The sequence below is a fragment of the Bufo gargarizans genome, chromosome 1 (assembly GCF_014858855.1).
Source record: "Bufo gargarizans isolate SCDJY-AF-19 chromosome 1, ASM1485885v1, whole genome shotgun sequence".
In the NCBI taxonomy this organism is placed as follows: Eukaryota; Metazoa; Chordata; class Amphibia; order Anura; family Bufonidae; genus Bufo; species Bufo gargarizans.
This window is the reverse complement of record NC_058080.1, coordinates 143,336,170-143,408,258: the sequence shown is the minus strand read 5'-3', so window position 1 is coordinate 143,408,258 and position 72,089 is coordinate 143,336,170. Positions and strand designations below refer to the sequence as shown.

Genomic DNA, 72,089 nt, shown 5'->3' with positions numbered 1-72,089 from the left:
GGTGTCCCAATAGCGACAAATTTTTTGAAGGCCTCAGACTCCACCAGCTGGTATGGTAAAAGCTGGCGGGCTAAGAGTTCCGTCAAGCCAGCTGTCAGACGACAGGCAAGGGGGTGACTCTGTGACATTGGCTTCTTACGCTCAAACATTTCCTTTACAGACACCTGACTGTGGGCAGATGAGATGGAACTGCTCAAGGTGAGAGGCGGAGTGGCGGGTGGTTGAGAGGGGGCAAGGAGGACAGCAGTGGTTGACGTGGCTGAAGATGCTGGACCAGGAGGAGGATGGTGGCTTTGAGCTTGTGTGCTGCTTCTACTCGTCATCATGTGTTGATCCCATAGGCGTTTGTGATGTGCGATCATGTGGCTTCGCAAAGCAGTTGTACCTAGGTGGGTGTTGGATTTTCCACGACTCAGTTTCTTTTGGCACAGGTTGCAAATGGCATCGCTGTTGTCAGAGGCAGACACACACAAAAAATGCCACACTGCTGAGCTTTGCAATGATGGCATTCTGGTGGTGGCAACAGCATGCGTTGATTGGCATGCTGTCTGGCTGACCCCGGGTGCCGATACATGTGACGACCTCCCCCTGCTTCCAACTCGTCTCCTCCTTCTCTCTGTCTCCCCTTCTGAACTTTCCCCCTCTTCTTCTTCTCTTCGAGCAGGCACCCACGTGGCATCCACGGACACATCGTCATCATCAACCACTTCACTTGTATCTGACACCTCAGCAAAGGAAGCAGCAGCGGGTACAACATCATCATCATCATCACACTGTACGTCCATGTGTGTAATGCTGCCTGACTGAGACATATCTGTTATCTACATCCCCTGGCAATAATGGTTGCGCATCACTAATTTCATCCAACTGATGTGTAAATAACTCCTCTGAGGGATCAAGTGAAGCGGCTGTGGTGGCTGTGGTGGTAGTGGTGGTGGTGGCGTCGGGCGGGAGAGTGGTGACCAAAGCTGAGCTGGAGGAGGATGGTGCGTCAAAGTTCTTAGCAGAAGCTGTTGAAGATTGGGTGTCCTGTGTAAGCCAGTCAACTATTTTCTCCGAATTTTTTGGGTTCAGGGTACGTGGCCTCTGAACACTGCGCATTATTCCAGGGCCAGTGGAAATCACAGCACCACGAACACGACGGCCCCTGCGGCGTGGCCTGCCTCTGCCTGTAATTTTTTATTAGATAAGTGTTACTATGCAGTGCAAGGTACTGTGCCACTCTATATAAGTGGTGGGCAGTGGGCACAGTACAGTCTGTGTGGGCCTGACACACACGGGCTTGCAAATGTGATTAGATCACAGTTAAATTTAAAATAGATTTTTTTTTTTCTGAAAGGTATTTGGGTGAATGACACCTGTTACGGTATGAGTGCAGGCCTAGCCAGCCACTAGCCAGTGAACCCAATACAGTATGTGTGGGGGCCTGACACACACGGGCTTGCAAATGTGATTAGATCACAGTTACATTTTAAATATAATTTTTTTTATCTGAAAGGTATTTGAGTGAATGACACCCTGTAACGGTATGAGTGCAGGCCTAGCCACTAGCCAGTGGACACAATACAGTATGTGTGGGGGCCTGACACACACGGGCTTGCAAATGTGATTAGATCACAGTTAAATTTAAAATAGATTTTTTTTTTTCTGAAAGGTATTTGGGTGAATGACACCCTGTAACGGTATGAGTGCAGGCCTAGCGAGCCACTAGCCAGTGGCCACAATACAGTATGTGTGGGCGCCTGACACACACGGGCTTGCAAATGTGATTAGATCACAGTTAAATTTTAAATATATTTTTTTTTTGAAAGGTATTTGGGTGAATGACACCCTGTAACGGTATGAGTGCAGGCCTAGCGAGCCACTAGCCAGTGGCCACAATACAGTATGTATGGGCGCCTGACACACACAGGCTTGCAAATTCACAGAAAAATATTAAATATAATTTTTTTTTTAATCTGCAAGGTATTTTCTGTCACACCCTGTATGAATGGTGTGCACTGTGCACACAGTGCTGTCTATGACTGAGCCTGCAGCCTCTCACACACGGGCAGCTAGGCAACTGCAATATATATATATATATATATATATATGAAAGAAAAAAAAAGCAGACTGATGTATCAGCCCTGAAAATGGCTTTTTGGGGTGCTGTCTGGATGCTGTCCTTACAGCAGATGAGTCTGTGGACACAGAACAATGCCCTAGCTAACGCTTTCCCTATTGAATCAGCAGCAGCAGCAGCAGCAGCACTGTCCCTCCTCTCACTGTGAATGCAGTTTCCGAATAAATCTAAAATGGATGCTGTCCAGGAGGTGGGAGGGTCTGGGAGGGAGGGTCTGCTGCTGATTGGCTGGAATGTGTCTGCTGACTGTGAGGTACAGGGTCAAAGTTTACTCAATGATGATGTATAGGGGGCGGACCGAACATCGCATGTGTTCGCCCGCAGCGGCTAACACGAACAAGCTATGTTCGCCGGGAATTATTCGCCGGCGAACTATTCGCCGGCGAACTATTCGGGACATCACTACTCTTCACAGCTGTGAAGGATTTGGAACTTTTTGGGAGGAAACTACTTTTCAAAAAACATTTTGAAAAGAAACCAAATCTGTCAGAACTCTCTTTTTAGCTGTAGAGCAACAGGCATAGATGGATTTACAATCACTCCTGGATGAACAAGAGGATGTACTCTCTGCAAAATTACCCATGCATTTATGCCGCCGGTCACAGCTTTCCCCCTTCGTAATATATTCGTCAGGCAGGAATTTTAATCCCTTGCTGGCAGTGTTGGTCCTTTTAATCCGACTTGGGGGCAGCGCTAGTCTGTTAGGGAATTGCGCAGGTATAAGGATGTCGTTATCAAGTCTGCAGACAGGGGGGGAAATGTGATATGGCCGGCGCAATTGTATGAGAAGGAAGCCTTTAGGCAGTTAAATCAGAAGGCATGTTACAAACGGTTGGATAGTAATCCAACCATTAGATTCAAAACTGAGCTAGATGGCATACTACAATGGGGAGTTGATAACAACATACTGACTCCCAAGTTGAGGGAAAGTCTGGTGGTAGATCACCCCATCACACCCACACTATACCTCCTGCCCAAAGTTCACAAGGACATTGTGAATTCCCCCTGGACGCCCGATTGTGTCCGGTGTGGGCAGTCTTTGTGAACGGGCTAGCAGATACGTGGACTTCTATTTGAGGGACTGTGTTGAGACCCTGCCATCCTATGTCAAGGATACATCGGACGTATTGAGGAGAATTAATGGGGTCATTTTGGAGGAAGATATGATGTTTGTCACCTGTGATGTGGAGGCCTTATACACCTCGATATGCCACGCCCATGGGATCCGGGCCCATGTCATTTTATGTATGTGGGCATGACAACTAGAGAGCTCCGTGTTAGGATTTTGGAACATGCCGGCAAGATTCGACTGGCAGCAACAATGAGAATGGAGGATCTGACCAAACTGCAACCCATAGCCCTAAATTTTAAAGACAAACATAACTGTGACCCAAGGGTCCTGAAGGTTAGGGGTATTGATAAAGTCATCATGGGTTGTCGGGGCGGAGATATTAAAAAACTATTATTACAAAGGAAACAAGATGGATCGTAATGCTGAAAACTGAGATCCCCTGGGGTTTAAATGAAGCAGTAAGTTATAGGTCTTTTCTTTTATGGCGCTTTTTTTTCTGTTGATTTGTGTATGTAGGACGTGATATGTCTAGGTGTGGGGTGTTTCCCTATTTGTTTTTTTTTTAAAATAATATTGATTGTAAATGATCTAATTCTATGTTCTTCTTTTCTTTTTTTGAATAGCACCTGTGAGGCTGGTATAATCTTCGATGCCACATTGTATTATTTTTATGGAAGAGAGACTTCAAATGGGGAGGATATCCTCTATGTTGTGCATAAGACACCTTAGATTATATAACACTTTTTATTGGGTTTCCCTTATGTATCAATATGGTCACATATTTATGAATAGATAGTTGTAATATCCCTATTTTAATAGACAGTGGCCCAGATTCAGGTAGATTTGCCCATTACTTACACCTGAGCCGCTCAGCTGAATTTCTCTGCGCTGGAGCAATTTTGCCAAATTGCCACCTGATTCAGGAATCGTTTGTTCATTTAATTTGTTCCTGTTTAAGGCAAAGCTGAGGGCGCAAGGCCGTGCAAGTCAAAGTGGGTGTGCCCCTATGTAAATGAGGAATTTTCGGCTCAGCAGAGGTTTGCTAGCATAATTTCAGGGCAAATCCTGCTCAGCTGCTTGCACTGAGCAAATAAATAGGAGCAGACTTGCGCAGGTTCTTTGCTGAATTTCATCCTGCTTTTTCCTACCCCCCCCCTGAGCAAGGAAATTCAGCCCTTTTGCAAGACATGGCACCTCCCAAAGGGACCAAAATAAGGAAGGCCAACTTTGTGGCTGCAGAGATGGACATCCTGATTGCTGCACTCCAGCAGCATAAGGAAGTCCTATATGGTGCCCAGCGGGCAAACACCACCATTGCCCAAAGGAGGGCTATATATGAAGCCATTGCCCTGGACATCAATGCCCTGGGTAATGAAGTGCGTACCTGGGATGACATCCAGAAGAAATTAAATGATATGAGACATTTGGCCATCTTTTGCTAACTTGCCCCTGCTTTTAACAGGAGCAAGTTTGCCCAGGGAAAAAAGCTTGCACGCTTCCAGCGCAAGATGCGCATCACACGCGCATGTTTCTGAATCATCGGCAGTACCTAATTTGCATATTCGCTGAGGGAATTCCATGAAGGCGCAACTTACACCCCGCGCAAAATTGCACGAAAATTGCGCAGGAACAGCTAGGCTGCGTGCGCGGGAAAATGGCCGCATTTCAGGCTTAACTGGTTCACAGAATCAGCCGCAAATTTGCATAGGAGCAAATCAGTACTTGCGCGGCGCAAATCACACTTGTTCCCGCGCAAGTGCTTCTTGAATCTGGGCCAGTGTGTTTTTTGTATGTATTCTTCACATGTCACTTATTATTATTGATAAGATAGTGCTTTTTGCATGAATTTTGTTCACACGTCACCTTACTCCTTGCACTTTATATTCCTAATTAATTATATGGTTTTTCTGTATTTATTTCTAGTAATATCACGGTGCTGGTTTTAATTGGTATAATGATAAAATTATGATTCACAGATTTTAGGGTTTTGGTATAATCATGGCTGTTAAATGTACACAGATTATATTATTCTGTACACAATCTGTTTATAGTGCACAATAGGGGGCAAGATCCAAGCTCTAATAAGACAGCCCAGACAGCCCACCTGGCTTGAGCATCTGAGCAGTTCATGCTCCAATGCTCTCCTTTGCCCTGCGCTGAATTGCGCAGGGGAAAGGCATTTTGTGGAGTTCTGGTGATGAACTGGGCTCTCTTTCGGGCTGCCAGGCAGTGGCTTCCACCCGGCAGTGAGCCTGGTAACATCACCGGCACTGATGGGTGGGATTTAGCGCTGCCCTGGCCTGTAAAACGGCTAGGGCAGTGCTAAAGCCCGCACATCAGAGCCAGTGACGTCACCCAACACACTGCAGGGCAGAAGCCTCCGCCCGGCAGTGTGTTATAGTAAATAAAAGGGCCCTTGCCCTGAGCAATCGTGCGTAGGGAAAGTAAGAGCATTGGAGCATGAACTGCTCTGATGCTCATGTCAGGGGGGCTGCCTGGGTGAAATTATGGGTATGTGCGGGTTCAGCTATGAACCCGGACAACCCCTTTAATATGGACTTTGTGTATTATAATATGGACTCTGTGTATTACAATATGGGCTTTGTGCATGACACACATAACATAGGACTAAATCTCACAATCGGTCAACATGGGGCGCCATAGTGTTATTAGGGATGGAGTATCTCAATTACCACACACGGACATTTCTATGTATAGATACATATATCACCGAAACCACATTCATGTACATAAATCACTGAGGGATGATAATGAATACATGGAAAGTATCGCAATGTGGTGGATCCACGATCACTGTTGGGTGTGGAAGCAGAACATCTGGTTATGTCATCATGTAGAATCTCCAGGCCTAGGGAAGCTCCCATACTCTATATGATGTCATAATAAATCTCTGGTCAGGCCAACTTCTCGTGACATCATAATGTGCAGAATCGGGATGAGGTCAACCTCTTATGATGTCATAATGTAGAATAAGGGTATTACCGGTTCACTCCCTGGCACCAGTGTCAGTCTATGTCTAGCTCACCATGTGCTCACGGAAGCGACGCCGAGTTGATATAGGACAAGTGGAGGCAGTTCTGCGCAAGCAAATCAAAGTAGACGAGGTCGTTCAGCACAAGCGACGACGAGTGGAAATGGATACAGTAGAGGATATGGAGGTAGAAGGAAGACAATATGAGGATGACATCGAGATGAAGGACGCAAATGAAGAAACTGAAGAACCAATGGAGGTCGGGGAGCGGCAGTACCCTGATGATATTGAAATGGCTGATCTTGATGACGACTATCAATATGACAAGGATGGAGATTGCATCATGACAGATGTCAGTGCCCCCAGACAATGAACCCCAAAATAAGGTGCAGGGATTTCTTATAGTATTTTTTATATATTAATACATCCTGGAATTTTTGTCAACTAAACATTAATGTTCATGATTTTATAGATCACGGATGACAGCAGCTAATGGAGTTTTATGTAAGATCCTACCTGGGATGATGCCTGGAAAAAAGGACAACATCTGATACACCAACTTATCTGCATAGAGACAAACAGCTGAACATTGAAACATCACAGCCAAAAATTACAGCAAACTCAGTTAAAGAAAGAATCAAATATTTCAATAAACATGTTCATTATACATTAATGGTGTTTTCAGTTTTTATGCCACAAGGTTTGTTGGTGTTGGGGAGGGCTTGTTAATTGGGCAGGTGTTCATTGCTACATCTCACTAGGGAGATCCTAATCGCCGGTCTAATGTTCTGTTCTGTTCGTTTGAATTGGGGTGTTGTCCAGGGCATCTTCTTCCCAAGGGGATCACAAGGGTTTTCTGGGGGAATTAATTATTAAGCAATAGTCCAGGACCAATTCTTGCTTGGGGATACAAATTATTGGGGTTGGTCGAGAATGGTTAATTAGACAATTGTCCAGGGCCACTTCTTACTAGAGAGATCCTCAAGGGTTAATCTGGGGGTTGTTCATTGGGCAATTTTTTGGGCTTCTTCATTCAGGGGATCCTAATGGTCAGTCTTGGGGGGGGGGGGGGGGGGGGTTAATTGGGCAGTACAGGATCACTTCCTACTAGGGAATCCTAACAGTTGGTCTTAGCGGGATTATTTGAGTAATTTTCCCTGACCACATCTCACTAGGGATCCTACTGTACGGTATGTTCTTGGGCAGGTGTTAATTGGGCAGTTGTTCAGCATGACTTTCTACTTGGAGGCTCTTATTTTCGGTAAAAGGGTCGGGTAGGTTAACTAAATAGTTGTCCAGGTCCATTTTTTTTACTAGGGCAATTATACGGGTCAGCCTTATGGGGGCTGGGGGATTAATTGTGCTATTTTTCAGGGCCACTTATTTCTAGGACTCTTTTAAAGTATTCCATAGATACACAAAGCTCATATTATATTATAATAATACACAGAGTCCATGTTATAATACACAGAGTTCATAATATAATAGACAGAATCCATATTATAATACACAGAGTCAGGGGGCGGAACAAGCACCGGAGACAGATGGACGTGTGAAGTGTGGCTCTCTTGCTAGCATATCCCTCACAGCTTGTCTCAAACACCTTACTGGACCCCAAAATGGTCTAGATCGGTGGCCCAAAGCCCACAGACCCGAGGGGACACAATCGTTCCTCTAGCCAGCCGAGTGACATGGAGAAATTCATTACAAAGGCAGCCGCAACAGCGGTGAACAAAGACTCCAAGATGGCACCCGGAACTCAGCGCACAGCAAGCCACAAGCAGGCAGCGGCGGCAAGCGCTGACAAGGTAGGGGAAGATCCCACTAAAACAGACTGCCTTCCTATCTCTCAGGCTTACCTGTAGGAGGCCCTGGCAGACGCCCTGGGACCCCTTAGCCAAGATCTCTGCTCTATTAACCTCCTCCGGACCGCCTAACGCACGAAAGTTAGAGGAGTATTTCGTCATCAGCCTGCCAGCCAATGATCGTTGCTAGCAGGCTGATGATTTTCCAAAAAACGAATCAGAAGCCAGTTAACACTTTACATTTATAAATATAAGGTGTTAAATGGCTGCTGTGCTCCACTGCTGGTCCTTTTCGTCGGTTGGTCTCAGCAGAGGAGCAGGCATCACAGTGAGTACACCAAAAACCACACATAGCCCCAGATCACCCGCGAGCACCCCAATTAACCCCTTGATCGCCCCTGTCAATCACCTAGTGAAAGGGAAAAAAGTGATCAATGTAAACTGTCACTTTTTTTTCCACTGGTATTGACTGTTAGGTTTTAGGATAGTTTAGGCCCCTTGGTTAGGTAGTTAGCGATCGTTTAGCGCCCAGCCCACCGCACCACAGTCACTGATTCTCTGATTAGCGTATCGCTAATCAGCATTTGTACTTTTATAGTATCTGTAAGTGATCAAAACTGATCACAGTCAGATCTATAATAGTATTAGTGTCACCTTAGTTCGCCCTCTACCCAAAACGTAGTGTTTGCCCGATCAGGCCTGATCGGTCACCCACACGTGCGTTCACCCACGCCCGCCCCGCCGCAGTGTTAAAAAATATATATTTTTTTGATCACTGCACAATCACTTCACAAGCGCTGCGGCGATAAAAAAATCAGTTTTGATATTTTTTATCAATCGCAGCGGCTTCCGGTACTTCGCTAGCCTCCCATTTGTAAGACAGGCTTGCTTTTTTTCTTGGGTAGTCTCAGGGAATACCCCCTAAATTTAGTTGACCAAATGGCAAACAAGGGGTATTCTTCTGAAGAGGCCTACAGGCTTCTGACCCAGTCGGATGAGGAATGGGAACCCTCATCTTACGAATCCAGCGGGTCAGGATATGAACCTGTAGAAAGCAGTGGCAGTCTGACCCAAAGTTCGGACGAGGAGGTTGAGGTCCCTGATACCACCAGGAGTACCCGGCCCTGTGTTGCTATACCACAGGTTGCGCAGGATCCGCTTCAAGGGCAGCAGAGTGGGGCTAGCGCTGTCTGATTACGTGGTGAGGCATACACCAGCAGCGCATCCCTCCCTGGACCTAGTACCAGCACTGCCGTACAACATGGTGAAGTGGCGAGCACCAGAAGGGCAGCTGAAGCTGGTACAGTGGCACGTGTAGTAGTTACCCCGTCGCAGGCACCGCACAGACAGGCCCGTAGAGCCCCTAGAGTCCCTGAGGTGCTGGCAAACCCTGATTGCCAGCCCCCAACTTCAGCCGCACCAGTAGTTCCCCCTTTCACCACCCAGTCTGGAGTTCGGGTTGAGACAGCTCAGATCGGTTCGGCACTGGGATTTTTTGAGCTGTTCTTGACTGAGGAGCTCTTGGACATAGTCGTGGCAGAAACAAATCGGTATGCCACTCAATTTATAGCCGCCAACCCGGGAAGCTTTTATGCCCAGCCTTTCCGGTGGAAACCCATCCAAGTTTCAGAATTAAAAAAATTTCTGGGCCTTCTCCTCAACATGGGTCTAACCAAAAAGCATGAATTGCGGTCATATTGGTCCACAAACCCAATTCATCACATGCCCATGTTCTCTGCTGCTATGTCCAGGGCACGATTTGAGGCCATCCTGCGTTTCCTGCACTTTAACGACAACAGCACCTCTCGTCCCAGAGGCCACCCAGCTTTTGACCGGCTTCACAAAATTCGGCCCCTCATAGACCACTTCAACACCAAATTTGCAGATTTGTATACCCCTGAGCAAAGCATCTGTGTAGACGAGTCCCTTATACATTTTACTGGGCACTTTGGCTTCAAACAATACATCCCAAGCAAGCGCGCCCGGTATGGGGTCAAATTGTATAAGCTCTGTGAAAGGGCCACAGGCTATACCCACAAATTTCGGATCTATGAGGGTAAAGATCAGACCCTGGAGCCGGTCGGTTGCCCTGACTACCTGGGGAGCAGTGGGAAGACAGTCTGGGACTTGGTGTCACCCTTATTTGGCAAGGGGTACCATCTTTATGTGGACAATTTCTACACAAGTGTGCCCCACTTCAGGTATTTGTTCCTAGAACAGATTGGCTGCTGTGGCACCGCGCGACCTAGTCACCGGGGCTTCCTCCAGTGGCTCGTTACCACCCGTCTTGCAAGGGGGGAGAGGGCTGCCTTGTGTAACGAAGAACTGCTCGCAGTGAAATGGAGAGACAAGCGTGACGTTTACATGCTCTCCTCCATTCACGCAGACACGACAATACAAATAGAATGAGCAACCAGTGTCATTGAAAAGCCCCTCTGTGTCCACGACTATAATTCGCTCATGGGAGGGGTGGACTTCAATGACCAGATGTTGGCTCCGTATTTAGTTTCCCGACGCACCAGACGCTGGTATAAGAAGGTGTCTGTATATTTGATTCAATTGGCTGTATATAATAGTTTTGTTCTCTACAGTAAGGCTGGGAGAACAGGATCCTCAGGAAGAGATCAGCGAGAACCTCCTGTATCCAACCACCAGTGTAGTGAGCCATCTACACGAGCGACATTTCCCCAATGTCGTTGCTGGTACCTCAACCCAACCGTCACCCCGAAAAAGATGTGTCTGTAGCAGGAGTGGAATAAGGCGTGATACCCGCTATTTCTGTCCTGACTGCCCTGACCACCCTGCCCTATACTTTGGGGAGTGTTTCCGGAAGTACCACACACAGGTACACTTAGCATAGGGATTGCGTTACACAGGACATGCACACAGGGCTATTAGGGCCCTTTCACTCACAGCTGCTGCAAACCTCTCCTTTCACCTGGGACAAAGTGCCTAATGTACTTCGCCACATCTTTGGGCGATTTGCGCTTTGCACATTGTCCCATGGGGAAGGAGAGGTTTGTCCTATAAAGGTAAAAAAAAAAGAAAAAAAATCACTGGTAAGCAAAAAAGTTAACTTTCTGTTTAAAAAGTTCAATAAAGTTTATATGTTCCGTTCAAATGTTATTATAAAGTTAATAAATTTTTGCGTTGCGGCCTTGTTTTTTCTTTTGTTTTTTTTACCTTCCAGGTGGACCAACCGATCGACTAGCTGCAGCACTGATGTGCATTCTGACAGAAGCATTGCGCTGCTGTCAGATTACACAAAAGTTGGTGTATGCGGCGCTGCAAGACGAGATTTCTCCTCTGCAGTAAAAGATACGTTTGCTGAGGCATATGAGCTGAGGGGGCGGCGGTGTTCATATGCTTTGACAAACACTTTGTATATATAAAAAAAAATAAAAAATCCCAGCAATGATTTATTCATCCACATCGATTGATGTGAATGGAGAAATCGGGTTTGCCAGGGCATATGAGCTAAGTGGGTTTGGATGTTGGGCGGAGCTCCTATGTCCTGGCAGACGCCTTTCCCCTCCTTTTTTTTTTTTGGGCAGAGATTTTTTCATCCACATTGATCGATGCGAATGAAAAAATCTGTGCCGTTCATTTTTTCTTTCAGCTCAGAGGCTGAACGGAAAAAAAAAATCGCATTACCCGTATGCTCAATATAAGGAGAATAGCAGAAACTCCTAATGCTGGCCATACATGTAATGATTGCGGAGACCCCCAAATGCCAGGGCAGTACAAACACCCCACAAATGACCCCATTTTGGAAAGAAGACACCCCAAGGTATTCGCTGAGGGGCATATTGAGTCCATGAAAGATTGATTTTTGTCCCAAGTTAGCGGAAAGGGAGACTTTGTGAGAAAAAAAAAAAATATATCAATTTCCGCTAACTTGTGCAAAAAAATTCTATGAACTTGCCATGCCCCTCATTGAATACCTTGGGGTGTCTTCTTTACAAAATGGGGTCACATGTGGGGTATTTATACTGCCCTGGCATTTTAGGGGCCCTAAAGCGTGAGAAGAAGTCTGGGATCCAAATGTCTAAAAATGCCCTCCTAAAAGGAATTTGGGCCCCTTTGCGCATCTAGGCTGCAAAAAAGTGTCACACGTGTGGTATCGCCGTACTCAGAAGAAGTTGGGAAATGTGTTTTGGGGGGTCATTTTACATATACCCTTGCTGGGTGAGATAAATATCTTGGTCAAATGCCAACTTTGTATAAAAAAAATTGAAAAGTTGTCTTTTGCCGAGATATTTCTCTCACCCAGCATGGGTATATGTAAAAAGACACCCCAAAACACATTGCCCAACTTCTCATGAGTACGGCGATACCACATGTGTGACACTTTTTTGCAGCCTAGGTGGGCAAAGGGGCCCACATTCCAAAGAGCACCTTTAGGATTTCACAGGGCATTTTTTACACATTTTGATTTCAAACTACTTCTCATCCATTAGGGCCCCTAAAATGCCAAGGCAGTATAACTACCCCACAAGTGACCCCATTTTGGAAAGAAGACACCCCAAGGTATTCCGTGAGAGGCACGGCGAGTTTCTAGAATTTTTTTTTTGTCACAAGTTAGCGGAAAATTATGATTTTTCTTTTTTTCTTACAAAGTCTCATATTCCACTAACTTGTGACAAAAAATAAACACTTCCATGAACTCACTATGCCCATCACAAAATACCTTGGGGTGTCTTCTTTCCAAAATGGGGTCACTTGTGGGGTAGCTATACTGCCCTGACATTTTAGGGGCCCAGATGCGTGAGAAGTAGTTTGAAATCAAAATGTGTAAAAAATGCCCTGTGAAATCCTAAAGGTGCCCTTTGGAATGTGGGCCCCTTTGCCCACCTAGGCTGCAAAAAAGTGTCACACCTGTGATATCGCCGTACTCAGGAGAAGTTGGGCAATGTGTTTTGGGGTGTCATTTTACATATACCCATGCTGGGTGAGAGAAATATCTCGGCAAAAGACAACTTTTCCCATTTTTTTTATACAAAGTTGTCATTTGACAGAGATATTTATATCACCCAGCATGGGTATATGTAAAAAGACACCCCAAAACACATTGCCCAACTTCTCATGAGTACGGCGATACCACATGTGTGACACTTTTTTGCAGCCTAGGTGGGCAAAGGGGCACAAATTCTAAAGAGCACCTTTAGGATTTCACAGGACTGATGTCTCACTTCACCCACGGGTGATACATTATTCATATATATTTACTGTAGGAGGACAACAGCTCCTTGTCAGACACTGAGCGGCGGAATCTTCCCTCACAGGTAGATTGACACATCTAAACAATAGGAGCGCAGGGGGATCCTCCCCTTTACTTATACCGATAGAGGGAAATGCCTCATGGTATTTTACCTATTCCCCCTTATGATGCCTGAGCAGAAATGCTCTACTACTCAATCCTCACTTGATTTACAAAACCGCTGTTTGCTTTGTTTTTTATTTTATGTACTAAGTTCTTGTTATTTTGACAGGTACCACCTACTAGCTTTGCTAAATACCCATAGGAAGGAGGGACGTCTTTGGAACTCTGCAGCTCCGCCTTGGAAGGCTAAGTACCCACAGCGTTTATTGACACATATTACTCAATTAACCAGCAGCTGTACTTACTCAGTCACCTTTCTAAAAGATGGCTGACTTGGGCATAGCCTCATTCAATGTGAAAGGTTTTCACGCCCCATCCAAACGTTGCCAAATTTTCACTTATGCAAAAAAAGAAAAATGCTCTTTCCTGATGCTTCAGGAGACACGCTTTCACTTTAACAAATACCTGGATCTTACTTCGCTCAACATACCCACATTGGTACCACTGTGGCTCTAATTCTTCTGCTTCTAGGGGAATAAGCATTGGGTTCCAGCAGGGGCGTTGCTAGGGTCTCAAAAGATCCGGGGCACAAGCCCGAATAAATATGCCCCCCCCCCTGCACTATGCTGTACTTGCTATACAGCGGCACTTACCTGTCACATCCAGGGCCTCCAGGTGACGTCTCCTCTCTGTCATCATCTTCTCCACTTGGTCTGGACAACTTCTCTCAGCCGCCTCGTCTCTGCAGAGTGTGACACACAGACATCTTAGCTTCCTCACATTCTATCATTATCCCCCAACTGGAGTCCCCACAGTGTTATCCTGCTGCATGCTGTGCCAAAACCTCAACCCCCCCCCCATACCCCCAAATACTATCCTAAAGAAACATTACTGCCCCCCATAGTAATAGTGCTCCTCATAGTCCCACCAATAGTAATTCCCTTCTAGAATGCCCTCGTTAGTAACACTGCCCCAACCGTGATAATGCTCCTCAACAATGCCCCCATTATTAGAAGAGCCCTCCCATATTAATAATACCCTCACAGAGTACCCAGTAGAAATAAGGCCCCCTACTGTTCCCCCAGTGGTGATAAAGCTCCCTACAGACCCCTCAGTAGTAATAAGACCCCCATAGTGCGCTTAGTAGAAATAAGGCGGATCTATAAGACCCTCCTATAGAGCCCCCAGTAGTAATAAGACCGCCTATAATGTCCCCTGGATCTGCAGTGCCCCCTGCAGTTATAATCCTCCCTCCACCATACAGTCCCATGTAAATAACATCACCTCCTCCCCAGCTGCCTCCAACGCACAATCCCATGTAAACATCACCTCCTAAGGCTACTTTCACACTTGCGTTCGTGCAGATCTGTCCTGTACTTGTACAGGACGGATCCGCACCAATATAATACAAACGAATGCATCTGTTCAGGACCGATCCGTTTGTATTAGATTTGAATTTCTAAGTCCCAATACGGATCCGTCCTGACTTACATTGAAAGTCAATGGGGGACGGATCCATTTACAATTGCACCATTTTGTGTCAATGCAAAGAGATCCGTCCCTATTGACTTACATTGTAAGTCAGGACGGATCCGTTTGGCTCCGCAAGGCCATGCAGACACAAAAACGCTGCTTGCAGCATTTTGGGGTCCGCCTCCAAAATGGAACAGGGGGCCGTACGGAGCCGAACGAATGCATTCGCATCCATTCAGAATGCATTGGGGTTAAACTGATGCATTTGGGGCTGCTTGTGAGAGACCTGAAACGGATCTCACAAGCGGATCACCAAACGCAAGTGTGAACGTAGCCTAAACCAGTGTTTCCCAACCAGTGTGCCTCCAGCTGTTGCAAAACTACAACTCCCAGCATGCCCGCACAGCCAAAGGCTGTCCAGGCATGCTGGGAGTTGTAGTTTTGCAAGAGCTGGAGGCACACTGGTTGGGAAACATGGGCCTATAAAGTCCCATGTACATAAACATCATTCCCCCCCACCATCCACTTTCCACATACAGTCCCATGTAAATAACATCACTCCCTCCCCCAGCCACCTCAAGCACACAGTTCCATGTCAATAACATCCCTCCCTTCAGCCCTAACATACATCCCAGTTAAATAACTACAACTCCCAGCATTGCTCTGCCTCTCCCTTCACTTACCTCTCCTGTACAGACATCAGCATTAGGCTCCTTCTCCTCTTCACTCCGGTCCAATCCTGCACTGGTCACATGATGGTGACATTATCCAGGTCATCCTATCACAGCCTGTTTTGCTGATCACATGACCTGTGATGTCACCAAAGGTCCTTCACCTTTTCCCAGTGTAAGATTCAATTGTATTGCCGTTCTGTGTACGGCAATACAGTTGTATCTAGCAGGCAGGCAGGACATTCGGGGCATGGGACAAAACATCCGGGGCCCAGGCCCCGAATATTTTAACCTAGCGACGCCCCTGGGTTCCAGAGAGGTCTCCCTTTCACATACGTCTCACACATCCAAGATGTTGAAGGTAGATACATCTTTGTTAAAGGAACTATTGCCAACCAGTTATATACCTTTGCAAACATATACGCCCCTAATGTTAATCAGGTGTCATGGTTTGATGAGGTGCTCTCCCTCCTAGAAACGTACAAGGAGGGTGTGGTTGCGCTTGGGGGTGATTTTAACGTAGCACTGGATCCTTCCTTGGATTTGGATTCATCATCCAAGAAATCTTTGATTTCTACTAAAGCACTTAGACACCTTAAGAGAAAACTACATCAAGGATCCATTTGTGATACATGGCGTATCCTCAATCCCTCCACGCGGGACTACACCTTCTTCTCCGCGCCCCATGGCTCTTAACACTGGCTGGATTATATGATCCTGTCTAAAGAACACCTACACTTATGCATCCAATCCTACATAGGCACTATGCACCTCTCGGACCACTCTCCTGTGTTCGTTACCATCCTAACTCCCACACTAGAGCCTCGAGCGTTTAGATGGAGACTTAACAAACAACTTATTTCCTCAGAGGAAAACATGAATCGCACACAAACACAAATGGAGGAATTTTTTTCTCTTAATTCTCGCCCAGAAACCTCCCCACATGTACTATGGGACACTCATAAGGCTTACATGAGAAGCCAATTTATTAGCATGGGGGCCAGACTTAATAAAGAAAAGAAAGCTCATACAGACAAACTTTTATCCCAGATCCAGCGTCTAGGAACCCTTCATAAAAAATCTCTGTTGGACTCACATCTTGCAGAACTTACTGAATTAAGAACAACCTTAAAAAATCTCCTTAATACTACATCAGCTAAATACTATCTTCACTCACAGTTTAAATATTATGCTCATGGAGATAAAGCTTCTAAGTTCATGATGCACCGCATCAAACAGAGGAAATCCCATAATTATTTTCACAGAATCAAGACCCCGGGAGGGAGAGAAGTATTCGCTACTTCAGAAATAGCTAAACAATTTCAAAGCTTCTATTATTCCCTATATAACATACAACAGGCTGAAATAGAAACATATGCCCCCCCCCCCCCCCCCGGTTCCTCCCCAGAAAGAATCAGTGTCATCCTTTCTCAATTCCCTTTCCTTACCGGCCTTATCAGACACCCAAGCCCACGCTCTTTCAACACCTTTCACTTTAGACAAACTCATGGCAGCAATTAAACAACTCCCAAATGGGAAAAGCCCAGGCCCGGATAGTTATCCAGCTCTTTATTACCATACTTTTCGCAATACAGTAGGACCATATTTACTCTCAATATGCAATAGCTCCCTGTCTGGAATCCCGCTATCTACAGACATGACCAGAGCTCACATAACGCTGATCCCAAAGGAGGAGAAAGATAGCTAATCTATCCAAAACTCCAATATAAATGTGCCTGTTTTCCATCTACAGGCCACATTTAGGTGCACCTGTGAGGCCTGGGCCATATCAGCCAGTCTTGAGTGGACTCGCAGACTCCTCCCTCCTCCTATTGCAAGCATGGCTACATGTTGGAGGTAACTGGTGAGCTGTTTGTGAGTCGGCCTCATGCTCCTGTAATTTGCCCACTGGCTCCTGGTATTGCCCATACGGCTCAGGTAGGAGAGTGTTAGGTCCCGGGCTACTTGAGAAACCTTGGCGTGGTGCCCGGGCTTGACATGTTCTAAACCGTAGGACATGTTGACTAATCTCTCAATTTTAAAATCAGTTTAAGGGTTTAGTGAGACTGCAGAGTGCACCTGTCTTTGCTATTGTTTTGTTATATTGTTATATTGATTATGACATCCGCACTTGCTACCTTGTGTGAGATGTCTATTGTGGTACTTGTGGTTCGCCGCGGGCAGGGCCGTCTTTACCAAGGGGCAAAAGGGGCAGCTGCCCTGGGCCCAGTTGCTCCTGGGGGGCCCAAGGCAGCTGCCTCTTGAGCCCTGCTAGCTACTGCCCCAGGTGTCAGGCTGTCGGCTACACAGGCATCATAATCGTACTGTGTTAATGATCTTAATTCTAGGACCTTAATGAGTTTTGCTCTAGGACCTTAATGACATCATTACCATGTGACCAGTAACCTAGCAATTACTGGTCACATGGCTATGAGGTCATCACAGGTCCTACTGAGTGTTGCAAACTTGCAGAAGTTAACTGTCGAGCTTTTTTGTGTAAAGATTACATCAGAAAAAGGTGACAGGGGCTGTTATGTTAATATACTGTAAACTACTGTATAGTGGGGTGCTGTATACTGTGTGGTGGGCTGTATACTGTGTGGTGGGCTGTATATTGTGTGATGGGCTGTATATTGTGTGGTGGGCTGTATACTGTGGGGGTGGGGGGGTGGCCTATATACTGTGTGGGGGCCTGTATACTGTGTGGTGGGCTGTATACTGTGTGGTGGGCTGTATATTGTGTGGTGGGCTGTATATTGTGTAATGGGCTGTATATTGTGTGGTGGGCTGTATACTGTGGGGGTGGGGGGGGGCCTGTATACTGTGTGGTGGGCTGTATACTGTGTGGTGGGCTGTATACTGTGGGGGGCCTGTATAGTGTGGGGGGGCGTGCTATACTGTTGTACTGTATAGTGTGGGGGGCTGTATCGTGTATAGTTTGGGGTGCTGTATACAGTGAGGTGTTGTATACCGTGAGGTGCTGTATACTGTGGGCTGCTATACTGCTCTACTATATACTGTGGGGTACTGTATAGTGTGGGGTGCTAAACTGCATACTGTGTGGTGCTGTATACTATAGGGTGCTATACTGCATACTGTGGGGTGCTGGGGTGCACTGTAACACTAGGGTGAGCCGAGCCCTGGTCTCCTTCCTGCTGGGGATCGCCATTAGCAACGGGCCACAAGTGCAGGATTTGCTCCCCTGTATATATGCACGACTGCATGTGGGTTTGAGCACCTCCTGCTAATGCCACCCTATCTTTTTAGTTTGTACTATATAGATTCCTGGAGGTGTATAAACTCCAATTTAAATGTGCCTGTTTTCCATCTACAGGCCACATTTAGGTGCACCTGTGAGGCCAGGGCCATATCAGCCAGTCTTGAGTGGGACTCGCAGACTCCTCCCTCCTCCCATTGCAAGCATGGTTACATGCTGGAGGTAACTGGTGAGCTGTTTGTGAGTCGGCCTCATGCTCCTGTAATTTGCCCACTGGCTCCTGGTATTGCCCATACGGCTCAGGTAGGAGAGTGTTAGGTCCCGGGCTACTTGAGAAACCTTGGCGTGGTGTCCGGGCTTAGACATGTTCTACACCATAGGACATGTTGACTAATCTCTCAATTTTAAAATCAGTTTAGTGAGACTGCAGAGTGCACCTGTCTTTGCTATTGTTTTGTTATATTGTTATATTGATTATGACATCCGCACTTGCTACCTTGTGTGAGATGTCTATTGTGGTACTTGTGGTTCGCCGCGGGCATCCTCCACCGTATGCATTTTGCTGGGGATCGCCATTAGCAACAGACCACAAGTGCAGGATTTGCTCCCCTGTATATATGCACGACTGCATGTGGGTTTGAGCACCTCCTGCTAATGCCACCCTGTCTTTTTAGTTTGTATATCTTCCTTTTTTCAAACCGACGTTTCGAGACTCTTATTGCTTCCACACAAATCATCCAGATGTGTCCGAACACAGGAGAATGGATACAAGATTTTAACTCGATGGTATAGGACCCCTGATATAACATACCGATATAACCCAGATGGCTCAGATACCGGCTGGAGGTGTGAAGAACAAAAAGGCTCATTCTTTCATATATGGTGGTTATCTCCCCTTATCCAGACTTGGTGGTCCGAGATCTTTAACTTGGCTAACAAAATTAGCAAATTAAAAATATTTTTTTTGCCTCAATTGGCCTTGTTGGGTCTCCCACCATCCAACTCTACTATAACCCCTCCCCGGCTCTTCCACATTATGTTAAATGCTGCTTGCCTTAATCCCAAGATTTTGGTTATCCACGGAACTCCCCTCCATATCCTAATGGATAGGGAAACTTTACCAGATATACAGAGTTTTGAAGAGATAGCAGCATGGGAAAGCCGTAAGATACATCTTTTTAGCTCCAATTGGAAAATATGGATCTCCTATAGGAACTTCATGTGAATTCCTTTGCATTGATATGTCTGACCTCTCGAGATTATATCTGCTTTGTATAGTATCCAAAGATGGGCATTTTGTCTTACCTTCATCCCGGAACGTGCATTGTACCTGTTATTTCAACACTTACATATGTACAATGTTTACAATAAGTGTATGTCTGCACTTCTTTTCAATAAAAATGTTAACGTAAAAAATAAAATAAAAAAATAATACACAGAGTCAGGGCCCGCTCAAGGTTCATGTGGGCCTTTGGGCGATAAAGTCTCAGTGGGCCCCCTTACACAGTGATAACTCTCTGAGTACAGATAATATAGTATACAGGTCCTTCTCAAAAAATTAGCATATTGTGATAAAGTTAATTATTTTCTGTAATGTACTGATAAACATTAGACTTTAATATATTTTAGATTCCTTACACACAACTGAAGTAGTTCAAGCCTTTTATTGTTTTAATATTGATGATTTTGGCATACAGCTCATGAAAACCCCAAATTCCTATCTAAAAAAATTAGCATATCATGAAAAGGTTCTCTAAACGAGCTATTAACCTAATCATCTGAATCAACTAATTAACTCTAAACACCTGCAAAAGATTCCTGAGGCTTTTAAAAACTCCCAGCCTGGTTCATTACTCAAAACCGCAATCATGGGTAAGACTGCCGACCTGACTGCTGTCCAGAAGGCCATCATTGACACCCTCAAGCAAGAGGGTAAGACACAGAAAGAAATTTCTGAACGAATAGGCTGTTCCCAGAGTGCTGTATCAAGGCACCTCAGTGGAAAGTCTGTGGGAAGGAAAAAGTGTGGCAGAAAACGCTGCACAATGAGAAGAGGTGACCGGACCCTGAGGAAGATTGTGGAGAAGGACCGATTCCAGACCTTGGGGGACCTGCGGAAGCAGTGGACTGAGTCTGGAGTAGAAACATCCAGAGCCACCGTGTACAGGCGTGTGCAGGAAATGGGCTACAGGTGCCGCATTCCCCAGGTCAAGCCACTTTTGAACCAGAAACAGCGGAAGAAGCGCCTGACCTGGGCTACAGAGAAGCAGCACTGGACTGTTGCTCAGTAGTCCAAAGTACTTTTTTCGGATGAAAGCAAATTTTGCATGTCATTCGGAAATTAAGGTGCCAGAGTCTGGAGGAAGACTGGGAAGAGGGAAATGCCAAAATGCCTGAAGTCCAGTGTCAAGTACCCACAGTCAGTGATGGTCTGGGGTGCCATGTCAGCTGCTGGTGTTGGTCCACTGTGTTTTATCAAGGGCAGGGTCAATGCAGCTAGCTATCAGGAGATTTTGGAGCACTTCATGCTTCCATCTGCTGAAAAGCTTTATGGAGATGAGGATTTCATTTTTCAGCACGACCTGGCACCTGCTCACAGTGCCAAAACCACTGGTAAATGGTTTACTGACCATGGTATTACTGTGCTCAATTGGCCTGCCAACTCTCCTGACCTGAACCCCATAGAGAATCTGTGGGATATTGGGAAGAGAAAGTTGAGAGACGCAAGACCCAACACTCTGGATGAGCTTAAGGCCGCTATCGAAGCATCCTGGGCCTCCATAACACCTCAGCAGTGCCACAGACTGATTGCCTCCATGCCACGCTGCCTTGAAGCAGTCATTTCTGCAAAAGGATTCCTGACCAAGTATTGAGTGCATAACTGAACATCATTATTTGAAGGTTGACTTTTTTTGTATTAAAAACACTTTTCTTTTATTGGTCGGATGAAATATGCTAATTTTTTTAGATAGGAATTTTGGGTTTTCATGAGCTGTATGCCAAAATCATCAATATTAAAACGATAAAAGGCTTGAACTACTTCAGTTGTGTGTAATGAATCTAAAATATATGAAAGTCTAATGTTTATCAGTACATTACAGAAAATAATGAACTTTATCACAATATGCTAATTTTTTTTAGAAGGACCTGTATATCACCTGGAGTCCTATGTAATAACACCAATAACACAATGATGGCTATCTGAGTACAGAGAACGTGTTAGTAATACCTGCAATCCTATGTAAAACCACAGATGACACTAGTGCTAATAATGTGTTAGTGTTACCTGCAGTCCTATGTAAAACCACAGATAACACTAGTGCTGATAATGCAGTAGTGTTACCTGCAGTCCTATGTAAAACCACAGATAACAATAGTGTAGATCATATGGTAGTGTTACCTACGCCCTTAGTGTGCCTCCCTGTGTCTCTCCCACGGACTCCATTCTGGTGGCGCTGCCTCCTCTTCTACCTTCTTTTTGTCCCTCACATAATGTCCTGATGCAGCTGCGTCAAGGCATAGGAACACTGTGGGCATGGTGATGGTGACACACACAGGGAGAGACACACACATACAGGGACCCACATACAGACAGACAGACACACACACACACACAGGGACACACACACATACACACAGGGACAGACACACACAGCTCGGCCTCACCACATTTCAGCCTTGCTTTTCTCTGTACAGGAACACAGCTCTCTGCTCCTCCAGCTACCCCCCCCCCCCCCCCCACTCGTCACATGGGCAGATGACAACAGAATGGTCCTTTAGCCAGGTGGGAAACTCCATCTACCCTGTTCTGAGTCCTGGGGCAGCCCACCCCAGCAGTGCACATTGCGGAAATTGTCTGCATTGCAGGGGTAAGCTGCCCTAGAATTAAGAACAGGCAGTTTAATGAAGACCAGGACACAGCTGCAGGAGTAAGCGGGCAGGACCCCTGCCCAGAGTTCATATTATAATACACAGAGGCTATATTATAATACACAGAGAGTCCAAATTATAATACACATATGGGGCCATTTATCAAACTAGTGTAAAGGAGAACTGGCTTAGTTGCCCATAGCAACCAATCAGATTCCACCTTTCATTTTACAGCTCCTTAGGAAAATGAAAGGTGGACTCTGACTGGTTTCTATGGGCAACTCAGCCAGTTCTACTATACACCAGTTTGATAAATCTCCCACAGAGTCTATATTCCTCAGCACTTTACAATCAGAGGATTCATGTACAAACAGAGTCATAAATAACACAGCAACAGACAATTCAGCAAGAGAAATGAGGGCCCTGCTCACAAGAACTTACAATCTATGAGGAGATAGGGGTGACGCAGAAGGTAACAAGTCAGGGGCGTAACGGTCGCAGAGGGTGAGACCGCTGAACTGACCTGTAATGGGAGCGCTCTGACGGGCCGGCATGAAGTACAGTGACAATGCAAGGTCCCGTCAAAGCGCTCTTCAAACATGCACCATGGGTGCAGAGGCAAGGGGGGGGCGCAATGTGAAGCAGGGAGCCCTCTCCGCTCCCTGCTTCACTGTTCTTCGCTCAGGCGCTCCCCCTGCTGGCTGCACATCGTGCTGCTGGCTGTGGGAGGATCGCTGAAGGCCCGGGAATCACCCTACAGCACAGCCAGCAGCGTGATGTGAGTGTGGGAGTGCGTCATCAGGGAATAGGTTAAGCCAGTGTTTCCCAACCAGTGTGCCTCCAGCTGTTGCAAAACTACAACTCCCAGCATGCCTGGAAAGCCTTTAGCTGTGTGGGCATGCTGGGAGTTGTAGTTTTGCAACAGCTGGAGGCACACTGGTTGGGAAACACTGGGTTAAGCATGTGTTTGTTTGTTAGTTTTTTTCCTCCCACAAAGGTGCAGACTGGAGGCAAAAGGGACACATATCTGGCCATAACTACTGTGAGGAGGCACATATCTGGGCATTACTACTGTGAGGGGGGGAACATATCTTGTATAACTACTGCGAGGGGACACAAAAGTGGATATAACTACTGTGACAGGAATGAAGGTGGGTATAGCTGCTGTGAGGGGCTACAAGGAGGACATAACTTTTGTGAAGGGGACACAAGGTGGGCATTAGTACTGTGTGGTAGCACTTAGGGGAAATATCCTAGATTACCATGCTATACATTGGCATGGCTCAGTCTTACAGGACTCGCACAGCGCCCCCTGCTGGTGATTTCATGGGGGCAGTCACCATCCCTTCCTTATGTGATTATTCTTTTTTTTTCTATCACTACAGGGACCTTAATCCGGATCCAGTGGACATCACGCCAACGCCAGGGACACTCTGGATGAGGTAGGACCAGATTTTTTTAGCTAGGTCTGGTTGAACGTAGCCATGCATTGGGTTTAGTGTAAAAAACTAATTGCCGCCTCTTCGTATGAATTTGGTGGTGGTCGAGGGCCCAATCCAAAGTTTGCACTGGGGCACATAACACTCTAGTTACGCTACTGTAACAACTGCTTGATTTGAACAATGGTCCGGCCATCTTTACACAATAGGGGAGTAGATATAAGGCTGCATGAGCCGTCACCAGCCAATATCTGTAGTGCTTGTGAGTGCATGGGGTGTGAGATGGTTCAGAAGAATGATGATTGGTGGGGAGTGAATGGAAAAGTGTAAGATGAAGGGGATCCGATAGGGCCTAGGCTAACCTAAAAAGATGTGTTTTTAGGCAGCGCCTAAAATTAGGGATGTTCTGAACTCACCTAATTGCTTGGGTTAGCGGATTCCAGAGAACTGGTGCAGCTCGGGAGAAGTCTTGGAGACAGGAGTGAGAGGTTCAGATTATGGTGACGGTTAGTGTTGATCGAGCATGCTCGGCCAAACACTAGTTCGGCTCAAGCATCTCGATGCTCGGCACATGGCGGTACTCGGCCGAGTACCTCATGTGCTCGAGCGCAAAGCTTGAGTCTCCTCCACACACGTTTCTTGGCTCCTACACAGCCAAGAAACGTGCAGTGAGGTACTGGCACGCACTGTAATGCCATAGCCATGTTGGCTACTGGCATTACAGTGATTGGCTGGCCGAAACTGCGTCATCAGGTGCTATAAAGCACCCGATGACACGTGTTCGGCTCAGTCTTAGTTAGGGAGAGCTGAGCATAGAAAGGGAAAGACAGTGTAGGTAGTGTTATTGGAAGATTTTTATTACGAATACTTTTTAGAGACGGCAGCAATATATGTTTGTGGCGCAACCTGCGCAAATTGCTCAGTGTTAGGGAGAGCTGTGCATAGGAAGGGACAGACAGTGTAGGGAGTATAATAGGAAGATTTTCATACAAAAAACTTTTCAGAGACCCAAAAGTCCTTGTAAGGACTATTGTGTGTGACAGCAGCAATATATATTTATTTTATAGGCCGCTGCGGGCAGTTAATTTATTCATGCCACATATCCTGTGTAAAGACTTTCAGTGCACTTTTTCCGTAGACGTTGTCCGTTGCGGTCAGTTAAATTATCCGCGCCACATCTCCTGTTTAAAGTGTGTGCATCCCTAAAATATCAGTGACATCCAGTGCAGTTTTTCTGTAGATGGTGTCCCCTGCGGATAGTTACATTATCCACGCCACATCTCCTGTTTAAAGTGTGCGCATCCCTAAAATATCAGCGACATCCATTCAAGAGCACTTTTTACTTAGACGATGTCCGCCACGGACATTTAAATTATACACGCCACATCTCCTGTTTAAAGTGTGTGCATCCTTAAAATATCAAGTACATCTAGTGCACTTTTTCCGTAGATGGTTTTCGCTGCTGACAGTTAAATTATCCGTGCCACATCTCCTGTTTAAAGTGTGCGCATCCCTAAAATATCAGTGACATCCAGTGCAGTTTTTCCGTAGATGGTGTCCCCTGCGGATAGTTACATTATCCACGCCACATCTCCTTTTTAAAGTGTGCGCATCCCTAAAATATCAGCGACATCCATTCAAGAGCACTTTTTACTTAGACGATGTCTGCCACGGACATTTAAATTATACACGCCACATCTCCTGTTTAAAGTGTGCGCTTCCCTAAAATATCAGTGACATCCAGTGTACTTTTTCCGTAAACACTGTGAACTGTGACATTACCTGTGGTACCTGTTCTGTATAATGTTTCCTCATCACAAATACCTTTGTAAATTTTTTTGCACATACACTTTCAAATCCTACGCTACTGTACGTGTGACATACTTTCAAGCATATATCACATCTAAAATGAAGAAGGCGAGCAGTAAGGGACGGGGAAGTGGCCACGACGCAGAGGCAGTGGCCCTGGGCGCGGAGAAACTTTGTCTGCTGCCAAGAAAACAATCATCCAAGATACCATACCAGTACGACCAGGTGGTCGGTTGAATTGCAACAGATAATGCTTCTAGTCGGTTAAGCACCTCCAAGTCCAGTCTCAGTAGCCAGGAGTATATAACCTATATAGAAAATGCCAGACTGCTCATGCTGAATCAATGCTTTATTACAAAAATCACAAATACATTAATAGACATGATTAAAAGAACAAGGTGCAGGAGATAAAAAGCAACATTACTGGAGGAGAAACTACAGGGGATGCAAGTCCATTACAGTCCATCATGATGAACAAGAATCAATAAAGTGCAATTGCAAACAATTCATTAAAGTAAGAAGACATTGGACATTTACCCATATGTGTCTCCTACAGGATGGCGCCAACCCCAACGCGCGTTTCGGCGTACCTTCGTCTGGGGGTAGCCAGGAGTCTGGTCAACACAATCCTCACCCTGATCTTTCTTACTCCCACCATTTACAGTCCAGCCAAACAAGTGACCCCACACTCGGATATTCCGAGGACCTCTTTTCATCTCCATTACTTGATTTAGCCCTCTCTCCAAGCACGCTTGAAGAGGGACATGAGAACTTGTGCCCTGATTCCCAACTTCTTGAGCATCCACAGACACAAGAACATGACGTTGGTGTTTAATGAGGTGGATGATCATAAGACACAGTTGCCAATGAGTCAACCGCAATTACTGTCTCAAGGGGTTGATGAAGAGAATGAGACACACTTATCAATCACTGAGGATGTGGTTAGGTCAACAAATTAGGAGGATGATCAGAGTGAGATAGTGGAAGAGGAGTTTGTCAGAACTTTTGGGTATGAATAAAGTCCATAAGTATAAGGCCTATATAAGAGTATGGACATGAGCCTAAGGGACAACCACTTTGTCTTATTTTAAAAGGCAGAATGAGTTAAGGATTTTTTTTTTTTACTCTGAAATTGCTAACCTAAGGTTTACGATATGTACCAAAGCGTTTACCTAAGTCTGTTTTTGTGAGAAGGAGATGTCCCAAGGTCTAATGAAATGTAATTGCCTAGATAAAACAATGTATTTGAGTTCTGATGATTTTTAGTGAATAGAAAGACTCTAATCTTTCTTTGTGGGTTTATATTAATCAATGTAGGAGTAGATTGATTTTATATTATCAATTTCAATAGGCGTACCGAATATATAGTATATATATAAGAGTATGGTCCTTATAGCTATATTCAGTTTTAAGAGTAGAAACGAGGTACAAATTCCTCTGTCATTTTTAGAATCTCTCTCAGTGTAACACACAAATTAATTATTTCTTTCCTTGAGGTTTTCTTGAATGGAGAAATGTGGACACAGGTGATCATGAAGAAACCCTGTCTCTTCCAAGAACAATGAATTGAGATAGCCCTGTTTATCTTGATTTAATTAGGTGTGGTCAAAAGATTTAAGGATAAATAAGGTGGTTGACTAAGTATAAAATCCATTGTCTATTCAAGATCTTCTCAAGGTTTTGTCTGAAACCTTAGATAACATTCATTGCTAGTATAAAATAAGAGAGATAAGCGAGTGGTTCGATTTTTGTATGGAATACTAGTGCCATCTAGTGTTAGGGTAAAATACTAGAGGGAGGTTATATTGATTATAAAGTGAGGTCACTAGTTAATGATAAAACTTGGCCAATCCCTAAGATAGGATAAAAAGATGGTATGGGCTGACAGAAAAGATCGATCTCTAGAGCTATCTAGCTCTCTCTCTGACCATCTTAAAAAGACCAGATCCAGCCCTGACCACCTTTTCAGTCATTGGAGGCAGCCATCTTAGAACCATTGAAACTGATTTCTGCTAGCTGACATTTTTGGTATAGTATAACCTTACCTATATTTTATAGGATAATTAATTAATATAATACATATCTATATATATATTCAATTAACCATACTTTGTGTATAGTATCTGTTTTGGAATAAGATTGGGGTGTACCTGCAGCATCATCCTGAAAATTAATCCAATACAGGAAGATTGAAAATATACTAGTGAAAACACGGTATTATCTCCAAGGAATTGAATTCAGTTCTAGACCAGTATGGTTGATAATATATATATATATTTATATAGATAAAAGATAAACCAGATTTGGGTTTAATCGGACATTTGCTGATGACACAAAGATATGTAACAGGGTTGATGTTCCTGGAGGGAAACGCCAAATGGAAAAGGATTTAGGAAAACTAGAAGAATGGTCAGAACTCTGGCAACTGAAATTTAATGTGGATAAGTGCAAGATAATGCACCTGGGGCGTAAAAACCCAAGGGCAGAATATAGAATATTTGACACAGTCCTGACCTCAGTATCTGAGGAAAGGGATTTAGGAGTAATTATTTCAGAAGACTTAAAGGTGGGAAGACAATGTAATAGAGCAGCACGAAATGCCAGCAGAATGCTTGGATGTATAGGGAGAGGTATAAGCAGTAGAAAGAGTGAAGTGCTTATGCCGCTGTACAGAACACTGGTGAGACCTCACTTGGAGTATTGTGCGCAGTACTGGAGGCCATATCTCCAGAAGGATATAGATACTCTAGAGAGAGTTCAGAGAAGAGCTACTAAACTAGTACATGGATTGCAGGATAAAACTTACCAGGAAAGGTTAAAAGACCTTAATATGTATAGCTTGGAAGAAAGAAGAGACAGAGGGGATATGATAGAAACTTTTAAATACATAAAGGGAATCAACTCGGTAAAGGAGGAGAGCATATTTAAAAGAAGAAAAACTACCACAAGAGGACACAGTTTTAAATTAGAGGGGCAAAGGTTTAAAAGTAATATAAGGAAGTATTACTTTACTGAGAGAGTAGTGGATGCATGGAATAGCCTTCCTGCAGAAGTGGTAGCTGCAAATACAGTGGAGGAGTTTAAGCATGCATGGGATAGGCATAAGGCTATCCTTCATATAAGATAGGGCCAGGGACTATTCATAGGATTCAGATATATTGGGCAGACTAGATGGGCCAAATGGTTCTTATCTGCCGACACATTCTATGTTTCTATGTTTGTCGGCTGAGAGAAATCAAGTATTAAATTGATTTTAAATATAATTGAGGGGTATTATTATAAGAAGGCATAATTGTGTATATATATGTTCTCAATTATTTTTGTCTTTATCACTATTTTGCATATCATTGATTGAATTTTATTATCGCCAATTTTATTATATATATTATTTTGCACTATAAATTGTATTAATAAATTACATATATATTTTGTCTGTAATTGGGTTTTGTCTTCAATTCAACGCAGATCACGAGCTTGTTTTAGCTTGATATTTATGATAATAAGTTAGAATCTCCTTTATTACCGATTTTTATTTATTCACATAAATAATATAGACTGTCAATCGGAGACAGCATAAATATTCTGACAAGTTGGTGGACGATGTGGTCACTGACCCAACCTAGGAAGGTGGAAAGCCGAGAGAGAGGACAGCAGTACAGAGGGGGAAGGATCTGCAGCACTGCAACAGGCCGGAAGAGGCAGTGGGGTGCCAAAAGAGAGAAGGCGGGCCACACCAAACAGGCCCGCAACTGTTCCACGGAGCAACCACTTGAAGAAATCTCCCTTGCCAAGGGGTAGATGGTCCGCAGTATGGAATTTTTTGAGGAAAGTGCAGAAGACAAAAGAATAGTAGTTTACAACCTGTGCCATACGAAAATGAGTCGGGGCGTGAACACTAGCAACCTCACCACCACCAACATGATCTGCCACATGGCATCTAAGCACTGTAATAAGTGGGATGAACGTCTGGGTCCACAATCTGTGTCTGTGGGTCACACCACTCTTCCCCTGTGTTTTACATGCTGGCCAATCCCCTGTCAAAGGCCGAATGCCTGCCGCCCTGTACCTGGACCTTTCGCAAGCACCATCAGCGACCACATCCACTTCCGTGTCCCAGCGCCGCGTCCAAATGTCCTTACCCCAGGCATTTGAATACAAGCCACCCACCCATAGGCCATAGCACTAAATGCGCACATTTCCAAATTGCTGGCCCTGGAAATGTTGCCATTTAGGCTTACTGAGGCTTTCCGCAGCCTGATGGCGGCAGCTGTCCCGCGTACTATGTCCCCAGCCGCCAATATTTTTCACGGTGTGTAGTCTCAGCCTTACACAAGCATGTGTCCCGTAACATCACTCGTGCCCTGACCAACGCAGTTCTTGGGAAGGTCCACTTAATGACTGACACATGGACAAGTGCTTTTGACCAGGGATGCTACATTTCACTGGCGGCACACTGGGTGAACGTTGTGGAGGCCGGGAGAGAGTCGTACCCTGGGATGGCACAGGTGCTCCCGCCGATGCCAAGGATTGCGGGCCCAACGTCGATCAGGCTTTCCTGCCAGCACCTATGTTAGTGGCCTCAACCCCCACTTCTCTGCCTCCTCCTCCACTTCCACCTCCGAATTATCCACGTGCAGCACAGGTCAGCCATCAGTCGGTAGCTGGAAGCAGTGTAGCACTGCAGTGGGGAAGCGGCAACAGGCCACGCTGAAGCTGATATGCTTAGGGGACAAACAGCACACCACTGCAGAGCTATGGCAGGGGATAAGAGACCAGACTGAGCTGTGTCTCGCCACTTAACCTAGAACCAGTCATGGTTCTGTCTGATAATGGCCTTAACTTGGTGGCGGCTTTGGAGCTCGGCAAGCTCAGGCACATCCCATGCCTAGCCCACGTATTTAACCTTGTGGTTCAGCGCTTTCTCAAAACCTACCCCAATTTTCCTGAGCTACTGGTGGTGTGGCGCGTGTGTGCACATTTCCGCAAGTCACCGACAGCTTCAGCCGGTCTGTCAACGCTGCAGCAGCAGTTGAAATTGCCAGCTCACCGGCTGTTGTGCGACGTGAGCACACGCTGGAACTCCATGTTCCACATGTTGGCCAGGCTTTGTGAGCCACATAGGGCAGTAGCGGAATAAAATGTGCCATCTTGGAAAATCTGTCTACCACTACCCAGATTCCGGAACAGCCAGCAGAAGATGGGAGATCTGTGATAAAGTCCATAACGAGTTCAGGAATGGGTAACGATAGTAGCAAGCCCGTGGGTTTGGTTCGGGAAGCCTTGTTGCGGGCACAGGAGATACAGGCAGATACAAACTCGCAGACATATTTGGGTAGGGTCAGCCACCAATGGCGGGACAGCAAATCAAGGGTCTTACACACCCCAGGATGACCAGCATACTTGGAACAATGTCCCCAAGAAATCATTTTCATCCTCTTGGCCTGCGGAACGAAGATCTTCCCTAGAGGAATATTTCTCACAAGGACTGGCGCCACAGAAACCAGACAAGACAGTACTATGATATGTTGAGGTTCTTCAATCTGATCCGCTGGGTCGAAAGAACGGGAAAGTGCATCAGTCTTTGCATTTTTCAAGGCCATCTTGATAGCCAGCAGCTCTCTATCGCTGATGGAATAGTTTTTCTGCAGAGAAAAGAAGATAAGAAACCACACAAGACAAATCTCGCTTCAGAGTTCTTCTGTAGCAGGAGGGCACCTGCTCCAATAGTGGAAGCATCCACTTCAAGGAAGAATTGTTAGGAGAGAAAACAGGGGAAGTGGCAAAGCAGTCTTTGAGATGCAGGAAAGCAGACTCAGCTTCAGGGGTCCACTTCTTTGCATCCACCCCTTTCTTCGCCAAAGCAGAAATAGGAGCTGTGAGGGAAAAGAAGTTTGGGATGAACTGTCTATAGAAGTTGGCAAACCCCAGGAACCTTTGACTGGCACGGAGACCTTGAGGACAAGGCCAGTTCAGAACGGCTGAGACCTTGTCTGGGTCCATTTGCAGACCAGAGCAGGAAACAATGTATCACAGGAAGGGTAAAGTGGACTGCTCAAAAACACACTTTTCGAGCTTAGCGTACAGACTATTCTCCCTTAATCAGAGGCAGAGGGTACTTGTTCTTGTTCAGCACATGATAATCTATGCACGGACGGAGTGACACATCTTTCTCGGTCCCGCTGGAGAGGTAGACTTTCGGATAAATCCCCTCTTGAGGTTCTCCTTAACCTACTCGGCCATAGCCTGAGTCTCGGGCAGAGATAATGGATAAACCCTTCCACGAGGTGGAGAAGTCCCAGGTAGAAGATCGATCGGGCAGTCATAAGACCGATGAGGTGGTAAAGTCTCAGCCCTCTTTTTACAGAAAACATCCTCATATGCCAAATATTGCGGAGGCAGACCTGACAGTTTCATAGGGACAGGATGAGGAGACGTTGGGCGAACCACAGACAGACAGGAAGTATGGCACTGAGGACCCCAGTGAAGAATATCCTCCGTACGCCAGTCTAAGACGGGAGAATGCTGCTGTAGCAAGGGCAATCCCAGAAGCACTGGGTTAGTGGAATCCGGCAGGACATAGAAATATATTTCTTCAGAATGTAGCACCCTGACTTGGAGTTTAACAGGAACAGTGATGAACTGAATAGGTCTGGGCAGAGGTTGTCCATGTGGCTAGAGTTATATTAGATGGTCATTGGATCAATTTTACTGCAGGCCAGGGGAGTTCAGGCCCCAAACATTAGGCATTTACCGGACAGAAAAGAACAAGTAATTATGTGGCTGGAGGTATATTAGACGGTCAATGGATATCAATTTTACTGCAGGCCAGTGGACTACAGGCCCAAAAATTATTCATTCACCGTACAGACAAGAACAAATGATAATGTGGCTGTAGGTACATTAGGCGGTCAGACGTCGGGCAGTCACAAATCAGACGTCTGATGGGCAAGTAGTGTCGCCTCTGAACGTCAGCAAGGCGAGCCATGGCCCTGTAGGATCTTCTAAATGGCCTGCCGCAAGACATCCTGGACCCCGGTGTGTTTGGCAACGAATCGCTGCACGACTAAGTTCAGGACGTGTGCAGTGCACGGCCCGTGTGTCATTTTGCCCTGTTTCAGATTGGCACCGCTGTCGCACACCACTTTACCAACTGTTTAATTGAGCGGGGTTAGCCACTGATCGGCCTGTGACTGCAAAGCTAAAAGGAGTGCAAAACCGGTGTGGCTCTTGGGTTCCAGGCACAACAGCCGCAGCACAGCATGGTGACGTCTCACCTGGCACATCGAATAGGTTCTGGGGAGCTGGGGGGGTGCAGCGGAAGAGGAGGAGTCAGCCGAGGAGGAGACGGAGGATGGAGTAGGAGGAGAAAAAGAGGCAGGCCTGCATGCAATCCGTGGCGGTAACACCAAATCCACATGGGTGCCACGGGTTGCATGCTTGACAGCCGTCAGGTCCACCCAGTGGGCAGTAAACGTTATGTACCTTCCCTGCCTGTGTTTGCTAGATCACATGTCTGTGGTCAGATGTATCTTGGCACCGACACTGTGTGCCAGAGATAGATTTACTTGCCGCCGCTGAACATGGCCATTTAGCTCTGGGATGCCCTTCTGGGAGAAATATTTCCTTCTGGGGACCTTCCATTGTGGTGTGCCAATGGCCACAATTTTTTTTAAAGGCCTCCGAGTCCACCAGTTTATATGGCAGTAGTTGGTGTGTTAGCAGTTCTGACAAGCTGGCGGTCAGCCATTGGGCAAAAGGGTTATCAGGAGTCATCAACTTTTTACGTTCGAACATTTGGGCCTCCCTTTTGCCAGATGAACGCGTCAACGGCACAGTTGAAGGTGGAGTGGAGGACAGAGGAGAAGGAGAAGAGGCAGGACATGGAGCGCCGGGAGTGTGGCTTTGTGGATTCTGACGGTGTTGCTCCCATTGGGCTCTGTGATGGGAGGCCAGGTGCCTTTTTAAGGTGGTCATCCCTAGGTGAGTGTTGGGCTTACCGCGACTTATACGTTAACAGGCTACAGATGGCAAGACTATTGTCAGCAGCAGACACGTTAAAAAAGCCAACACTGCGGAGCCATGTGCCAGCATCCTGGGAGCGCCAGATGTGCATGGTGGATGGCTCTCTGCAGATACATTTGCAATCTGCTTTTTGCCTCTTGTGCACTGCGAGTTCTGCCTGCTTCTCCTAATTCTACCCCCCCCCCCCATCTGCTGCTCTGTCTCTCCCTCTGAACTCCCCTCCTCTTCCTCTCTTGTGGGCACCCACATGACATCCATCGACACGTCATCATCGTCACCTTCACCACCACTGACATTAGAGATCTCGCAATAGGCAGCAACAGCAGGGACCTCCGTCCTTGGGCTGATCTGGGTACTATCGTCAGACCGTGGGGTGGCGGTCGTTGCTACCTCCTCTTCCTGATCCGATGCCAAGAATTGGTAAGGTCTTGGAATGGAGGAGATATGGTGGTGGTGGGGGTGCACATAGCAGAGAGTGAGGAGGGTGCAGATACAGAGGAGGGTGCAGAAGCGAAAGGCTGAGTGAGCCACTTAACCACTGTGGTGCGTCCTTTGACAAAGGTTGCTTGAGAAAGACCTTTACGGTTGAAACGTCGCATTTTTTTTTGCTGGTGAAATAAATTCCACTGAATTGAAGACAGGAGAGTGCTGCGGTTTCTTCTATATGACGCATCCAAGGGGGAACTTCTGACTGGCTCCCAACACGGCTGGCACCACCACAAGATAAGACTTTAATTTTTCGTTGTGCTGCTATACGCATTTTTTCCCGTGACTCCTGTAACCGCATACAGTTGCCTGCGGTCTTGGTTTTGTTGTCAATCACAGGTGAGGGCTAAAGTATGTTGCCTCACCTGTGGTTGCCGCTGGCAACATTGTGTATGTGGCAGCAGAGCAGCCTGAGCGGTGCTAGGCAGCTTGCTGCAATAGGCATGCAGTTGCACCTGGCAACCTGTCTTTGTTTGGTGTGCACGAGGTTTAGGTGTGTGCACTGTGACACTTCCCTTCCCCTGTGGCTACCCGGGGCAACGTTTGGTCTTTGTACATGTGGTGGCAGTGTCTCTGCCTTTTGGCCGGCTCCCAGGCCACGTTTGCCACACATGTCGTTGTCGACGGTAACAGCTGCAGTGAGTGTTTGTGTGTATTCCCCTTTATGTGGTTTCACTACACTTCCTGGTGTTGGAAGGGTTAACTTCCTTCCTTGTGTGTCTGAGTGGGTGTGGCTACTTGGGCCTATATATCTGCTTTAGGCCTCTTTCACACTTGCGTTGTCCGGATCCGGCGTGTCCTCCACTTGCCGGAATTACACGCCGGATCCGGAAAAACGCAAGTGTACTAAAAGCATTTGAAGACGGATCCGTCTTCAAAATGCTTTCAGTGTTACTATGGCTCCCAGGATGCTATTAAAGTCCTAGTTGCCATAGTAGGAGCGGGGGAGCGGTATACTTACCATCCGTGCGGCTCCCGGGGCACTCCAGAATGACGTCAGAGCGCCCTATGCGCATGGATGACGTGCCATGCGATCACGTGATCCATGCGCTTGGGGCGCCCTGACGTCACTCTGAAGCGCCCCGGGAGCCGTACGGATGGTAAGTATGCTGCTCCCCCGCTCCCTGCTACACTTTACCATGGCTGCCAGGACTTTAGCGTCCCGGCAGCCATGGTAACCACTCTAAAAAAGCTAAACGACGTTTAGCTTAAGGCCGGATCCGGATTAATGCCTTTCAATGGGCATTCATTCCGGATCCGGCCTTGCGGCAAGTGTTCAGGATTTTTGGCCGGAGCAAAAAGCGCAGCATGCTGCGGTATTCTCTCCGGCCAAAAAACGTTCCGTTCCGGAACTGAAGACATCCTGATGCATCCTGAACGGATTTCACTCCATTCAGAATGCATGGGGATAATCCTGATCAGGATTCTTCCGGCATAGAGCCCCGACGACGGAACTCTATGCCGGAAGACAATAACGCAGGTGTGAAAGAGCCCTTAGGCAGTAGTCAGAGGGGGTTCTTCAGCCATGCTTGCTGGAGACATCCTCCTGTTATTTACCACCTGCCAGTGGGGGACAGCGCTGTGTAGTTCTGGCACAGAAGCTACAGCAGAAAAGCTGATCAGTGGGAGTGCGGGGTATTGGATCCCCACTCATCAGATATTTATGGACTATCCTGAGGCCATCAAAATAACAGTTTCAGAAAATTTATGTATCAAGCTTTTACAAGAATTGCATCTCTAGAAACATTAACATCTTTTCTTAGTGTTTACAACTCTCAAGCGGACAGAAGTATGAGAGGAAAAGGTAAAGGGAGCATTGCAATGAATATTAGGGTATGACTGTATCTAGCGTAAATGCTGCAGATTTTCAGTGGCAGGAAGGCATGATGAGACTCTTCTGCACTTACAGTTTCAGCAAAGTGGATTAGGTTTCAGAAAATCTCATCCACACTCTGCAAATATATTCTGCAACCACTGCCACAAATAAGCTGACATGAAGTGTGAATTTTAAACCCGCAATATGTCAATTTATGTTGCTGATTACACCCTTTGCAATGCGGGAAACCCACAGCATTACAATGATAATTTCTGCAACAAAATCTACACCATTTGCTGAGGATATGACATCTACATAGATGCGCCACCTGTTAAAAGTGTAAAGCAGTACACTAATCCCTCACCTGAGCTAACTGCTGCAGGACAAACATCCTCACTCAGATCTCTTTCACACGGGCGTTGCGGGAAAATGTGCGGGTGCGGTGGGGGAACATGTGCGATTTTTCCGCGCGAGTGCAAAACATTGTAATGCGTTTTGCACGCGCGTGAGAAAAATCGTCATGTTTGGTACATAAACCCGAACTTCTTCACAGAAGTTCGGGCTTGGGATCGGTGTTCTGTAGATTGTATTATTTTCCTGTATAACATGGTTATAAGGGGAAATAATACCATTCTGAATACAGAATGCATAGTAAAATAGTGCTGGAGGGGTTAAAAAATTTTTTAACTCGCCTTAATCCACTTGATCGCGCAGTCTTCTTTCTTTGCTGTGTGCAGGAACAGGACCTGAGGTGACGTCACTCCGGTCATCACATGGTCTATCACATGATCCATCACCATGGTAAAAGATGTGATGGATCATGTGATGACCGGAGTGACGTCACCACAGGTCCTGTTCCTGCACACAGCAAAGAAAGAAGACAGAAGAGATGCCAGTTGCGCGATCAAATGGATTAAGGTGAGTTAAATAATTTTTTATTACCCCTCCAGCGCTATTTTACTATGCATTCTGTATTCAGAATGCTATTATTTTCCCTTTTAACCATGTTATAAGGGAAAATAATAATGATCGGGTCTCCATCCCGATCATCTCCTTGCGAATGCTTGCGATTTTCACGCAACCCCATTCATTTCTATGTTGTCTGCGTTACGTGAAAAATGCACAAAATAGAGCATGGGCGATTTTCACGCAACGCACAAGTGATGCGTGAAAATCACCGCTCATGTGAACAGCCCCATAGAAATGAATGGGTCGGGATGCAGTGCGGGTGCAATGCGTTCAACTCACGCATCGCATCCGCGTGGAATACTCGCCCGTGTGAAAGGGGCCTTACTCTTCCAACAGTTAGGCCACAGCTACACGGCCAGGATCGCAGAGTAGCAGTGATCCCATATAAATGAAGGGGATCGCAGTGCAAGTCGCAAAAAAAAAATAAATCCAACACTACTGGATTTTTTGCAACTCACTCTTTGATCCCATTCATTTCTATGGGATCACCGCTACTCAGCGATCCTGGCCACGACCAGTGTTGCCATGTAGCCCTAGCCTTAATTCTCTGCTTAGTGATCTTCTGTTCACTACAAAGCGGCTATCAGAAAACACCTTCTACCCTGCTTGTCAGTAGCATGGCAGTATAGCTGAGAAGACTAGAGATGAGCGAATCGATTTGTCTCATCTGCAACTGGGACATGGTGTCCCCGAAGCTGAGGACGCTCTTCCTGCCACTTGACTGACCAGGCCAGAAATCTCATCTGGCTCTGACAATCTGACATACGCCACTGTTACAAGTAGCATGCAAGTGCAGAGGCTCTTCTTTGCTGTAGCAGAGGGTAGCGGAGCATGAACAGTCGCTGCTCCGAAAATGGAAGCAGAACCTCTGCGCTTGCACCTCTTCTCGAAGCAGCATCGCAGGTGCGAGATGTCTGTTCCTGTTGATCAAGTGGCAGAGGGGGACTGTTCTCAGCTTTGGGGACACTACGTCGCAAGTGCAGAACTCTGCTTGATGAGATGAATCGATTCTTACAAATTTATTCACTCATCTCTAGAGAAGACTCCTTCTGCAGGGGAAGTAAAAAAGAACTATACTGTCAGCTGCCAGAGGGGGAAGGACCACAAATTAGCAGCAGCACTGAGAGGGAATATATGAAAGAAAAATATGAGGAACTGGGTATTTTATGCCAGAAGCACTCTCATAGACATTAGGATATTGTACATTTTGTCATCTTAATTTGCTTTCAGCTGTCAGACATAATGTCCAGGGATATACTTTAGTCTGTTTTGGTTCTGTTTTGAGAGTCATGCATCGCTGCACTTTTATTGGGGACTTTTAGAGAACTGCAGTACAAAAGTAATAAAAAAGACAGGCTTTACAGCCAATGATTTTCATACACATATATAGCAGGTGACATTTCAGCAGAAAACGTTTTACTATCCTACCTGATCGCCCTGGAAAAAAAGCTCTTGTGACATCTGACGTGTCTGTTTTACTAAATATTTGAATATATTTCCCATAAAATAGCTAATTCTGAATCATCCTCTCTCGTAGCTTTGCGTTGTGCCATTTCTCTGTTACTCCTCCTAGAAATGTATGAACAAACTGAAAACTGGGTGTTACCACTCGGGGGAGTGTCCCTACACAGTCACACCGCCCCAAAAGGTGACACCCAGTAGTCAATTTATTCAGAAATATCTAGGAAAAAGAAAAGATGCTCCAGGATTGTAATTTCATGCAGAACACAAGCAGTTACTAAAGCAGGCATGCCATATCCAGTGGTCCTTAGAACACAAACGGTATCAATGCTTTTCTGCGAGCAGGGTATGAATCAAATTTCTGATGGTAAAATTCATGGCATAAAATAGCAGCCAACGACTGGTTAAATAAAACAAATAAAACCAGCAGCCACCATGTCCAATGCGTCAGTCCAAAGAGGAATGCGATAGAAATGTAAATCAAGAACTCGGCAAAATAGTGTGGGCAGGACACTCTCTCAAACCAGTCTCCAGATGGCATCTTGTGGTTCATGGTGACAATTTTACCTGTAAGAGAAAAGAAAAAAAGTCTCTCTAGCAGTTGCATCAGATCTATAATAGGTACATCTCCTCCCGATAGCAATAGTGGAAGTTTATGAATGCTCTACACCAGTTTTTTTGGGGGCATAAGTCCCTTTTTGTGCAAAAATGTCAGACGTTTCTAAAAAGTGTGCGGGCAGGACCTATGCACCAATTTAACAACACTTGCGCCAGAAAGCTAGTGTACATTACACCAAAAATCTACGCTGGCTCCTCGCTGATGTAGATTTTATTTTCTGGCACACAGACCTCCCGAGATCAACCAGAATTATTAATAGGCATGGTGCATCCTAGACCAGCATTTTTTTAAAGGGGCTCTTGCACCATAAGAACTCATCCCCCATCCTGTTGAAGATCCCAGACCACTGGGGCCCTCACCAATAATAAGAATGTGTCTGAATCCTCGATCCTTAGGACAGCCCATCTGTTTTAAAGAACTGGAAAGCCATTTAAAAGGAGTGTACCCTGAAATATAACTGCAGTGGGAAAGAAATACATTTTCACTGTTGCACAGTTTCCTGCTCATTTTCGGATTTTCATCCTCCATGGCTATTTGCTGGGGGTGCTGTAGAACTGACTATTAGCAGCAAACTAGAAAGTAAGCTGTGCTGTTCTACTACCAAAGTAGTGGACACTTGTGGAGGAGCCTTCCACAGAATGCATCCAGTAATTTACTTACCAGATTTATACCTCCTGAGATTAGCGAGAATAACATGACACCTATTCTGGTGCAATGACGCCCAGATGTAAAGCAGACCCCCGACAATGTGGTACCAGTGCAGCTGCAGCAGGAGTTCTGTAACAGTCACTGAAAAAGACAAGCCAACGGTATTACATGGGCCCGCAACATATACAGTCACGAGCCCAGAGATGTATGATTTTTGCATGTACATACTATAAGGTCCCTTTCACACAAGCAAGTTTTCCGCGCGGGTGCAATGCGTGACGTGAACGCATGGCACCCGCACTGAATCCTGACCCATTTATTTCAATAGCTCTGTGTACATGAGCATTTTTTTTCAAGCATCAGTTCTTGCGTTGCGTGAAAAACGCAGCATGTTCTATATTCTGCGTTTTTTAAGACAAGAATAGGCATTTCTATTACGGACGGCCAGATCTATTCTGCAAATTGCGGAACCCACATGGGACCACAAAACACAGCGCGGTCTTGTGCATGTAGCCTTAGGCCTCATGCACACTACTGTTCTTCGTGTCCGCATCCGAGCCGCAGTTCAATAGGGGCTGCAAAAGATGCGGACAGCACTCCGTGTGTTGTCCGCATCCGTTGCTCAGTTCTGTGGCTCCGCCAAAAAAAATAAAAAATAAAGCATATCCTATTCTTGTCCGTTTTGTGGACAAGAATAGGCATTTCTACAATGGGCCGTTCCGCAAAATGCAAAAGGCACACGGGCGGCTTCAGTTTTTTGCGGATCCGCGGTTTGCAAAAAACTGAACGGTCGTGTGCATGAGGCCTTATACTGATTTATAATGCTATGTGCCTCTGCATGACCTTTCTTCTTCAGGATCATACTGACATCACACTGCATTATAAATCATTGTAATGCCCTACGCTCCTGCAAGAAAAGCAGTGTCCAGAACAGAGGATCACATTCACACGCGGAGCCCGATTTCCGGACTACACACGCTCATCTGAAACAGCCCTAAAGCAAAACGTGTGATGTTCTTTGTCGACACAAAAGATGTGGTGCAGCGTCAGCTCTGCAGAGTGTTAGGGTCCATTCACACGTCCGTATGTGTTTTGTGGATCTACAAAACACGGACACCGGCAATGTGTGTCCCGCATTTTGCGGAACGCACATCGCCGGCACTCTCATAGAAAATGACTTTTTTTGTCCGCAATTGCGGACAAGAATAGGACATGTTCTATTTTTTGGCGGAACGGAAGTGCGGATGCGGACAGCACATTCCGGCCCCGTTGAAAATGAATGGGTCTGCACCTCTTCCGCAAAATTACGGAATGGATGTGGACCCATTTTGCGGACGTGTGAATGGACCCTTGGGGGTATAACCACCTAGGACATTTATGGCATAAATGTCTGATAAATGCGGGTTGCACATCTGAGATCAGCATCTATGTGGAGAGTGAGAGTGAGAAATGGAGAATGAGAAAATGGATGCACAGGTGGCCGCGAATGTGTGCGACTCTCTTCAATCACTTCTGTAATTACCATAGAAGTTACATACAGGACAACTCCCATAGAAGTGAAAGGTGAGAGCATCTGAACCCACCTCTCACATCACTCCCCCCCACCTCACCCAGACCTAATACTTTATCCCAACCTGTTCAATTCCATTCTAAGAATACAAAATGTACACCAGAGATAGAGAAGAGCAAATGCGATTTTCACACTCACCCTTTTGGAAATCCAGTTGTGCATGATCAAGTACAGTTATCCCAAGCAGTAGGTAGTAGCCAATGCCAAGACAATACTGAGCAAGATGGATGACTCCACCAGAGTAGACACTCACATAGAAACACTCAAGCAGCCGTCTGAGACTGTGTATCCATAGCAAGGACAAAGCCAGAAGAGTTGAAAGTTCTCCATCTACAACACATAAAACACAGTATTTCTTTCCTTCCCCTATTCTTAGCATCACTGCATTCTGGCAGGACGTTTACATTCAGAACTTCCTGTTTTCATCAGCTTCCTGCCGGGTTTTCTAATCCACACCCAGCATGCTTTGCTCTGTAATGTTTCACAGGCTTGCTCCACCTAGCTATCATAAAGAGGGGAGGTGTACGGGGTGTGACTCCTGCAAAGGGGACCGTGTGGCAGGTGGAGCAATCCCTGAGAAACTTTACAGAGCAAAGCATGCTGGGACTGGTTAGAAAACCCATCAGGAAGCTGATGAAAACAGGAAGTTCTGTATGTAAACATCCTGCCTACATGATTCTGTGTGAATTTGCTGTTGCAGATTTCCCTGCGTATTCTTGTGGAATTTTTTTTAGCAGCAATTCCAGTACATGTGTAAGTGGCCATACGGGACCTAGAAGCACCAGCAGCCGCAACCGTATTCACATGACCACTTTTAAGGCTGGGTTCCACACAAGGACTCTGTCTAATATTTTATGTAGGGTTTTTGGGGGCATCAAAAGAAATCACTACCTTTAAATAACTTTAATAATTATTAAAGAGGTTGACCCCTGGTCCCAATCTGTGCCCTTAACATAGAGACATTGCTTACCTGACTGTGGTCCTACCACTGCTACATAACCAGCAGCTTCCGGTCCTTGCAGGACCAACAAGCAGTTTGGTCCAGTGACCATCATGGCCAATCACAAGCCTCATCGGTCATGGGACAAAGCCGTTTTCTGGTCCTGAAGCAACCAGGAATGGAGCAGCGGCAGGACTGCGTGAAGTGGCGTTTATGTTAAAGGGGTTCTCACTTCAGCAAATGGAATTTATCATGCAGCGAGACAACCCCTTTTAACAGGCACAGGTTAGGACCGCACCGTTTGTCAGCTCCGGGGCTAGACAACCCCTTTAAGTAAAATTGTATTCTTTTTAAGAAAAAAAAAAAAGCCAGAGTCTCTGGTGTATTGCAGCATGTCCCATCTCTGATGTTTTAGTGTTGCAATCACATGTACGGTACATTTTTTTCACTGCGCAGTGTCTTTTTGACCACACATCCCTTATGAAACCGGCTTTATAGCAGGTGAACACATTTCAGATTTCTGCAATGTTCTTCCCTTCTGTGCGGAGAAGCGCTGGTTCTCCAGCCTCCTGCTAATTCTCTTTATTAATGCCTCTGTCTTTCTGCTTGCGATGCCCAGTTCTGAGGGGTTTATGAAGGAGACATTTACTCCTGTGCTCTCACCTGATATCTTTTGTTCGGACTCCTTATGGAAAAAGTTAAGTAACAGCTGAATCCATTGTGGTAAGCGGACACCTAGCAGCAATGACCACACTAGAAGTCCCAGCAATGCTCCATTCCAGATGACAGACAAAAGATAGAAATGCCAAAACCACCTGTAAAGCAACTTCAGTTATTCACTATGGGGATAGTTTGCAATGATACAAATCTATGACTTCAGATGGCATATGAATTTACAGGGGTATTCCAGTACAAAAAAAGATGTCCCATGGCCATCAAATGGTTAAAAACAATAAACAAGCTCCTACTCACCTCACCGATTGCCTACTGCTGTCGGATTGATGGTGCGGGCGTCCCCTCTGTGTTCAACTTGCTACTGACGTCCCGATACCGCAGGAAATGGGCGGGAATACCGCTCAGCTGATCACTAGCGCAGCGATGACCTGACAGTCCATTCATTTCCAGTCAGGGCGTCAGCAGTAAGTGGATGGCACAGGGTCCCGGGCACTGTCAGAATGGCAGGGGATGAGCAAAGGGAGAATAAGACAGTTTATGATGACATAGGAATCTTTTTTTGCACTGCAATTAGAGTACTCCTTTAAAGGAACACTTTAGGCAAAACTGATTCACTGTGTCAAGGTTAGAGCAGGGCCCAGACATATGGAGGGAGATTTATCAAACTGGTGTAAAGTAGAACTGGCTTAGTTGCCCATAGCGACCAATCAGATTCCACCTTTTAGTTTTCAGAGCTCCTTTAGAAAATGAAAGGATCAACCTGATTGGTTGCTATGGACAACTAAGCCAGTTCTACTTTACATTAGTTTTGATAAATCTCCCTGATGGTGTGTCACATGGATTGAGGAAAGGAATCAGCCACAAAACATTGACACTTCCTGAAGTGGGGCCTGTGTGGATAAATCCTGAGGCCACATTCACATGGTCAGGAAGGGTCATAATTAGGGTGGCCAGACGTCCGGTTTTAGGCCGGACAGTCTGGTTTTCTGGCTCCCTGTCCTCTGTCCGGCTGCAGGGCCTGGACGGACACAGGGATGTCCTCCTTTTCAGTAGCTCACGTCTCAGACAGCAGCACTGCGCTGTCTGAGCGTAAGCTGCAGCAACTGACCGAGGCTCCTCTCACCCCCAGTCAGTCACTAGAGCCGCAGATATGGCTCCCTGTGGATGACCGAGGGGGAGAGAAGCGCCCAGCTGCCCCCGCTCACTTTCCATGCGTTATGGGTGTGGTTTGGGGCGGTCTGGCTTTCTAGGGTGAAGCCAGTGGCCACCCTAGTCATAATACAGACAAGGCCCAAATCTCTCCTTAAAGGCCTCATGCACACGGCCGTTGCCATATTGCGGCTCGCAAACAGCGGGTCCGCAATACACGGGCACTGGCCGTGTGCACTCCACATCACGGATGCGGACCCATTCACTTGAATGCATCCACAATCTAGAAGGTTGGTGCGGAACGGAAACATGGAACCTCACGGAAGTACTACGGAGAGCTTCCTTGGGGTTTCTAGCCATGATTCCGCACCGCAAAGAAGGTGTGCATGCACTGATTCAAGTGAAAGGGCCGCCGCACATGGATGTGGACCCAATGGTCGGTGCCCGTGAATTTGCGGTCCACTGCACAGGCATGGCTGGCAGACGTTCGTGTGCATGCTCCGTCCCCACTGACTATAATGGGGGTGGGACGGAGGCACGGCAAGAGGCTGCCAGAATAAATGTCGGACATGTCGTAGTTTTATTCCGGCAGCCTCTCGCCGTGCCTCCACCGGAACTCCGTCCCGCCCCCATTATAGTCAATGGGGACGGAAGCTGCAGTCCGGGGGCACACGGTCACTAGCGCCAGGACGGATCAGACAGGCTGTTCGCCTGACAAAACAGCCTGCCGGAGGTCCGTGCCGCTAGTGTGAAAGTAGCCTTATACTTTATCCCCGACAGCTTCATTCCGCGTTTTGGCATAAGTCTTGTCCCCATGACTCTCTGGGATGAAGTGTAAAGCGTACTAAGGCTACTTTCACATCTGTGTTTTGCTGTATGGTCTTGAGATCTGTCACAAGATCTGAAAACCGTACAACTAAAACGCTTCGGTTTTCTCCCCATTCATTTTCAAAACTGAATGAACTGGAATGGAGTGCACCAGAATGCATTACGTTCCGTTCCCACGCCGGACACAAATCGACTGCAAGCAGCTTTTTTGACTGCGTCATGGGATGCGGAGCAAGTCGGATCCGGCATGAAACACAATGTAAGTCAATGGAGACGGATCTGTTTTCTTGGACACGAAAGAAAACAGATCCGGCCCCCTATTGACTTACAATGGTTTTAGCGGCGGATCCGTCTTGTTCACTCTGAACGGATGGAGACAGTTGTATTATTGACCGGGTGCGTTTTAGCTGATCCCCTGATGGATCCAGCAAAAACGCAGATGTAGAAGTAGCCAAATACTTACCTGCTCCCAGGACGTAAACGTCTATTTGACGCCACTCCAGCCGGTCACCACTGTGGCCATTGATTGGCTGGAGGAGCGTCAAATATAAATCTACATCCAGGGAGAAGGTAAGTATGTGTCTCTTCACATGTGCACCATCCCTAGCCACACACTGCAGACTTGCAGAGACTGAATGAATCCCCTCCCCCACATCGTGCGTGGATACTGTAGCATCACGTGACCCGCTTGTGGACAATGAGCCCACAGGATAGGTGGACCACCACAGCGACCAATCACATTACAGATGAAAGCCTTTAGCTGATTGGTCAGTCCAGGCACACCACGTGTGCTGCGGGGGTTTACCTCTTGGGCAGGTCGAAGCAGTGCAGCCAGGCAGGACGTCCGACCAGCTTGGTCTTTCCATAGCGGATGAGATCCTGGAAGACGCTGCACAGGCCGGAGCGCCGGCTGCTGCAGTCCCCGAGCAGGTGCAGGAACAGCGCCGACAGGAAGACCACGTCCAGGAGCAGCCAGAACCCGGCCACCACACTGAGGCCGGGCAGCAGCAGCAGCAACATGGCCGGGGTGTCCGCACATCCGCCCGCGTCCCCTCCCCCTCCTGCGCGTCTATGTACGTGTGTACACAGTGCGGCCTGCAGGGGGCGCAGACAGGGACACGAGGCTGAACGTCTGCAGTTTCTTTATTCACATTATTTGTGGTTTTCGGGTTTTAATCAATTGTAAGACCTTATCGGCAGTAATAAAAATAAAAAAAGGCTGAAAGGGACGTTAAAATAGAAGTGGTGGGCACATAAAAATTATTGAAAGGGTTAAATGGATTTGGGCCAGTGATCTCATTGTGTGCGGCTGAGTTCAGCCCGGCCCAAACAGGTTCTGGGCATGAGAACTGGCGTCAAAGTGGGCGGATGGAAACGTCACCGATTTAAAGAGAACTGGTGTTTTTAAAGGGGTAAATCAGTTCAGGATACGGTTATCAAACAGCGAACATACGGATGGTAAAGTCCTGCATCAGATCCGATGGAGTTCGGCCCGGACAGGTTCTGGATACAAGAACTGGCCAAATGTACACATTTTACAGATTTATTATTAAGGTGCCATTCATTCCATGGCACTGTACATATTTGAATAAGTAACTTTTTTAAAGGGGTTAAATGAATTTGGGACCTTGATCTCACTGCAGCCACCTAGATGTTTTGATCCACGCGACAGGGAGATTCAGTGGCGGCCGTACGGGCATCAGAAGCGGGGCCCTGGCATTTATAGGGCTTGAATAACTCCTTTAGGGCTCGTTCACACGAACGTTTTTTGCCTTCCGTATACGGAGCCATTCATTTTAAAGGGGTTCTGCACTTTCATTCCTCTGGATAGATCATCAGCTTCTGATGGGCGGAGGATAGATCATCAGTTAAATGAAAGTGCAGAACCCCTTTAATGATTCCGCAAAAAAAAAAAGAAGGAATGTGCTCCATATGCGTTCCATTTTTCCATTCAAAGATAGAACATGTCCTATTATTGCCCGCAAATCTCGTTCCGTGGCTCCATTCAAGTCAACGGGTCCGCAAAAAAAGTAACATGTATGGAATGTACTCCGTATGCCTTCCGTATCCGTTCTGTTTTTGCAGAACCATCTATTGAAAATGTTATGCCCAGCCTAATTTTTTCTATGTAATTACTGTATATGCCATACCAAAAACCAAAAAAGGGGGTCAGTCAGCACATACCAAACCGCAGTAGCACATTGCTATGGCAAGGAACAACATTGAAAGACAGAAACATGCAATGCGACAATAAACTGCAATATAGAGTACAAAATTGCGCAAGAATAACAAGTGCTACACTATAAGTGCAAGATACTTGGCAAATCGTTTTGTACAAAATTATTTTAGCCCGTCTGCCGAACGTCTAGGCGATCTCTGTTAGACGGGTTCCTACGCTAAATTCTACCTGTTAGGTGCCATGACGGCTACCATACACTTCAGGGAGTGTTAGTACATAGTCAGGCCTGCTCCCCCTCACTCACTGAAGCCATGGCACCAGGAGTGAGATAGTTTGTGGACTCTCACTGCAGTCCTTGGTAGCCGTTTGGCGCCGGTGGTGTTGTGGAGTGGGCCTTCTGTGTAACCTACACTCCCTGAAGTGTATGGTAGCCGTCATGGCACCTAACAGGTAGAATTTAGCGTAGGAACCCGTCTAACAGAGATCGCCTTGACGTTCGGCAGACGGGCTCAAATAATTTTGTACAAAACGATTTGCCAAGTATCTTGCACTTATAGTGTAGCACTTGTTATTATTGCGCAATTTTGTACTCTATATTGCAGTTTATTGTCGCATTGCATGTTTCTGTCTTTCAATGTATATGCCATACGGAAAAACAGAATGGAACTGGAAACACTACTGAAACTAAAAACGGACCGCAAAACACTGGAAAAGCCATACGGACGTGTGAACAAGCCCTTAAGTGAATTTGAGCCACAGATCTCACATTGCCAACATACAGATGTGGATGCTTTGCATCAGATTCAGAACTGGCATTAAAGTGGGCAGAACACCAACGGATCTGTGTTTTTAGCACGGGTGCATGCTCTATTCTGTCCGTGTTCATGGATCCATCACTCCCATTATAGTCTATGGGTCCGTGAAAACCACGGATGCCATCTGTTTTATCTGTGTTTCATGGATCGTTAGGAAGGGATGCTTTAAAAATTATTTTTCACACAGACAGCAAAAAACTGACACACGGATCTATCACTGACCACCTTTTTACGGGTTTAAGCACGGACAGAGATTTGTGAATGAGGCTTACTGCTAGTTTTCATGCCCAGGATATGCTGGGGCCAGGCTGTCCCAACCCTATTTAACTCTTTAAAATGCCAATTACTTAGGGTACATTTACACATCCGCAATTTAGGCTCTGCATCCATTCCACAATTTTGCGCAACGGGTGTGGACCCATTCATTTCAAAATATGCGGACAACACAACGTGTGCTGTCCGTATCAGTAGTCCCGTTCCACTGCCCTGCAAAAAAGATAGAGCATGTTGGACAGTGATAGACATTTCTATCATAGAGCTGGCCATATGCGGTCCTCAAAATGCAGAACGCACATGGCTGGTATCCGTGTTTTACGGACGTCTGAATGGACCCTTATTTAAATCGGTGGAAAGTGTCCATGTGACAACATTGATGTCAGTTCTTGTGGCTGATCTCAACTGCATATGATGTAGGGCAGGGGTCAGCAACCTTTTACACACCGAGTGCCATTTTTGAAACCATCAGACAACCGGGTGCCAGTGAACAACAGCGCTCCATAGTGTTAGTTAGATTTTCATTTTTATACTTTTTATACAGTACAAGTACATAGTTGTACTGCTAATAGTAAGTTAAACTCACTAATTAATTAAAGGTGTTTACCTTGCCATTAGCAGCACAGCTATAAGTGAAAAAATTGAATAACTGGTGCACACACAAAACATGTTAATTTTTACATGTGCTGAAAAGTAAACAGGACTTACAGTTTTAGTGTGATCCCTGTGCTTGTATTTCACGGCTCAGTTGTGCGATGTCTGGCCTGTAGGATGTTACTTTTAGCTGCACACGCCTCCGAATTATCAGTTGTGAGTCGGCTTCGAGATGGACTTAAGACTGTCTTCATGTGAGAAAAAATCTGTTCGCACATATATGTGGATCCAAATGCAGAGATTAATGCAAAGGCCACCTTTTTTAAACATACAAATTTTTCTGGTAAACTCTCCCAACAAGCCACAATGGCTGCTGCTTGGTCAGTGTCAGGGTTTTCAAGATTTTTGCGGAGCTCTGTGAATTTACATGTCCACAGCAAAGAGGTTTTAAACTCAATATGCTGCATTTCAAACTCATCAATCCCCATCCATTCAAAATGAGGTAAAGACAGGTCTTTCTCTTCAAAATGTTCTGGATGAATCAAAAATGAAAACAATGGGCCATTTTGCTCAAAGTCCCTAAACCTGGTGGAGAATTCAAGCTCAAGTCCTTCAACGTACTGAATGATGGCATCAGGATTGACAGCTTGTCGTGACAATAAACTCTTTAAGTGGCTGAAATAACGAATGCTTCCAGTTTGAATATCGCAAGAGAATACTTTAATTTTCACCAGAAATGCCTTCCATGCATCAAACAAAGCTAACACAGTTTGTCCTGCGCCTTGTAATTGCCGATTGAGTGTGTTGAGATGTCCTGTAATATCTGTCAAAAACATAAGTTTTACTAGCCATTGCTCATCCTCTAGCTCTGGGTAGTGCAAACCCTTCTCTTTTAAAAATGTGTGGATCGCATCAAAACACTCCACAAACCGCTCCAAAACCTTCCCGCCACTGAGCCATCTTACAGGGCAATGTAGAGGCAAATCTTTATAAACACTCTCCATTTCCTCCAGTAGTGTTCGAAACTGTCGTATTAATGATGAGCGAGCAATAAGATAGTTAACAATTTTAACTACTGTGTTCATAACAGCACTCAAATCAGAATGAGATATTTTGGCACATAAATTTTCTTGGTGAATAATGCAATGAAATTTCATGACTGGGTGACCGATCTGACTTTCAGTTAAACTCACAAACCCCTTTTGCTTCCCCACCATAGAAGGGGCACCATCTGTTGTGATGGCAAAGATTTTCTTTATGTCTATATATTTTTTTGTTAAAATGGTCAGTAAATGCTCTTGCCACATCTTCTCCTCTTATAGTGTCATACATGGGCCTAAGGCAGAAGAGTTCCTCTCGCATTCTGTTTCCACCACAGTATCGTGCAACAACAGCTAACCGTGGGATGTCATTGATGTCAACACTTTCATCCACAGCCACACGGAACACCGGTGCATCTGTCAGTCCATCAGATTGCTGGGAACAGATATTTTCTGCCATTAGTGAAATCCTTCGTTCTACAGTTCTTGCTGAAGCTGGCAAATCTTAAATTCTTGAAATAATTGTCTCTTTGTTTGGTAACCCATCAAATAAAATGTCTGCACTGCTTAGGAAGGTATCTTTCAAGTACTCTCCATCTGTAAATGGTTTTCCATGTTTGGCAATACATTCAGAAAGTTTAAAGCTGGCTTGTGTAGCCAGAGTTCTAGTGTTGCTTAGGCCTTTAAACACAACACTTTGCTTTTCATATTTTGCCACAGCTCTCCTGATACTTTCTGCTCTGTCTGCTTCATCTTTGAACTTTTTCTCATGCTTTGTTTCAAAGTGACGCCGCACACTCGATGTTCGGCACACAACATGTTCACAACATAGAGAACATATGGCTCGATCTCCTCTCTTAACAAAACCAAAGTCATTTGTCCACGCAGTTTGAAAAGAACGACTGCTGCACTTGGCTGCCATTTTTGTACTGTATTAAGGTTCTGGCTAGCTGGTTATGTCAGGACTTCCGGAGCCTGGAAGAGTTAGGAAAAGATTAGGAATTGCTTTATGTGGCCCATGCTCTCTGTATACAGCCAATGTTGGTCCTCAAACCTGCACACACGCAGATCCCCACAAATGCACTGCAGTATCTTGATCCACAAATAGCTTTGATTTTATTCCTGTCCTAATATATAGGACCGGAATAAAATCAATGCTATTTGTGGCTGATACAGCTGTGCACTTGTATGAGTCTGCATGCCAGGGGAGACTTCCTCCCGTCACCCTAAGCTCAGTATAACGCGAGCTACAGCTACGTGCATGTGTTAGCTCACCTCCCGATCTACTGAGCCGACCTGTGACAGTCTCATTGTCACAGGTCGGCTAGAACTATGAGGTGAGTGAAAAGCACTTACCTCATAGTTCTCCTTTAAGGCAGTGAGAAATTCTATTCCACATTACAAAAAGACCTCAGATCAGCCCTAAACACTGCACCTTCATAAAACACAGGGTTTTTACTTACCTGATGGAGAGCTGAGACACAAGACCGGAGGCGTGTGGGCTGTAGGCGTTCAAGCTGTAGACTTCTGACTGTAGGTTACTGGCAGGTATTTTCTTCTGGTAGACTGGAAGAAATACAAAATAATTATTACTTACAGAAAATAATTTCTAACAGGCCTACAGCATCACCAAAAGACCTCACGTCAGCCTCAAACCTTTTACCAGACCTCAGATCAGCCCTAAACACTGCACCTTCATAAAACACAGGGTTTTTACTTACCTAATGGAGAGCTGAGACACAAGACCGGAGGCGTGTGGGCTGTAGGCGTTCAAGCTGTAGACTTCTGACTGTAGGTTACTGGCAGGTATTTCCTTCTGGTAGACTGGAAGAAATACAAAATAATTATTAATTACAGAAAATAATTTCTAACAGGCCTACAGCATCACCAAAAGACCTCACGTCAGCCTCAAACCTTTTACCAGACCTCAGACCAGCAGCAATACACAGGAGACCTCAGAACACCACCAATGCACAGCAGACCTCAGATTAGCAGCAATGAGTGGCAGACCAACACCAATCCACATAATTCAGGCTGCAACAGCCCCAATTTTGAAATGATCATGTTTTAGTGTTGAAAAAAAATCATGTTTTAGTGTTTCCATAGTCTGAGAGCCATACATTTTTCAGTTTTTGGGCGATTATCTTGGGTAGGGTCTCACATTTTGCGGGATGAGATGACGGTTTGATTGGCACTATTTTGGCGTACATGCGACTTTTTTGATCACTTTTATTACCTTTTTTGGGAAGTAAGGTGGGCAAAATTTCAATTTTCTCATAGTTTTTATTTTTTTTATTTTTATGGCGTTCACCGTGCGGGGAAAGTAACATGACCGTTTTATAGATCAGGTCGTTACGGACGCGGCGATACCAAACATGTGTAGGGAATTTTATTTTTTTCATTTTTAATCAGTGATAAATGTGTTTTTTCATTTTTACTTCTTTTTCACTTTTTTGACTTTTTTTTTACCCAGACCCACTTGGTTCTTGAAGATCCAGTGGGTCTGATGTCTGTATAATACAGTACTGTACAATATATATTGTACTGTACTGTATTTTACTTACCACTGTGTCTGAACAGATCTCTGCCTTCAGCACAGATCTGTTCAGCACCATGGACAGCAGGATGCATGAGGCGGCGTCCTGTTGTCATGGGAACCTTCCCCGTCTGCTCAGTAGTGGTCAGAACTGCGCAGACGGGGAAGGGTAAGGACGGGGCTGTCGGGGGGCTGTCTGGGAGCTCTCTCCCTCTCCCATCGGGGGGCTGCAAAGGCACAGCAGCCCCCCGATGGGAGAGGGAGGGAGCCGCATCTTACTGTTAACTCTTTCCATACAGCGGTCCGTACGGACCGCTGTATGGAAAGGGTTAAACGGCTGACATCCATTCACAGATGTCAGCCGTTTATACCAGGGTGTCAGCAATGTGCTGGCACCCTGGTATACCCACTAGAAGCCAACGATTATTCGGCGGGAGGCGGGCGGGGGATCGCGATCCCGCCTGCCGCACCGCCCGCCTCCCGCATCGCCAGCAACACCCCCCCTGCACCTCCCACCGGGCTAAAATCATTCAGAGGTGCAGGGGGGTGATACATATATATTTAAAAAATGGGAAAATTTGATTTTAGAGAGATATTTCTCTCACCCAGCATGGGTATATGTAAAAATAAACCCCAAAACACATTGCCCTACTTCATCTGAGTATGGCGATACCACATGTGTGACACTTTTTTGCAGCCTAGGTGGGCAAAGGGGCCCAAATTCTAAAGAACACCTTAAGGATTTCACAGGGCATTTTTTACACTTTTGGATTTCAAACTACTTCTCACGCATTAGGGCCCCTAAAATGCCAGGGCAGTATAAATACCCCATAAGTGACCCCATTTTGGAAAAAAGACACCCCAAGGTATTTCGTGATGGGCATAGTGAGTTCATGGAAGTTTTTATTTTTTGTCATAAGTTAGTGGAATATGAGACTTTGTAAGACAAAAAAAATCTAAAAAAAAATCATAATTTTACGCTAACTTGTGACAAAAAATAAAAACTTCTATTAACTCACTATGCCCATCAGTGAATACCTTAGGGTGTCTACTTTCCGAAATGGGGTCATTTGTGGGGTGTTTCTACTGTCTGGGCATTGTAGAACCTCAGGAAACATGACAGGTGCTCAGAAAGTCAGAGCTGCTTCAAAATGCGGAAATTCACATTTTTGCACCATAGTTTGTAAACGCTATAACTTTTGCGCAAACCAATAAATATACACTTATTGCATTTTTTTTTATCAAAGACATGTAGAACAATAAATTTAGAGAAATTTTTTTATAGAAATGTAGTTTTATTTGAAAAATTTTACAACTGAAAGTGAAAAATTTCATTTTTTTACAAAATATTTGGTTAATTTTGATTAATAAAAAGAAAGTTAACATGTCAGCAGCAAAGAAATACCACCAAATGAAAGCTCTATTAGTGAGAAGAAAGGGAGGTAAAATTAATTTGGGTGGTAAGTTGTATGACCGAGCAATAAACCGTGAAAGTAGTGTAGTGCAGAATTGTAAATAGTGGTCTGGTCATTAAGGGGTTTAAGCTAGGGGAGCTGAGGTGGTTAAATAAGAGTATCGGTACTCGGTCTAAAAAAAAAATGGTATCGGGACATCCCTACTATAAACCACTCGTTCTGGTACAGAATTAACCCTGTAATGTTTTTGTTGTTACTAGAAGTCAATTGGCTAGTTACAGATACCTGAAATAGTGAAAAATGACATATAAAAGTATAACAATTAATGTCTCCTTGTGGCTGCCTGGCTGTCCCCATACAGTATAATGTCTCCTTGTGGCTGCCTGGCTGTTCCCATACAGTATAATGTCTCCTTGTGGCTGCCTGGCTGTCCCCATACAGTATAATGTCTCCTTGTGGCTGCCTGGCTGTCCCCATACAGTAAAATTTCTCCTTGTGGCTGCCTGGCTGCCCCCATACAGTATAACGTCTCCTTGTGGCTGCCCCCATACAGTATAATGTCTCCCTGTGGCTGCCTGGCTGCCCCCATACAGTATAACGTCTCCTTGTTGCTGCCCCCATACAGTATAATGTATTCTTGTGGCTGCCCCCATACAGTATAACTTCTCCTTGTGGCTGCCCCATACAGTGTAACATCTCCTTGTGGCTGCCCCCATACAGTATAGTGTCTCCTTGTGGCTGCCTGGCTGCCCCATACAGTGTAACATCTCCTTGTGGCTGCCCCCATACAGTATAATGTCTCCGTGTGTCCCCAAGTGTTTTTTTTCTTCTAAATGGCCATTTATCGAGATATATATCGTTATCGCGATAAATTTCTTAATATCGTTATCGTGGGAATATTTTTGATATCGTCCAACCCTAAGTCCTAAACTGGTCCTTAAAAAATGGGTTTTGGAAATTTTATGAAAAATTTCAAGATTTGCTTCTAAACTTCTAAGAAAATGTCATTTACAAAATGGACCAAACATGAAGTAGACAAATGGGAAATGTAAGGTAATAGCTATTATAGAGGTATCACTATCTTAAAAGAAGAGAAATTGAAATTATGAAAATTGTTAATTATTGGTAAATTCTGTATTTTTTTATAAATAAAAATGAAATTTTTTGACTCAATTTTACCACTGTCATGAAGTAATGTCACAATATGTGACAAGAAAACAATCTCAGAACGGCCTGGATAAGTAAAAGAGTTTTAAAGTTATCACCACTTAAAGTGACACATTTCAGATTTGCAAAAAATAGCCTGGTCCTTCAGGTGAAAAATGGCAGGGTCCTGAAGGGGTTAAAAGTTGTTGTGGCGAACACTGTGCAATCCCTTAGATCAGGCATGCTCAACCTGCGGCCCTCCAGCTGTTGCAAAACTACAACTCCCATTATTCCTAGACAGCCTACAGCTATCAGCCTACAGAAGGGCATGGTCGGAGTTGTAATTTTACAACAGCTGAAGGAGGGCCGAAGGTTGAGCATCCCTGCCTTAGAACGTATATTTTTTCTGTTTCTGTTCCGTTTTCTTTTTGCGGCCTGTATGTGGAACCATTCACTTCAATGGGGGCTGCAAAAAAACAGAAATTACTCCGTGTGCAATCCATGTCTGCATGGCCGGTCCGCAAAAAAATACGTGTCCTATTATTGTCCACATTACAGACAAGGATAGGTCTCTTCTATTAGGGGTCAGCTGTTCCTTTCTGCAAAATTTTGAATGCACACAGATGGTGTCTGTGTTTTGCAGACTGCAAAACAGGCAACGGTTGTGTGCATTGGTCCTAATAGACATACAGGTATTTTCACGCCACAGTTATTGATGCTGTTTTTTGAGCCACCAGTGGAATCACTTACAGGGAGAATTATAAATCTAGGACTGTCATATCTGTGGCAAAGGTTCTTTTAGAAGCCTGCATCGCAGATTCCAGTCAATATGCAGAATCAGGGCCTGTTTTAGACAAAGTCTGGCCCTGGGCAAAATTTCAAGTGGGTCCTGAAATATTGGACTAGCAGTTTGACAGAACCTTGTATGCACGGACAGCAGCTGATTTCAGAATGCCTCATTATTATTATATTATGCACTGCTTTACAGACATTAGCATCCAAGGTCCCTATCAGTTTGTCTTTGGAGTGTAGGAGTAAACCGGAAAACCCACGCAAACACAGGAAGAACATACAAACTCCATGCAGATGTTGTCTTTGGTCAGATTCAAACCCAGGACCCCAGCGCTGCAAGGCACCAGTGCTAACCACTGAGCCACCATGCCACATCATTTGTCTTTAGCCTTTCCCCTGTAAACTGCCTCTTTGGGCATGTTCCCACAGAGTATTTTCTATGCTTAAAAAAACCTAATGCAGAATCCGCATCAGGTTTTTTCTTCTTCTAATTTTTAAAACAATTTTTGATGCAATTTTGGCATGGATTTTTATTCCTTCCCATTTTCAATGGGAATTCTGTACATGGACCCCGTATTATGAATGGCCAGGGCACTTCTGTTTTTCCATGGTGCAGTTTATAAAACCAGAAGATGAAAAAAAGGGGCTGGCCCCGGAAGTGAAGGGAGAGCACAATGCGCATGCACAGTCATCCTCCATTATACTATGAGTGTTCTGATAATAGTTGATCACTGGCTCTCTTATTTTTAAAAATTTCATAGCAGTGAATGGAGATAATGCTGCACATGCACACTGTTATGGGGGATCTGTGGATGACGCACTGTTATGGGGGATCTGTGGATGACACACTGTTATGGGGGATCTGTGGATGACACGCTGTTATGGGGGATCTGTGGATGACGCACTGTTATGGGGGATCTGTGGATGACACACTGTTATGGGGGATCTGTGGATGACACGCTGTTATGAGGGATCTGTGGATGACGCACTGTTATGGGGGATCTGTAGATGACACACTGTTATGGGGGATCTGTGGATGACACGCTGTTATGGGGGATCTGTGGATGACACGCTGTTATGGGGGATCTGTGGATGACGCACTGTTATGGGGGATCTGTGGATGACACGCTGTTATGGGGGATCTGTGGATGACACGCTGTTATGGGGGATCTGTGGATGACGCACTGTTATGGGGGATCTGTGGATGACACGCTGTTATGGGGGATCTGTGGATGACACGCTGTTATGGGGGATCTGTGGATGACACGCTGTTATGGGGGATCTGTGGATGACACGCTGTTATGGGGGATCTGTGGATGACACGCTGTTATGGGGGATCTGTGGATGACACACTGTTATGGGGGATCTGTGGATGACACACTGTTATGGGGGATCTGTGGAGGACACACTGTTATGGGGGACCTGTGGATGACACACTGTTATGGGGGACCTGTGGATGACACGCTGTTATGGGGGACCTGTGGATGACACGCTGTTATGGGGGATCTGTGGATGACGCACTGTTATGGGGGATCTGTGGATGACACGCTGTTATGGGGATCTGTGGATGACACGCTGTTATGGGGGATCTGTGGATGACACGCTGTTATGGGGGATCTGTGGATGACACGCTGTTATGGGGGATCTGTGGATGACACGCTGTTATGGGGGATCTGTGGATGACACACTGTTATGGGGGATCTGTGGATGACACACTGTTATGGGGGATCTGTGGATGACACACTGTTACGGGGGATCGTTGTGGACACTATTATGGGGAATCTGGCTGTGATACAGCCACAATGTGTGACATAGCTTTACAGATTCCTTATTTTAGCAGTCCTGGTGTGCCTCCCCCAAGTACTGAAAAAAAAAAAAAAAGACACTGCTAATTTGGACTCAGGTTCTTAATCTATACTCCAATGCTATCTATACTCCAACGCTATCTATACGCTTAATCTATGCTCCCTCCCTTAGTTTAACTAGAGCCCTCTATGGCCCAGATAGCCATGCAGTAATTGAGCGCAGCATGGCCACATCCCAAGCACCACACGAGCATGTCGTTTGGTTGTGCCCTGGAGTCACATGGAGCCCACAGGACACAAATAGCTCACAAAGGGGCACAGGGAGCTTACATACAAAACACAAGAGAGCACACACAGCGGGCACAGGATGCACACACACAGGGGGTACAGGGAGCTCGCACAGGGAGCACACAGGAGAGGGCACAGGGAGAACACAGGAGAAGGCACAGGGAGCACACAGGGGAGGGCACAAGGAGCACACAGGAGAGGGCACAGGGAGCACACAGGAGAGGGCACAGGGAGCACACAGGAGAGGGCACAGGGAGCACACAGGAGAGGGCACAGGGGAAACACAGCTGACAGTGGGAACTCAGAGAAAAAAACACAATGCAACAGCACTCTGCAAACCAAATAAAGTACAATAATGCCATAGTAATAGAAAATATTCTGGTGCTAATGCTACGCTTATTTTGGAAATAAGATTCTTGGCAAATACATTTTGTACAAAATTATTTGGGCCCGTCTGCCGCACGTCTTAGAGATCGCCTTGACGTGTGGCAGACAGAAGATGGATGGTCAGTACAAGGACAGGAATCAGGAAGCAGGTCACCTCCTATCAATCCCTAATTCTGACCCTGTCTCCTAGCCGTATGATCCGACCCTGAAGGTAGGAGGGCTCATACACCGGAACCTGATATTCCTGCTAGCCCTCAGGGTGGCCCTGGACTAGGAGCTGGGTAAGACTACCTGTTCCTCCTAGATACGGACGAACAGGAGTCTCACTGGCCAAGTTATAACGAAAGGGGAACAGAAACAGACATATGGCAATGGCAGGTAAGTGCAACTAGTACCACACCTACCTGCCACAGACACTGAACCTGGAACCCAAGTATAAGTGCTGCTGTCCACAACAACACAAGAGACAGAGCACACACACCACACAGGAAGCCAGGAAACCATACGCTGCAATAAATAAGCATAACACAAACACATCCTCATAACATCGTGTATCACATTTTATGACCACAAGGGTGGCCCTCACTGGCAGATTGTATATGGGACCAGGAGAGTGCCTCCAGCTTAAGGCTGAAGTACCCCTCAGACATCAGGTCTTAACTGAGGCTTTATAGCCCATGTAGTCACACCCACAATCAGACACACCCAGTGCACACACACTAGGAAGGAAGTTAACCCTTCCAACACCAGGGAAGGGAAGACAGCAACTTAAAGGGGAAGTGCACACAACTCATACCCTGTGCACACCAAACAGGGAATGTGCACACATATAAAGGCAGGTTGCCAGGTGCAACCGCATGCACATTGCAGCAAGCTGCCCAGCATAAGCTCAGGCTACCAAACTGCAAAACAACCACATGTTGCCAGCGGCAACCACAAGTTAGGCAACATACTAGCGGCCCTCATCTGTGGCTGAACAACAACACCAGACTGCAGGCAACAGCATGGGACACAGGAGTCACGACCATGACTATGTATATATTCTAACACAGAGGCGTTCCCATGGTGATGGATACGCTTCAAGATAGAATATACTAAGAACTGTGTACATAACTGCCCCCTGCTGCCTGGCAGCACCCGATCTCTGACAGGGGGCTGTGATCCGCACAATTAACCCCTCAGGTGCCGCACCTGAGGTGTTAATTGTGCGGATTTCAGCCCCCTGTAAGAGATCGGGTGCTGCCAGGCAGCAGAGGTCAGACCCCCCTCCCTCCCCAGTATTAAAATCATTGGTGGCCAGTGCGGCTCCCCCCTCCCTCCCCAGTATTAAAAACATTGGTGGTCAGTGCGGCCCCCCCCACCCCCCCTATTAAAATCATTGGTGGTTAGTGCGCCCCCCCCCCTATTAAAATCATTGGTGTCCAGTGCGGCCTCCCCTCTCCCCCCCACCCCTAAGTAAAATCATTGGTGGCAGTGGTCACAGGTTAACATTAACAATCCCCCATCATTGGTGGCAGCGGAGCGGCAGTTCCGATCGGAGTCCCAGTTTAATCGCTGGGGCTCCGATTGGTTGCCATGGCAGCCAGGACGCTACTGCAGTCCTGGCTGCCATGGTTACTTAGCACTTTTAGCAGCATTATACTTATGTGCGCTGTCTGTGGCCGGCCGGCGCTCCTCCTACTGGTAAGTGAAAGGTCTGTGAGGCGCATTGCTTATAGCACAGACCTGTCACTTACCAGTAGGTAAGACAGCGGCCGGCCACAGACAGCGCATGTTTCTAAAGGTGCTAAGTAACCATGGCAGCCAGGACTGCAGTAGCGTCCTGGCTGCCATGGCAACCGATCGGAGCCCCAGCGATTAAACTGGGACTCCGATCGGAACTGCTGCTCCGCTGCCACTAATGATGGGGGGGGGAGGGGTTGTTAACCAATGACTTTAATTAGGGGGGAGGGGAGGCCACACTGGACACCAATGATTTTAATAGGGGGTGGGGGGGCCGCACTAGCCACTAATGATTTTAATACTGAGGAGGGAGGGGAGTCTGGCCCCCTGCTGCCTGGCAGCACCTGATCTCTTAAAGGGGGCTGTGATCAGCACAATTAACCCCTCAGGTGTGGCACCTGAGGGGTTATTTGTGTGGATCACAGCCCCCTGTAAGAGATCAGGTGCTGCCAGGCAGCAGGGGGCCGTTATGTCCATAGTTCTCAGTATATTCTAACTTGAAGCATCCCCATCACTATGGGAACGCCTCTGTGTTAGATCGTGAAAACTCTGATCCGACAGTATATTCTAACTCAAATCCGATGGTATATTCTAACATAGAGGCGTTCCCATGGTGATGGGGACGCTTCAAGTTAAAATATACCATCGAATTGGAGAAAACTCCAATCCGATGGTATATTAATATATACCAAGGGGCGGCGTTTCAGCTCCACATGGGCGCACACGCGCCCCAACCGCCGTTTTCAAGCGCCGCCCAGCTCATCAATATTCACTTCGCTGGGCGGCTTCTGCTGTCCCCGACGTTTTGAGATCCCACGCATGCCCAATAGAAAGATCTCGGAACGTCGGGGACAGCAGTAGCCGCCCAGCAAAGTGAATATTAATGAGCTGGGCGGCGCTTGAAAACGGCGGTTGGGGCGTGTGTGTGTGCCCATGTGGAGCTGAAACGCCGCCCCTTGGGCAGAAAGAAGAGCAATTACATCAGGTTATTAAACATGATTTTGCTCTATTTATAAGGTGGACAGGGGGTATACTTATATGTTTTTAATACACATTAGAAGACATATGCATTCATATATATATATAGCTAAATATGCTTATTGGGCCTGTCACTGTCCCTTTAATATTACACGAACACCAAACCCAAACCCGAACTTTTACTGAAACGTTCGGGTTCGGGTGCCAAACACCGTAAAGTTCGGTACAACCCCGAACTTTACAGTTCGGGTTCGCTCAACCCTAGTCACAAACATTCTTCAACCACAGACAAAGGTAGGAAACCTAATGATAAGGGCTCATGCACACAACCGTATCCTTTTTGTCGTTCACAAATTGCGGATCCGCAAGATGTGGATACAAGCCGAGTTCATGCCGATATTTATTTTTTAATCCCTGCAGAACAGACAAGAATAGGACATGTTCTATCATATTTGCGGGGCCGCAAATGGACATGCAGATGCAGACCTTGTGCGGTCCTCATCTTTTGCTGCCCCATTGAAATGAATGGTCATGTGCATGAGCCCTTAAGCTCATATTTAATTTTTAACCCCGTCTCGACATGTGACGGAATAGTACATCACATGTCAGGTCTAAAAATATGGCGCCATAGCAACCGGGTGCCTTCTGTTTCGACACCCCAGAATGTTATCAATGAAAAGTACAGATCGCCCGCAAAAAATTAACCCTCACACGGCTCTGTACACATACGCTACAACATGGTTAGCACTTTTTTCTGAGATTTCTGAGTTTGGTTATCTAAGCAAACACCTTCAATTGCTTTTCAATTGCTTTTGTCTCAAGATAATGAAATGAGTTAAGAAATTTGAGTTAACAGAGGGAGTGCTAACCATGGTACATCTGTAATTACAAAAAAGTTATAGCAGTCAGAATGTGGCACAAAAAAAAAAGCATTATTTATTTCAGTATCAAAACGCAAGAAAAACTATACATATGTGCTATCACCAGACTCGTACTGACCTGGAGAATGAAGAGCACAAGTCAATTTTACCGCAGAGTGAGCGCCGTAAAGAAACAAACAAAAAAAAACTGTAAAACTGTGTCAGAATTACAATTTTTCCCAATTCTTCCTCATTTGGAAGTTTTTTTCCCACTACATCCTATGCAATATTAAATGGGGACATTAGAAAGTACAAATTGTCCTGCAAAAACGAGCCCTCATACAGTTGCGTGAACAGAAAAATCTGGGAAGACAGGGAGCAATGAACAAAAATGCAAAAACTGAAAATCGCCTTGTCAGGAGAGGGTTAATATTGAGGCGATCTAGATTCTACAATCATACCATTAAATGAAAAATAGCGAGAAAAAGTTATGATTTCACTCCATGATACACGCAGCCATCTCACTAAGACGCCAATGCCTGTCATGAAACGTGTGACTTGTGACTCCACTTGTAGCCTTTCATCCACCCTGGTTGTATGAGGAAGGATTAATCAGAGATCTGTTTGCTGATGGGATCGGTTACCTTATACTCCTTCTTTTTGCGGTCTGTAGGTGTAGTGACTGATGGGTGTCACTCTGCCAGTGTCACAGTGACTTTCATCTGTTGTGCCGTCATTCATCTCTTTGTGGAACACTATCACCTGTCACTGTAACCACCGAGTCCATGCTTCTGATCTCAAGTGGGAAGATAAAGCATTTCTTCTCCATCCCAACTAGATTTACCTACCGAGGTGTATGTAGTCTCATAAAGGGGTTGTCTCATGAAGACAGACCCTGTCGATATGTCCCATTAGGGACATCTTAGAAGGGGCCCCCTACGACTTTCCCTCTAAGAAGCGTAACATAGAGCCGCTCTGTATGTGGCTCTTGTTCTGGTGGACTTGAGCCCTCCTTGTGTTACATGGGCAGCCATTTATCTGAATGCCTGTTATAAGGGCCAAAATCAACTATTTGCTGGAGATGCATTTTAAGAGTAGTTGTTTTTAGCGAGAGAACCACTTTTAGGTAATAAATGTATGATTGCTGGGGCTGTGACCTCTAGGATGCCTACTGATCACAAGAACAGGAGTCCCCTGTGTGGATAGAACGATGATGTGGATATGTGACCACCATTCACCTGTGTGGGACTGCTGAGTGCAGCACTTATCTGTCTCAGTCAGTCCCATAGATGTGGATGAAGCAGTGGTGAATAACACCACCAATCAGTTAACGCAGGACTCAGGGATCCTATGTTTCATGATCAGTAGGGGTCCCAGTATCTGGTGGGGGCCCGGCTCCAGGACCCCTGACGATCAGCTGTTTGAAAAGGTCGCAACACTCCATTGAGCGAAGCGGCCTCTTCCTAGGCCAGTGATGTCACATTCATCGGTTACATGGCCTAGGCCTAACTCCAGTGAGCGTCACAGCATCCTCGCAGCTTACTAAGCCCAGTGCCGTCCATTGGATAGCAGCTGTGCTTGGTTTTGAAGCTCAGGTCCATTCACTTGAATGGGACTGAGCTGCGTCTAAGCCATGTCACCAATTACCGTGACGTCACTGACCTAGGAAGAGGCCTCAGTGCTCACCAGAGCTCCACAGCCTCTTCAAACAGCTGATCGGCTGGGGTCCAGGGTGTCGGACCTACACCGATCAAATACTGATGAACCCCTTTAGGTAGAAATAAAGACAGTGGGGGTAATTTACCAAGACTGCCGTTTTTGATGCCAGTCTTAATATCTACCTAGTCTGAAGGAGGATGCACGTAATATATGAGAAGGCCCTCGCCTCATCATAAGCACATCCTCTGTCAGTCTGTTCACCTGGAATGAAATCCATACCATGCTTTGCCTTGACCAGGGTCGGGACAGGGCAGTAAACTGAATCTTTTCCCCTGGGCAATACAAGCCTGGCTACAGCTCAGTTTACAGAAGATAGTATGGCATAATCGACTGCAGGCACGTGCTTGTGACAAGTGTCTTTGATGTAGAGGATATATGATGTGCGTGGATATGTCGTCTCCTGTATGCTACTTGAAGTATTTGGATAAAAAGCAGGTTATCTTCTGGTAGAGGAATGTCTTGTTGTGTTCACGTAGCTTGTACTTTTTGTTTTCTATTGACATTTTTATTATTTTTACACATTAGCATTTTGTCCCCAGTGATTATTGGATAGCATTTCTTATTGGGGAAACTTTATTAAAACCAAATCAAACTCTAGTTCCCCATTGGTTATTATGGCCGATTCTTCCACTTCCACCTTGGACACATCTGCAGTGGAGCTGTGCTCCTCTTACAGATGAGTCTCCACTTAGGGGGTCATTTATTAAACAAAAATACACCGAAATTAGGTGTATTTCTGGCGCAGATTGCGGCACAAAGGACCTTTGCACCACAATCTGCAACTTCTTCCCGCTCACGCCAGGTCTAAAAAAGTGGATGTGGTGTAGGTGGGCAAGGGAAGGGTCTAAATAAAAGACAGCTAGAAAGCTGGCCAACATTAAGAAGTCAAGGGGTTGAATAAAAAAAAATGTGTGTTCCATGTTTCCATAGTTTCTCATGCACTTATTTGTTCCATATTTTTTTTAATCATCCATGGAGTTATCCCATGATTAAGGTAAAAAATAAAAATCACACATGGCAACCTTTTTCTAACAAAGCTAGAACCAGCCCTGTAACTCACATGGATCCAGAGATCTCCCCATATATTGCTCTAGTTGTTCTGCTAGATGGTTTTCAAGCTGGCAGCTCAGGGGCGTGCACTTTCTCAGAGGACGTGTCCTGTATGCTGCCGCTGCTGGCAGTTGAAGTATAGAACTGAGCACGTGCTGACATCTCAGTGAGCAGGATAAAGAAATGAGAAAAAAAACAAACAGCAGGTGGCGCTAAACAGATAGATTAAATAACAATTACAAACGTATTTAGATCCATGTGCTGGTTTGAAAGCCATAGAATATTATTTGTGGGACAATCCTTAGTCACTGGAAAAAATTAGCCTACTTAAAACGTAACTTTTATGATTACTTTCTAAAAATAAGTCCCACAAAAAGATAATTCATATAGATGACTGCAATAACTGCATGGGTTATCTGGAAAATTTAACATACGACTATGTATTTCTTGACACTGTATTTTTAGCCACTCACAGTTAGATGCACATTCTATTCAAATTGATGTGGTGGGCGCTCAGGGTCTTGAGAAAGAGGCGTTTTTGATGGTAATTCCATTTGGGTCTGTGGAACGTGATTGCTGAATCGTCCGCTGTAGACAGGGTCCAAAGAATTTTAGATATGGCAATATACGTAACCCCTCTTTTATATAGATAGGGTATTGGGAGAATTGTCCCTACTTATCTGTTAGGCCCTGCCTAAAAGCGGAGAAATCTCCCACCTATATGCGGAAGAATCACCCCAACGGAGCGACCCCACTTATAGATGGCTGACCGTAGCAGTATCTAGCCCTATATTAGGTACTCCCAGGTGATGCCTATATTTTCCAAATATACCATCTTATCCCGATGCGTTTCCTCTGTCAAAATCTCTGACAGATTAATCAGGGGATAAAAGTGATAGAGTTACAGCCAAATGGCTGTTGAGTTTGTTAGCTACAAATGATGTACCGGCTGGATATATGCAGTCCTGAAAAATATCTGGCGTCTGCTCCCTAATATACCCGTTTTAATCAAATTAAGTTTTTGCACATGTTTTACTCACGCTTTCCCATGGCGTGCGTTCCACCTCAGTGCGGCTGTACCGGAACTAGTAACCAGGCGCCTGCGCTAGTATCCATAGTGGAACGCAAGTACGTCATTGATATGCACCCGGAAGGACGTCCGTCGGATGTGTCGGCGCATGCGCTAGTATCTATGGTGGAACGCACGCATTGAGATATCATTGCACAGGCGCCTGAAGTTATTCGGCCCCTGCGCAGTCGAATCAGATAGTGTGCTATATCGATCGCCCTGGCGCAGACGCAGAGAGCCTCTCTATCCGCCCGTTGCCATAATCGGGTGCCAGCTGTTATAAAAAACTATCAATCGACTAATTAGCAGAGTTTAGCTACAGTTTTGTACCATCTCTCATAAAGGGGTATATTTTATAATTGTCCCCTATAATGAAAGTGATAATAGTTGATTTTTTTGTGTCCAAGATGCATTAGACTAAAGATATTGCAAGGGTAAATAGCGTTAAATTAGGGTATATTACATTAGAGTCCAGTTTTTTGAAAAACAAATAAGGTTACTATATTAGTTTCAAAGAATCAAGATACACCCTATTAAGATGGATTTCCTCACCTATATCTTGATAGTGTTCGACCTTTCTCGGTCTGACAGTATATTGATCTGAGGTATGCAGATACAATGATGCTTCATATAAAGCACGCAAAGGACAACATTTCATTAAGGCCCAATGGGCTGACCGTTTTAAGTCTGTGAGTCCACTCTGCCTCTTTTTGTAAAAAAAATTTGTCTAAATCCCCTCCTCGTGGGGAGGGGCGGACAACTTCGACTACACAGAACTTCAATGATTTTTAATTTCCTTCATGAAAGTTACTTTTAGGTTTTAGGTTAGTGAAGGGTCCTTCACCAATTCTCCTTTCTCCTTCTGAGAGAAGATCTGCCATTGTTCTAGCAAGAGGAAGTTCGTCCAAAGGAATACCTAGTTTTACGCTTTCCTCTAGGTCATTTGTTTAAAGAATTTCTGCCATTTCAACTTGCGGCAAAATAAATGAATATCCTTGACCCAGAGGAAAGAATTATACTTCATAGTTGGTACAAAAGATGTTCCCTTAGTTAAGACACTAATTTCTGCATTTGTAAAGACTTTTTGTGTTATAATCTGACCTTTCTGGTTCTGCTCTATTTTTCCTGTCTGGGGCGTACCCTCAAATGAAATGGGGTCCCCCCTGATTCTAAAAATACTCGATGGTATAAGCCAGAGGATCCAGTAGAATGCTGCACTTCTGAGTATGTAATTCTCTGATCGTTTCTGGTTTGATTTCCTTGATTTCTATTTCTAGATCCTCTCTGTCCCCTGTTGCCTCTGTATCTAGGTTTACCTCGGAGCGTGTAGTCAGCTGATCTCTCTGTATCTGAAGGTTGTATTTCTGATGAGGAGGCCTCCTTTTCAATAGGTGTTGTTTTGTCACTTAGATGTATATGGGCTCTTTTTTCTTTGAATTCCAGGAGATCCTTCTTATATTGTTTGTGTTTTCTCTCTTTTATGGAGGTATGTTATTTATCAACAGATCTTTGTAAATTACGGGGTCACTTTTAAACTTAAGTGTCTGCTCTATCAGTCCGTTCAATCTAGTTGACGTTCTTTCTAGGGTTATTCGCTCCTCTGTAAGCAGCAATCTCATTAGGTTTAATGAGCTTTCTGTAAGTGTTTGTTCCCACTTGGTCAATAGGTCAGGTGTTTGGGATCTTGCTGCTGGTGTAATGAATATACGCAGTCCTTTAGGGACAATTCCTGCCTTGATATAATTTTCTAGGGATTGGGTCTCCCACCAAGACTTGATGTTGTCCCTATAGCATGCATATAATTCTTTGAGTAATGATTTTAGATTATTAGGTGTATCCTGTGTAGCTTCAGCAAACCATTGATCCGTGTTTATAGGACCTGTCAGAAAACTGGCCATCGTAAATTAGTATTTCACAGGTGTGGTTTGATACGTTTAGGTGTAGGTTTATATCAATTATTAGTCACTGGAAAAAATTTGCCTACTTAAAACGTAACTTTTATGATTACTTTCTAAAAATAAGTCCCACAAAAAGATAATTCATATAGATGACTGCAATAACTGCATGGGTTATCTGAAAAATTATATAAATATAGATACAGGGCACCACATTTAACATACAACTATGTATTTCTTGACACTGTATTTTTAGCCACTCACGGTTAGATGCACATTCTATTCAAATTGATGTGGTGGGCGCTCAGGGTCTTGACATTTTCCCCTCAGAAGAGGCAATAACATACAGAAGAGGTAGATCTCTAGGAGATAGGTTCGTCCACAGCCATTATACAACATTGAAAAAACCAGGTACTTGGTGTCATGGAACCATGAACCAGACGTACAACAAGAGATAAGTGGAAATAAAAAGGCTTTATTGAATCAAGCTGTAAGCAAAAGTCCAAACGGATGGCTAAACCGAAGCAGGGTCTTGCGTAGACAGAGGTCAGGAACCAGAAGGGTAGTCAGACGAAGCCAGGATCAGGAACCAGAAGGGTAGTCAGACGAAGCCAGGATCAGGAACCAGAAGGGTAGTCAGACGAAGCCGGGATCAGGAACCAACGGGGTAGTCAGACGAGGCCAGGATCAGGAACCAGAAGCAGCAGCAGTCTTAGAAGCATGTGAACACAGGAGGACCAAGCAAGGAACTGAAGCCACAGACCTCCTATATATATGAGCTAGGCATCCAGCTCCTCCCAGTGGGAAGGAGGAGCCGCAGGGTGGGAGGCTACAAGAAACTCAGAAACCAAGATGGCCGCCAGCACATGTCAAACGAAGGAGAACAGTGAGAAGGTAAGACCATGACAGTACCTCCCCCTCAAGGGCCCCTCCTCCGCGGAGTAAGGAACGGTTTCTGAGGGAAGCGTGCGTGGAAGGCTCGGAGCAAAGCAGGAGCATGGACATCTGCGGAGGGAACCCAGGAACGCTCCTCTGGACCATAACCACGCCAATGGACCAAAAACTGCAACCGACCGCGGACCAGGCGTGAGTCCAGGATATTGCTCACCTCATATTCCTCACGATTGCCCACTTGGACCGGACGGGGCCGAGGAACCGAGGAAGTGAAACGATTACACACCAACGGCTTCAACAGGGAGACATGAAACACGTTGGAGATCCGCATGCCAGGAGGAAGCGCAAGGGCATAGGCTACCGGGTTTACCCTGCGAAGCACTCGGAAGGGACCAACAAAGCGAGGCGCCAGCTTGGGAGTGGGCACTCGAAGGTTGAGGTTGCGGGTGGACAACCATACACGGTCTCCGACCTGGTAGGAAGGAGCGGGCGCTCGTCTGCGATCAGCCTGGAGTCTCTGGCGCTGCGCAGAGACCTCAAGGGACCTCTGGATCTGTACCCAAGAAGCACGTAGGACGGAAAGGTGATCCTCCACAGCCGGAATATCCTGGGGAGAGAATACCTCCGGTAACACGGCAGGTTGGAACCCATAATTGGCCATGAAGGGAGACGTCCCAGAGGAAGAGTTCACCGCCGTGTTCCTGGCAAACTCAGCCCAAGGCAGGAGGTCAACCCAATTGTCTTGGTGATCGGAGACATAGCAACGAAGGAATTGCTCCAAGGCCTGATTGGATCGTTCTGCGGCCCCATTGGACTGAGGGTGGTAGGTCGAGGAGAAAGAGAGATGAATCCCCAACTGGGAGCAAAAGGCGCGCCAGAACCTGGACACAAACTGACTCCCCCGATCCGACACAATCTCCTTGGGCAAACCGTGCAACCGGAAGACCTCCCTGGCGAAAATCGTGGCCAACTCTTGTGCAGAGGGTAACTTCTTGAGAGGAACACAGTGGCACATTTTGGAAAACCGATCCACAATCATGAGAATGACCGTATGGCCTCGGGATGCAGGGAGGTCCACAATGAAATCCATCCCCAGGTGTGACCATGGGCGCTCCCCGGTGGCTATGGGTTGCAAAAGGCCCAACGGAAGGTGCCGAGGGGACTTACTCTGGGCACAAACGGAGCATGCCGCTACATATGCGGCGATGTCGGAACGTAGAGAAGGCCACCAGAACAGACGTGAAACAGCCCAGGACAGCTGATTCTTTCCAGGATGCCCCGCGGCCTTGGAGTTATGGTAGGTTCGTAACAACCGAGTGCGCAACTCCTCAGGCACAAAACACCTGCCGTTGGGTCTCCCAGAGGGAGCACCAGATTGAGCCGCCAAAATCTGCTCACCCAGGGGAGAGGTCAGGCTGGTGCGAATGGCGGCCAGGATCTGATTCGGAGGTATGACCGAAGTCGGAATCGACTCCTCCCCGGACAGCTCGGAGTACTGCCGTGATAAGGCATCCGCTCTGATGTTCTTGGAACCGGGTAGGTAGGAGACCACGTAATTAAAACGTGACAAGAACAGAGCCCATCTGGCCTGACGTGGTGTCAATCTCTTGGCCTCAGAAAGGTAGGTCAGATTCTTGTGGTCCGTCAGGATGAGAACCGGAACCACCGAACCCTCGAGCAAGTGCCTCCATTCTTTAAGGGCCTGCACGATGGCCAATAACTCCCTGTCACCAATCTGATAGTTGCACTCCGCGGAAGACAGTTTCCGGGAGTAAAACCCACAAGGAAGCAGAGGACCCTCTGGTGTTCTACGCTGAGACAGAAGGGCGCCTACTCCCGTCTCAGACGCGTCCACCTCGAGGACAAAGGGCAACCCAGGGTTGGGATGCGACAGAATCGGAGCCGACACAAAGGCGGACTTTAGCGCCTCAAAAGCTCGGATGGCCTCGAGCGGCCAGACCTGGAAATTACTGCCCTTCCTGGTCAGATCCGTGAGAGGCTTGGCTAGCATAGAAAAGTCCCTGATGAACTTCCGATAATAATTGGCGAAGCCTAAAAAGCGCTGCAGGGCATGGAGACCACTGGGCTGGGGCCACTGTAAGACAGCCGAAACCTTCTCAGGATCCATGGAGAACCCCTCAGCGGAAATGATGTAACCTAAGAAGGTTACCTGGGATCGGTGAAATTCGCATTTCTCAAGCTTACCGAACAGCCTGTTCTCTCGTAACCGTTGCAACACTCGTCTGACATCCATAATGTGGGCCTCCATGGATTCAGAATATACCAAGATGTCATCCAAATAGACCACCACACACTGCTGCAACAGGTCACGGAAAACATCGTTGATGAATTCCTGGAAGACTGCAGGCGCATTGCACAACCCAAAGGGCATAACCAAGGATTCATAATGACCGGTCCTGGTGTTAAACGCGGTCTTCCACTCATCGCCCGCCTTGATCCTTACCAGGTTATATGCCGCCCTCAGGTCGAGTTTGGTAAAGACCGTGGCCCCTTTGAGGCGATCGAACAGCTCGGAAATCAAGGGTATCGGGTAAGCGTTCTTGATCGTGATGCGATTGAGACCCCTGTAATCGATGCAAGGCCTCAACTCACCGCCCTTCTTTTTCACAAAGAAAAATCCAGCCCCTGCCGGGGACGAGGATTTGCGAATGTGTCCGCGTGAAAGCGCCTCCCTCACGTACTCCTCCATGGCCTCATTCTCCGCTACCGACAGTGGATAGACTTTGCCACGAGGAGGAACGGCACCAGATTGTAACTCTATGGCACAATCGTATGGGCGGTGCGGAGGTAGGGCAACCGCGTGCACCTTATCGAATACATCCCGGTACTCTTCGTATTCAGGAGGCAACAGAGAGTCCGAGGAAGTACACAGCAACTTGACAGGCCCATGGATGCAACTGGCCCCACACTGCGGTGACCACGAGAGGATCTCGGCCGATCTCCAATCGAAAGTCGGATTATGCTTCTGGAGCCAGGGGTACCCCAAGACCACCGAGTAGTGTGGAGACAAAATCACCTGGAGACAGACCGACTCTCTGTGAACGGCACCAATGGCTATCCCCACTGGAAGGGTCTCATGAGTCACGTGTGGCGGCAGAAGGGGTCTGCCGTCTATCACCTCAAGAGCCAGTGGGGAACCTCGAGGCTGCAGAGGAATGGAATTGGCGGCAGCGAACACACTATCAATGAACAAACCACCAGCACCAGAGTCCACCAACGCCTGGGTCGTCACCGAGCCCCCGACCCAGGAGAGGACAACAGTGATCAGTGGTCTGTCAACACGGGAAACCGGGGACGAGGAGACTCCACCCAAGATCTGCCCCCGACAGGATCTCAGGTGCGAGCGTTTCCCGGACGGTTCAGACATGCCAACCGAAAATGCCCACCGAGACCACAGTACATGCATCGGCCCTCGCGTCTCCGGAGTACCCTCTCCCCCTCGGACAGGCGAGCAAACCCCAGCTGCATGGGTTCACCCCCAGACGAGTCATCCCCAGGAGGCGTGGGAGGAGAGGGAGGCACGGGTGGGACAGCAAACGTAGGCGCCAATCTGTTAGAAGACCTCCGCAGGCTCTCCTTAAAGGAAGGTCTCTCCCTGAGTCTGGTGTCAATCAAAATCAGGAAAGAAATAAGAG

General features: G+C 46.1%; 1 protein-coding gene across 1 annotated transcript; it reads right to left on the bottom strand.

Annotated features, from left to right (window-relative positions):
- Nucleotides 1-38,359: 38,359 nt before the first annotated feature.
- Nucleotides 38,360-46,043, bottom strand: SRD5A3 (steroid 5 alpha-reductase 3). Its single transcript, XM_044299230.1, has 5 exons — nucleotides 45,782-46,043; nucleotides 42,988-43,139; nucleotides 41,523-41,714; nucleotides 39,827-39,955; nucleotides 38,360-39,114 (listed from the first exon to the last, which is right to left on the bottom strand). Exons 1-5 carry the CDS (start codon nucleotides 45,994-45,996, stop codon nucleotides 38,855-38,857), a joined length of 948 nt encoding a protein of 315 aa, XP_044155165.1. The 5' UTR covers nucleotides 45,997-46,043; the 3' UTR covers nucleotides 38,360-38,854.
- Between the last annotated feature and the right edge of the window lie 26,046 nt (nucleotides 46,044-72,089).

Excerpts from the sequence above, each read along its gene's own strand:
- SRD5A3 (XM_044299230.1), bottom strand. The coding sequence starts at position 45,996 with ATGTTGCTGCTGCTGCTGCCCGGCCTCAGTGTGGTGGCCGGGTTCTGG. Across the intron at positions 39,956-41,522 it reads ACAACTGGATTTCCAAAAGG|TGACTGTTACAGAACTCCTG; the intron begins GTGAGTGTGAAA and ends TGTCTTTTTCAG. Across the intron at positions 39,115-39,826 it reads TCTCAGGAGGTATAAATCTG|GTAAAATTGTCACCATGAAC; the intron begins GTAAGTAAATTA and ends TTTCTCTTACAG.